The 72089-nt window shown below is 39.4% G+C and overlaps 2 protein-coding genes across 5 annotated transcripts; one reads left to right on the plus strand and one right to left on the minus strand.

Moving 5' to 3' along the window:
* The first annotated feature begins 4101 nt into the window (after window positions 1-4101).
* Window positions 4102-25222, plus strand: LOC122646065 (nuclear transcription factor Y subunit C-1-like). Of its 3 annotated transcripts, none has more exons than XM_043839536.1 (2): window positions 4102-4931; window positions 24863-25222. In XM_043839536.1, the coding sequence occupies exons 1-2, from the start codon at window positions 4291-4293 to the stop codon at window positions 24870-24872; spliced, it is 651 nt and encodes a 216-aa protein (XP_043695471.1). In that variant the 5' UTR covers window positions 4102-4290; the 3' UTR covers window positions 24873-25222. The 3 variants fall into 3 exon arrangements, with proteins under 3 accessions (XP_043695471.1, XP_043695472.1, XP_043695473.1); XM_043839537.1 differs by having other exon boundaries at window positions 24866-25222; XM_043839538.1 differs by having other exon boundaries at window positions 4103-4931; window positions 24869-25222.
* A 3600-nt stretch (window positions 25223-28822) lies between these two features.
* On the minus strand, window positions 28823-50698 carry LOC122646303 (transcription factor IBH1-like 1). Of its 2 annotated transcripts, XM_043839835.1 has the most exons (3): window positions 50694-50698; window positions 47159-47165; window positions 28823-29448 (listed from the first exon to the last, which is right to left on the minus strand). In XM_043839835.1, the coding sequence occupies exon 3, from the start codon at window positions 29402-29404 to the stop codon at window positions 28859-28861; it is 546 nt and encodes a 181-aa protein (XP_043695770.1). In that variant the 5' UTR covers window positions 29405-29448; window positions 47159-47165; window positions 50694-50698; the 3' UTR covers window positions 28823-28858. The 2 variants fall into 2 exon arrangements, with proteins under 2 accessions (XP_043695770.1, XP_043695769.1); XM_043839834.1 differs by lacking the exons at window positions 47159-47165; window positions 50694-50698 and having other exon boundaries at window positions 28823-29407; window positions 29438-29508.
* Between the last annotated feature and the right edge of the window lie 21391 nt (window positions 50699-72089).

The following is a 72089-nucleotide window of genomic DNA, read 5'->3' on the forward strand; positions in this document are numbered from 1 at the left end:
TGTTTTTTTTTTTTGTTTCACAGGAGATGGTTGAAGATTTCATTGAAGGACTAAAATCAACTTGGCATGAATAATATGAAATAAATATCATTAAAAATCATATTGTAGGTGTCTTTGGCTACTTCCAGAGCTATTACATACAAAGTTAACAGAACAAGCAATAATCAAACCACCCAAAAAATGGAAGTAGCAAGCCTTGAATGGATTATGGACAGGACTTTCATTCGTTCTACACCCAAAACCACTGTGAATGAGTTCGACGAAGATCCATACAAGCTAGGCTTCTCAATACTCTTGTCAAACTTTTCTACAGGAAACAGTATGAAGATTGAAAAGGCTGGTTTATCCATGAGCAAGGATGTAGAGGATGATGGTGCCTTCTTCTTTAATGATAAGTTCAAAAGCAAATGAAAGAGTAAGAATATAAATTATCTATTTATAGATTTTGGTTTAATATTGAAGTTAGAATCGAGTGCAAGGAAATGAAAAAACAAAGGATGAATTCCACTTTCACTTCTAGCCACATCCAACAACTATTAATCTGTGACTATTCAATTTTTTTTTTCTTCTCCTTTTTGAAGGGTTCGAATACGAAAACAGCCCCCCTGCGAAAGGGGTAAGGCTGTGTACATTATGACCTTCCCAGACCACAAAATGGCAGGAGCCTCGTACACTTGATACACCTTTTTGCCTTTTCGGGTATCTAACGGTATTTTGAGAACTAATGCTGTATTTATCTCTTAAAGGATAGGCCACACGTACATTTGGGTTTGAACTAATCAGTGCAAGTCAAACCAAAGGTCCACATCAACCCACCCCAATCGATTATGGTTTAGTATATATAACCTTTAATAGATGAGGGTTGGCTTTGGTAAGCCAAAAAAACAAAAACAAAAAGATTTCCAAAGGCCCTATTCCATCCTTCCCCTTCCTCAGACCATGGGTTCACTACAAAGCTATCTTTGCAAAGATGGGAGGCAAAGGGCAAGAAATAGAGAGACAAAAGGTGTTAGGACAAAACTCACAACTCTAAACATCCCAACAGCAAAAAATAGAAACATTGATCAGCAACAAAAAAATAAAATAAATTCAGATTAAAAATATAAAAAATTGGATTTTCATTTACTTCGATTAATGCTTTGTTGTTTCATTGAATCCTCAAAATTTGATCACGAAAAAAAGAAAACAAAATTGAAACCTACAAGAGAGAAAGGGATGTCACACAAAGATGGAAAAGGAAAAAAAGGAAGAAAAAGAAAGTGTTACTAAAAACTCACCTTAACAAATAGGTCCGAACGTACCAATGACAGCAATTCCGAACATTTGAAGTTGGAAAAAAAGAGATTAACAATGAAAAAAGGAAATTCAGATTGAAAAATAAAAAATTGGGGCTTTTGGTTACCTCAAAACTCGATTAACGCTCTAAATAAATATTCAAACAAAGAGGGAAGAATCTGAGAGTGATCTTAGACTCAATTACAAAAGGGTAGGTATGCCTCCTATTGTCAGCATTGATGTTCATATCCACACTTCCAAATATAAGAAATCACATTTGATGAATTTACGTGGATGTCGCTGCCTCAGTTGCAAATACAATAAATCACCTTTCACGAATCTCTGTGTTTGTATCGCTGTCTCAGTTGCAAAGTCGAAGTCCAAAGACAATAGAGAAAGAGAAATTTGAGTTTCATGCAAAAAAATTCAGAAAACTAAATGTTTACCGGCATACTCAGGTGCCACGTATCCGAACATCCCAGCAAGTCTTGTCGCCATTGATTTATCTCCATCAGGTAGTTTGACTAAACCGAAATAAGAAACCTTTGCTCCATAATCATCACCAAGGAGAATATTTGAAGATTTTAGATCTCTGTGTATAAAGCTCCAGTGTGCAAGACCATGAGCATACTCCATCCCTCTAGAAACATCAAGGCAATGTTTAGTCGCCTCTCAAGCACAAACTGAGAAGTACCATCAGAGTCAAGTCGAGAGACAGAGAAACGCTTTGAAACCAGGGCGTCTGTCCAACGTGAGAGTGTGAAAAGGAAAGCGATAGAGAGAGAGAACCATACCTGAATTGATGAAAATGACCATACAGAAAGATAGAAGGACAGAATGAGACACAGGGGGAAGGAAGAGAGAGAGAGAAAGAGAGAGAGAGAGGTCTTACAGGATCTAGGAGGGGTAACAAAAGGGCTGTCGGTGGATGTTTCAGATCGTTTTTGCAGTGAATAAGAGCCTTTAGGTTTGAGGGAGAGAGAGGTTCATTTTCACAGTGAATAAGAAGCTTTGAGACGTGAGAGGGATTGAAATTGAGAGATTGAGAGATTGGGAGAGAGGAGATCGTGAAGAGGGAGAGGGAAGGAGAAGGTCACACGATTAGATAGGTTTTTTTTTGGTAAGAAAAGGATTCGATAGATTTACTTCCATAAAAAAAAAGTTTTAAGAATTAAGAAAAAATAAAACAAAAAAAGAAAGATACCAATTTTGAGGAAGAATATAATACCAAAAGACGGGAGAGATAATAAGGAAAATATGATATTTAAGTAAGAAAGAAGGATAAAGTAGGAAAATGAGAGTTTTGCCACGAAGCATGAGTTCATGCATTTGTATAATAGTAGTGTGTTTTTTTTTTTTGGTAAGAAAATGATTCAATAGATTTACTTTCATCAAAAATGGTTTTAAGAATTAAGAAAAAAAAAATAAATTTAAGGGTACCAATTTTTAAGAAGAATATAATACCAAAAGACGGGAGAGATAATGAGGAGAATACGGTATTTCAGTAAGAAAGAAGGATAAAGTAGAAAAATGAAAGTTTTAACACAAAGCATATAATAATATGATAGTATGATAGTATGATATGATATATATATATATATATATATATATATATATATATAGAGAGAGAGAGAGAGAGAGAGAGAGAGAGAGAGAGAGAGAGATAGAAAATACATTTTGGGTCCCAAACTGGGCTTAATGGGGATATTCTAGGGAATTCCAAGACTTTTGTGGCCATTTGAGATTAGTTTGACACTTCTAGGTTCGATAAAAGATGAGAAAGAAAACCTAGAGTCCAATTGATACAATTGGAAGAACTCATCCTCATAAACCGGTCTACAAGGGGAGAGAACCCAATATTATATATGCCCACATCCAATCCCTTATGGGACCGATGTGGGACTATTACACATAACATTACCCCACCTTTTAACGGGCGACGTTCTCGTCGGCCCACTCTGGATCAGGTAGCCCTTTCTAGGCGGCTCCACTCTGCTCCAAGACTCTTTCCCGACGGCAGGTAGCCCTTTCCTAGGGGCTTGCACTCTGACACCAGGTTGCCCCTCCCAAGTAGTCAACCGCAAAGGACAGGTCAATGAAAGCACCAATTGATACGATTGGAAGAACTCACCCTCATAAACCGGTCTACAAGGGGAGGGAACCCAATATTATATATGCCCACATCCAATCTCTTATAGAACCGATGTGGGACTATTGCACATAACATCACGATGCAGACTTCAAGCTTGGTTAAGCCCGACTATGCCCAATCGAGATCCATCGGTTGACACCCCTAGCTGCAACTACCAAACATGAGACAAGATAAACCTAGAGGCATCTTTTACAAGGATGCAGCCCAATGTGTTTTCACACAAAAATAAAAAAAACAAAAACAGACGAGATAAACCTAGAGGCATCTTTTACAAGGATGCGGCCCAATGTGTTTTCACCCACAAAGAAAAAGAAAAAGAAAAAAACTTAACCATTTGTTTTTTTGGGCAAAAGACACCTAGCGACTGATGATATGCAGTCGCGACCTTTCAATTAAATTATAGCGGGAAACTTGCAGTTCTTGTTTTTTTTTTAAAGAAAACAATCATTTCGTTTTGACAAAATAAACAAGTTATTACAGGTTCCACTTGGAACCTTATTCTTAGCCAGAATATTAATTGATAAATGCATTAAGAGAAAAAAATTTCCCCCTTTTTAGGGGATTAGGGATAGTGAATAGGCTTGAATGAAATAAAATCCTTTCATATATGTATTTGACGCAGAGCACATGTTTCAGAATCTGCCCCTTATCCTCTCTGTCTCTTTCTTTCTATTTCTCTCTCTACTCTTTTTAGATAACCCTTTCTCTCTCTTTCTCTCTCCCCAGTTTGAGAGAACCCTAGAAAGCTGAAACGGCCATAGAAGTGAAATTTAGGTGAGGAAATTGTAAAACCCATCTCAGAGAAACTCACGGCTTCCCATTTTCCATAACTCACAAGAGCGGAAAACCAGATAAAGGTGGAAATGGAGAACAACCACCAGCAAGCTCAGTCCTCTTCATATCCAACAACACAACCCCCATTTCATCATCTCCTACAACAGCAACAGCAGCAACTCCAGATGTTCTGGACATACCAACGTCAAGAAATCGAACAAGTGAACGATTTTAAGAATCATCAGCTTCCCTTAGCCCGAATCAAGAAGATCATGAAAGCCGATGAAGACGTTCGCATGATCTCTGCTGAAGCCCCAATCCTCTTTGCCAAGGCATGTGAGCTTTTTATTCTCGAGCTCACAATCCGTTCATGGCTTCACGCAGAGGAGAACAAGCGTAGAACATTGCAGAAGAATGATATCGCTGCGGCCATTACCCGTACGGATATCTTTGATTTCTTGGTTGATATTGTTCCGAGGGATGAGATTAAGGATGAAGCAGGGCTTGGAATTGCTGGGAGTACCACCAGTGGGATGTCTTACTATTATCCTCCGATGGGTCAGGCGGCACCAGGCGTTATGATTGGCCGTCCTGCATTACCCGGAATTGATCCTGGTGTGTATGCTCAGCCGCCATCGCAGGCATGGCAGTCAGTGTGGCAGTCGGCTGAAGATGGATCCTATGGGAGCGGTGGTAGCAGTGGACATGTTAATTTGGATGGGCAGGGCGGGTATGTGTTTCATACTTCTTCTATTTGACCCTTGATGGCAACTTGGCTTGGATTCTTCAGGAAACCAATTGATTATGGTTTAGTTTTGTTTTTAGCTTTTTGCTATTATTGCTCTGTGTTTGCTATCCATTATTTTGCAATTAGGACTTGTAACATCTATAATTGTGCTGAGAACTTAACAAAGGACACATTTAACATCTATATTTGCACTTGGAACTTACAAAGGATTGATGTCTTGATTGGAGTTTCCACTCTGAAGTTTAGTGGTAAAATAAATGCTCATGAAAATGACTTGATTAAAATTTGATTCTTGGCATTTGGTTCCACAACTTTTGAAGATTTCAGATGCTATCACAGGAATTCTTCTATCATATCATCAGGACCCTAATTTACTGACTTTTACTAACTTTTTTCATTCATTTTGCCTTAACAAATAGGCAACATTTTGTTGTAAATGGGGATGGTGTAGACACTGTTTTTCTTTAATATTTTTTTTATTATTAAAAAAAAATTGATTCTTTTTTTTTTTTTTTTAAGATTTTGACAGAGTGGTAATGTTACATTCCTATGGCGTGGGCAACTTGCTGATATGGGAGGGAAGTTTAGATATTTAGTATCCATTATCTAGTTATGAGTTTGAATATGTAGTTAATAGTGGTTATTGTATTAGAAAGTTGATGGGAGTTATCATGTATCAAATGTGGGAAGTGGGAAGTGGGAAGGGAGTTATTATATTAGTAGATAACTACTTGAAGATGTAAATATTTAATAGGAGGTAATTGAAAGGAGACATAAGATTCGAATTCCCTAATTATTCTCTTATGAGAAATGAGTCTTGGCTACCTCCTAATCAGCCAAGTAAATCCCTAAAATCCTTCCTTTTTATCTCCCTACTTTCTCTCTCGAGAATTGTGGTTGGCTCTTCTAATTTAGTCATTAATTCCTTCAATCACTCCCTATTCTCTCTCTCTCTCTCTCTCTCTATATATATATATATATATATATATATATATATATATATATATTATCTCTCTTTTCCTATCATCTCTCCTCTCTCCCACCTGTGCACACATCATCTGGTATCAGAGCTAGACACAGCTGAGGAGCAAAGACTTAATAGGTTGGAGGCAAAGGTGGTTGGCTCTTCTAATTTAGTTTATAATTCCTTCAATCACTCTTTATTTTCTTTTTTCTCTCTCTCTCTCTCTCTCTCTCTCTATCTATCTATTATCTCTCCTCACTCCCATCTGTGCATGCATCATCTGGTATCAGGGCTAGACATGGCGGAGGAGCAAAGACTTAGTAGGTTGGAGGCAAAGGTTATCCCTTGTCATTGGACAGGAGAAACTATGTCCGATTTTAACCCGTATTGAGTAGATTTTTCCTGTCTTTGAGCATTTGGTAGCTGGCAGCAATGGTCAAAATGAGTCTATTAGGGCCGGACACTCGATTCCAGTGCTACCCAAACTGGACAAGCTTAAACTTCCCCATTTCAATGCATTAATGGTGAACTGAAATCTCTTCCTAAAGATGCGAGAAGCAGAACTCCATAGAATGGCTCACTTGTTATGTGCTTTGGGGAGATTTTAATTGACTTTGTTCCAACTGTTGGTAGAGCTTCCCTTGCAAAAGCACCAGCATTTAAGAAGGCCCATGGAGAAGCTCCTACAAATGTTGTTGTTGGGATTTCAATACTTGGTGGATTATCAACCTTTATTGGCAAGGAAGGTGAGCATGGGTTCATGTTTTTTTGCCATCCTAGTGCACATATGCCTTTTTAAGAACAATTCCAAGGGGAAGAGATCCTTCGATCATTTGACTAGATTTTTCCATATGGTCTAGGCCAATTTGGGGAGCATAAGCGCATTTCGTTTGCGCTTATGCTCCCCAAATTGGATTGGATGAAAATAGTAAACGTCAATTTTGGGAGCTCATGGATGACCTAATGCAGAGCTTTGGCCAAGATGAATCAATTATTATTGGAGCTGATTTGAACGGACATGTTGGGAGCGATCGTAGAGGTTATGAAGGTGACCATGGCAGTTTAGGGGTTGGGGAGAGGAACGACGAGGGGACCTCAATCCTAGACTTTGCGGTTGCCTATGATCTTCCCATTGTGAACACTTTCTTTGAAAAAAGAGAGGAGCACTTAGTTACCTATAAAAGTGGGAATCATCGCAGCCAAATAGATTTCTTCCTAACTAGCAGGACAGACAGATTGATGTATTAGGATTGTAAGGTTATCCTTAGGGAGTGCCTCACCACCCAACATAGACTAGTAGTCTTGGATTTGTGCCTTAGCGCATAGAAGTGTAGGAGGGAACCTTTGCATCCTAAGATAAGGTGGTGGAATTTAAAAGGGAGTCCCTTAAGACTTTTACTGATAGTGTAGTACAACAAGGAAATTAGGAATGTGAGGGAGACACCAATGCGATGTAGAACAAGATGATGACTTGCATTAAGAAGGTGGCCAAAGATGTGCTAGGGGAAGCAAAGGGTAATCGTCAGGCCCCTAGGGAAACTTGGTGGTGGAACGATGAGGTCCAAGCAGCCATTAAGATCAAGAAAGTTTGTTTTAAAAAATGGCAAAGGACTAAAGAGACGGGGGATAAATAATGCAAAAGTCGACCTCGAACCAGGGAAACCAGCGGGAGATCGATTGAAGCAGGATTGATACAATGAAAGGAACAGTAGCAGGGTTCAAGAATGAGGTCTAATGGGCTCCTTAGGGGCATGAATCAGTCCTCCAAGTATCACTCTGATTGGGAGGAAGAGTGTCGAGATCAAGACCTTCGAATCAGCAGCAGTGAGTAAGGAGCTGATGCAGTCGCAAGTGAGGAAAGTGACCTTCTTTGCCTCTGGACAGCAACAGCAGATTCAGTTGTTTTTTTAGGATGCTCTCTAGATCTTCACAGATGTAGTAGCAGGTTGCAACACTTGATTGTAGTCACACAACAGCAGGAACAGTAGGGAATCAAATAAGAGAAGTAGTAGAGGATAGGAGAAGAAGAGAGAAGGGGATAAGGAGATTCGGCTCTCACCAGCCAGGCTCTCTCAGCCCTAGGATTTTGGCTCTCTTAGCCAGGCTCCCAACCCTTCATGTCACAGCCATTGGACAAGAGAATCTTTTGCTTCAAAGCAATTTTTTCATTCAATTGTTCAAATCGTCACTTTGGCTTCTAAAAGCCTTACATATAAATAGGTAGCAGTGACTTGCTCCTCAAGTTACAAAACTTAGAAAGTTTAAACTTTGACAAGTCCTAAAATTGGAAACTACAAAAATAGAAACAATAAAATAGCAAATCTCTTATAAGGCTGAGACTTGGATTACAAGCAATGAAACTAAAATAGAAACTAACTGAAATAGGAACTTCTAAATAAAATCTAAGCAACTAAAATAGAAACTCTAATTTAGAAACAAGTAACTAAGAAAATAGAAATTTAACACCAGAATATTCCACCAATCCAGCATCTAATCTTCACACCAGAAGTCCATATCAACCCAAATCACTGTTCACGTGAACAGTATTTTCTGACTTTTTTTTGGGTTGCTCTTCTTCAAGCTTTGATGTGCATCAACTGGCCCCCTCTTAGAAAAAATTCGTCCTCGAATTTTGTAGAATGTTAGGGTGATTTTAGTATGATGCACATCCATCTTCAATCCGTAGAAAAATTTGGGTGATTCCTTGGATGTACGAATGTAGTAATTGAGGCAAGGGCGTCGCTCTTCAAGGTACTTCAAGGGGATAACAAACTCCATGCGTGCCACTTCAACGTCTTTAGATGTGTCCACGAGATCGTCTTCTACCAGTGTGTTCTTGATCTCCATATCAGTTTGATGGCTGAGCTTCTCAACCATGATCTCAACCACTGGTGCAACTTGGTCTACTTGAATTTTGTTAGCTATATGTTCTTGAATTTCTTCAACACAGACCGTCTTAGTAGAATCTTCTGTTGGTGCATCGGCCGTTGGTGAAACTTCAATCACAGTCGCTGCCACTTGCTTTTGAGTTGATATGTTCGGTGTTCCCTGTGGCTGTACCGCTGATGTTGTTACCTTTGGTTGTAACCCTTTTAGAGTAAAACAACGGTATAGATGGTGTCGATCAAGTAGGACACGTGTGTTGTTTTTAGGTTCAATCCAACCTTGTCGCTCGTCCAACCAATTACAACCTACTGAAATAAAGCTCTTTGGAGATGGTACTAGCTGACACCAAGCACTGTCATGGTATGAGGAACACTCAAATTCAACAAAGACTTTACCTGTAGGCATGATGCAAATCTCTCCTGGCTGAGACAACATATCCACCACGGATTGTGAAATAATGTTGTCACATAGACTCTCATCAACACATAATATGGCTGTGCTCCCATTGGGTAGACAAACTCGGGTCTTGAAAACGAAGGGAGGTGGATCTATTGAGGCTTGGTTGGAGCTTCCCTCTGCCATAGCTCTGATATCAAATAATGCAAAAGTCGACCTCGAACCAGGAAAACCAGCGTGAGATCGATTGCAGCAGGATCGATACAATGAAAGGAACAGTAGCAGGGTTCAAGACTGAAGTCTAGTGGGCTCCTTAGGGGCATGAAGCAGTCCTCCAAGTATCACTCTGATTGGGAGGAAGAGTGTCGAGATCAAGACCTTCGAATCAGTAGCAGTGAATAAGGAGCTGATGCAGTTGCAAGTGAGGAAAGTGACCTTCTTTGCCTCTGGACAGCAATAGCAGATTCAGTTGTTTTTTTAGGATGCTCTCTAGATCTTCACAGATGTAGTAGCAGGTTGCAGCACTTGATTGCAGTCACACAACAGTAGGAATAGTAGGGAATCAAATAAGAGAAGTAGTAGAGGATAGGAGAAGAAGAGAGAAGGGGATAAGGAGATTTGGCTCTCACCAGCCAGGCTCTCTTACCCCTAGGATTTTGGCTCTCTCAGCCAGGCCCCCAGCCCTTCGTGTCACAGCCATTGGACAAGAGAATCTTTTGCTTCAAAGCAATTTTTTCATTCAACTATTCAAATCGTCCCTTTGGCTTCTAAAAGCCTTACATATAAATAGGTAGCAATGACTTACTCCTCAAGTTACAAAAATTAGAAAGTTTAAACTTTGACAAGTCCTAAATTTTTTTTTTAGCTTTGGTCCAGGCCAACTTTGCTTCTTCATCGGAGGAGGAGGACAATGAGGACAAGTTTATTGCTGGACTTTTTAAGGAACCACCGGCCTCCAACTCTGGCAACCCTTCCCTGTTGCTGCCTGCGTCTGTTGGTTTGCCCGTTTCCAATGGCCCTGAACCTTCTTCTACCCTCGTACCCCCCTCTGAACCAGGTTCTGCTACCTTCCCGGTGGTCAACCTGGATTTTTACCCTGTTCCTAGCAATCCGGATGCCACACACCGGTGTTTTTTTCCCATGGCTCATACTGTGTTTGTCCATCAACACTTCTACAGCCCTACCCCTTCCACTGACCCTCCCCCTGTGCCTCTCCCCCCCCCCCCCCCATTTGCATGCTGATTTGGACACTACTGGGTTCTCTGGGAGCTTGACACCCACACCCCTTCCTAAGAAACGAAAGTTCTTCCCCTCTCCGGTGTTAGCCTCTACTGAATCTGAGTTTAATGCTTTTAGGACTTCCCTTGCTCACTCCCTTAACAATTCTCCAAACCCTGCTGCCTTGTTCTCTCTCATTTCTGACTGGTTGACTGAGCAGACCTTGGACTCGGCCAGAGGTATTTGTATTGTTGAACCTGCTGCGACTGATTGTGGTCTTCGCAATGCTGAGGAGGATCCAGAGGTACCAAATCCAAACAAGGTATCTTCCATCTACTTTGACCAACACTTCTTTGATTTTTTCGTCGTTTACTTTATCATCTTGCTTAGTCTGGCTCTTTGCTGGTGGGATCTTAGTCGTTACTCATATAGATCTTTCAGGCCTCGAAAACCACCTTTCTTGTGCTGGTTTGACCCGGGCATGGATTCCTCGGCTTGGGCTTTTTGTGCGATGATCCAGGGACGTCTGTTTGCTGCACATGCGGGTTTTTTTTACGGCATATAGCCCTTTGGAACCGGAGGCGTCAGCTCTATTTTTTGGTCTTCGTTGTGCTACTTCTTTGAGCATTAAGGTCCATGAGGTTCGGGTTTCAACAAAGGAACTCCTTCACCATATCCCACATCCATCTACATGTCCATGGCCGTGGGAGATGGTGCTGTTGTTGATGGATGTTCATGCTTTTTTGGATGGATTGTATATCTCGGAAAACAGTGATAGCTATATCGTAGGTTGGCTAACCCGCTTTGCTTGGAATGCCATTGAGCACCACCAACTCTTTTTGTATAATCAGGATGCTGTACATACTATGGTTACTCTTTAGTTTAATGAATCTTCTTTTATCATCAACAAAAAAAAAAAAAAAGGTCCTAAAATTGGAAACTATAAAAATAGAAACAATAAAATAGTAAGTCTCTTATAAGGCTGAGACTTGGATTACAAGCAATGAAACTAAAATAGAAACTAACTAAAATAGGAACTTCTAAATAAAATCTAAGCAACTAAAATAAAAACCCTAATTTAGAAACAAATAACTAACAAAATAGAAACTTAACACCAGAATATTTCACCAATCCAGCACCTAATCTTCACACCAGAAGTCCATATCAACCCAAAGCATTGTTCACGTGAACAGTATTTTCTGACTTTTATTTTCGTCCTCTTCTTCAAGATTTGATCTGCATCAATAAAAAGAGGTATTTTGAGGCCAGAAACAAAGCTAGGAAGATTGTGGAAAATGCTAGGGCAAAGAAATTTGAGGATCTCTATATCACACTTCATAGCTATGTTAGGAAGGTTAGTGTGGCGGAAGTTAAAGAAGCATTAAGAAAGATGAAAGTTGGCAAGACTCCAGGCCCTGATGAGATTCCAATAGAAGTGTGGAAAGCCGTAGGTGGTTGTGGAGTATATTGGTTAGCCAAGTTTTTTAACAGAATTATGAACACAAAGAGGATGCCAGATGATTGGAGGAGAAGCATTGTAGTCCCAGTTTACAAGAATAAAGGTGATATCCAGAGCTGCAATAACTATAGAAGTATAAAACTAATGAGTCACACTATGAAACTTTGGGAGAAGGTTATTGAAGCCTGTTTGAGAAGGGAGAGTCTTATTTCGGTGAACCAGTTTGGCTTTATGCCAGGTAGATCTACAACAGAGGCTATCTACTTATTGAGGAGGCTCATGGAAAGGTATAGAGATAGCAAGAAGGATCTTCATATGGTCTTCATTGACCTGGAAAAAGCCTATGACCGAGTCCTAGAGATTTAATCTAGCATACTTTGGTGAAGAGAGGAGTGTCGAGTAGATATGTGCAGGTAATTAAAGATATGTATGAAGCTGTGGTAACTAGTGTAAGATCAGTGGGAGGGCAAGGCAAGGAATTCCCAATTACGATTGGGTTACATCAGGGATCCGCCTTAAGCCTATATCTTTTTGTGCTTATCATGGATGAACTAACCAAGATCATTCAAGACGAGGTCCCGTGGTGTATGCTCTTCGCCGATGATATCGTGTTGGTAGATGAGACAAAAGAAGGGATTAACGCTAAGTTAGAGCTTTGGAGATCTACCTTGGAAACAAGAGGCCTTAAGATTAGTAGAACGAAGACGGACTATATGATGTGTAATTTTAGCCACACTACGACGGATACTGATATGGTGTGAATTGAGGAAAGAGAGATATCGCGAAGTGACTATTTTAGATATCTGGGGTCTATCATAAATAAAGAAGGTGACATAGAGGATGATGTTGCTCGGAGAATTAAAGTGGGATGGATAAAGTGGAGAGGTGTGTCCGGAGTGTTGTGTGATCGGCGTATTCCTTTAAAGCTTGAAGGAAAATTCTATAGGACTGTTGTTCGACCGGCCATGATGTATAGGGCAAAATGTTGGGCAGTTAAGAAGTGTCGTATTGATAAGCTTTGTGTAGCTGAGATGAGGATGTTAAGATGGATGTGTGGAAAAACAAGAAAGAGTAAAGTACAGAATGAACTTATTAGATCGGACTTGGGAGTAGCCCCGATCAATGACAAACTACGAGAGAGTCGTTTAAGGTGGTATGGTCATATTCAACGGAGGCCTAGTGACGCTCCAATAAGGAGTGATATGGAGTGATTGAAGGGGCTAAAAGAGCTAGGGGCAGACCTAAAATGACCATAGGAGAAGTGGTGAAGAAGGACATGCATATGCTAGGGTTTGTTCCAAGTATGACCTCGGACAGAGCATACTGGAGGTCAAGGATCCATGTCGTAGACCCCATTTAGCTGAGATTCTCCTAACGGGTTGGGTAGTGCCTCTTTCCGCTTACTATCTTTCATTTTTCATCGTTCATTTTTCTATTTATTTCCCTTCTTTCTTTTGTCCTTTTTCCTTTTACACCCCTCATCTCTTTCCCCATCTCTCCTCTACCATCTTTTCTTTTTTGGTTAAAATTGTGTTTTCCATACTTTCTTTGTTTGGATCCATGTAGCCGACCCCATTAAGTTGTGTTGGAATATGTAATCCAGAATATTGTGGGGGGTATTCTGGTCTTTTGGGTGTTTTATTTATTCTTTATTTATGTATTTATGAGCAAGGGTACAAATGTAATTAGGGATGTGATACTGTTCACGTGAACAGTGTCGTGAATAGTATTTTTCCCTTGTTATCTCTTTTACTACTATAAATAGAGAGCTTGACTGATCGTATAGATCATTCAAGCCATTCTCCCATTCTCGGTTCAAGTCAAAATGGCATCAGAGCTAGTCTGATCTAGGTTAGAAAAAGAGGAAAAAACCCTACTCCTCTCCAATCAACTTCTTCCTTCTTCTCTCTTTATCGGCTTCTCCTCCTTCTGGTTTTCTTCTTCTCATCCTTGCAAGGGGGCAGCACTAATGAGGTAAAAACCTTAACCAATGATTTAGTTGTTGCCCTCCTTCATTCAATCTCTTTTTTCCATTAAAATGCTGCTGGATCCATCTTTGTGAATTGGAGCTTTCCAGTATTTTTTGGAGATCAACTTCCTATCACTATTAAAGGCTGACCTTCCACCATTGGAGCTCCCTTTGCTCTCTTTTCTAGCACCTTCCTACCCTATTCCATTGACCTCCTTTCTTTTTTTCTATTTCTCCATCTTTCATTAACCTTTCCAGCCCCTACCCTAATCGATCTCAACTTGTCAGGGTTTTGACACCAATCGATTTTAGGGTTTCCGTTTTCAGATGCAGCTAATTTTTTGGGGGTGATTCCCTACTACTTCATGCCATACTCGACCTAAGTTTGGACCCTTTCTGATGGCTGGATTTGTTTCTGCAGCAAAACTTTCTTAACCTGCTAATTTGGTTACCTGCTAAAACCCCAACTCCAATCGAAATTAGGGTTACAGGTTTCAGCTTGTGCTGATTTTTGGAGGGCTGATTACTTCATCTACAAGGACCAGTCGACCTCAATATTGGCCTCTTTCCAAGTGTTTGAAGACCCCTAACCCCAATCGATCCTTATTTTCAGGGTTTTACAAAATCATGACACAAATCGATTTTTTGGGTTAGGGTTATTTGTTGCTGTTGGAGTTTTTTGGAGGTGTTTCTACCATCAAGAGACGCAACCTACTTCAACTATTCATGGCTTGAAGAAGTTCTATTTCGTGTGATAGCTGCTGCCCTATTTTTCGGCATTTTTTTAGTGTTTCTCCCTCTTGAAGATCAAGTCTCAATCACAAAAAGATGTTGGTTATTCGTATTGGAGATCCATTCAAGCAGCTCTGAACAGCATATATTACACACCATCAACAATCTTTGACAAGTCATCATCTCTTTTATGAAGCCCCCTTTCCCTACAATCGATCTCGACTTTCAGGTTTTTTACAAAACCCTGACTATAATCGATCTAAGGGTTAAGGCAGTCCTCTCGTGCTGATTTTTTGAGGAGAGTTTTGTAACCATCAGAGGAGTACTCGACCCAAGTTTCAGCATCATTCATGGATTTATTTTGAAAAAAAAATTCTGGTTCACACTTATGGCTCGATTTCATCATTTATCAACCTATTCTTTTACTTGTTCTTATGTGGCTGGCTGCTTCAACTACTTATGGATCTGTTGGGTTAATTAATTTATACTTGCTGGTTCTATCAAGCTTTACTACATACCTTGCTCTATTGATTGGCTTCTGTAAGCATGACTGGTTGACATGTTACTGCTGCCTTTATGAGAACTACTGCTGCCCTATTATTGAGTCTGAATATCCTACTATTGGAGTTCGAATTTCTTTCATTGTTGAAGACTCGAATTTATTACCTTGGAGATCAGCTTATTTGGGATTACAACAGCATTGTTCCATGGTTATTGGTTGCAACTACGAACCTATTCAGTTGTGTGAAGCTCTTCTACTGCTTCATATCCGGCTTACTTTGGAGCTTATTCCTAGCAATGTTTACTAATTCAGATCTGATCTAAGTTTTTTGTTGAAGTTTATTACATCAATTCTGTCTAGATATCTTCGTCAGTTCTATTTAGCATGAGGGAGTTTATAAATTGGAGTTTTGCACACTTGTTTTTCCTTGTTTGAAGATTGTTCAAGCCTTGAAGATTTGAGCTTTTCCTTACTTCAAATCAGATCTGTGTACTTATCAGATGTGAATATTGGAGTTCGGTGTTTGTCCCCTACAGGAGTTTCCATCTAAGGAGTTTGTTTGGTCGTTTGAAGATGGTGGACAATTTCTATGTTGCATTATTTTTCTCCATAATTCATTATCCCACGACTTTTCTTTTCACTTCACCATCTCCCCTAACATACCTTTGGTATATACTCATAACGACTTTGGACGATAATGGTATTCTTTAAATTGCCATTTCTTCCTTTTCCATTCCCTTAGCACCTTTTGGAAAATTTTGGAATATTATATTGTTGCCTTATCTCTTACATTATCTCTTTTATGTCCATGTGTACTACTACACGTGAGGGAGAGATTATGTACAGTACACCTATAGACATTGTAGAAGCAGAACTTGCAGGAATACTTGGTGCAAAACATAGAAGATCATTGTTTCCACCATTGCTATTGGGAATCCTTCTTTATTGGGTTGAATTTGCCGTAAGGGGGAAATGAAGAGTATTGAAGATGTTTGGTTATTGTCTGCCTATATGAGGTTCTACAGTTGGATTGATCTTTTCCGCTACCTGATTCATTTGTTTCCGCTGCTTGCTGCCCTAGTTGCTTGTCTTCAAGATTATCAATCAGAGATTCATCACTGGATAGCTATAGAAGATTGGTGAAAGCTGCCTTTTTTTGCTGATCAAGTCTGCCTAGTTTTTTGAAGATCTATATTTAAAGTTCTTGAAGGTTTATTTGGGAGCTGCATTCATCTCTGCCAAGCTGGATTTTGCTGCAACTTAGTTTCTTCCCATTTTGTTCAAGTTGAGCATTAGTACTTTGTATGCACCAACTTGAGGGGGAGTGTTAGCATTATTATGGAGTTATTTTTTTCTTTTTAGTTCAACTTGGTTTTTCTTTCTTCTCTTATTTGTATAATCCAGCTTGAGGGGGAGTTTTGGAATATGTAATCCAAAATACCGTGGGGGTATTTTGGTCTTTTGGGTGTTTTATTTATTTTTTATTTATGTATGTATGAGCAAGGGTAGAAATGTAATTAGGGATGTGACATTGTTCACATGAATAGTGTTGTGAATAGTGTTTTTCCCTTGTTATCTCTTTTACTACTATAAATAGAGAGTTTGACTGATCTTATAGATCATTCAAGCCATTCTCCCAGTCTCGGTTCAAGTCAACAAGTTGGGATAAGGCTGAGTTTGTTGTTGTATCTAGGCCGGTTTGTCCTTGAGGACAAGGACAATATCATGGGGGAGAAATTTGTTACATACCTATGGCGTAGGCAGCTTGCTGATATGGGAGGGAAGTTACTTAGATATTTACTATCCATTATCTAGTTATGAGTTTGAATACATAGTTAATAGTGGTTATTATATTTGGAAGTTAATGGGAGTTATCATGGATCAAATGTGGGAAGTACGAAAGGAGTTATTTTGGTAGTGGATAACTACTTGAAGATGTAACTATTTAATAGGAGGTAATTAAAAGGAGACGTAAGATTTGAATTCCCTAATTATTCTCTTATGAGAAATGGGGCTCGGCCACCTCCTAATCAGCCTAATAAATCCCTATAATCCTTCCTTTTTATCTCCCTACTTTCTCTCTTGAGAATTGAGGTTGGCTTCTTCCTAATTTTGTTGATAATTCCTTCAATCACTCCTTGTTCTCTCTCTCTCTCTCTCTCTCTCTCTGATGTAGATTCCACTACTGGCCAGAAGAAGAAGAAGAAGAAGAAGAAGAACCAGCCCATCAAACCAGTCCTAATGGGCCAGAACTGGACCAACTCAAGCCAGCCAAACAGGACCAGATCAAGCCTGCCCAGCTGGCCTTCTAGAAGACCCAAGAGTGTGCCACAATTTTGACAAGACTAGTCTTTGACCAGTCAAATCCCCAGCTGCTTAGTGTCTAATTTATTTAGTTTCTATTTTAGTGCCCCTTTTGTTTTAGAAGGATGGATTATAAAGCCTTAGTAGTTTCTAATTCTAGTTAGTTTCCATTTTCAATAAGTTGCTATTGTCACTAGTTGCTAGGTTTTAGTAGTTTCTATTTCCCTACTTTCTATTTTTCGTTAGTTTCTTCTTTTCTACCTTCTATTTTGTAAGCTTGGCTAAGCTATTAATAGGCCCCCTATTGTAAGGAAGGAACACAATTGAATAATAGAATTTTCAGGCCATGCTTGCCATCGGTTATGGGAGAACATTCCCTGTTCAACAGCTGGGATAGCTGTAGGTGAGAGACCCAGGGCTGAGAAAGCCCATCCCTACCCCCTTTATCTTCTCCTCCTACTCTACTAGATCTTCCCTTGTGCTGCTGTTACTTGTGTCTAGAACGAAATTATTGCTGGAGAGCCTCCTGAATACCAGAATCGAACCTCCAATCAAACCCAGATCTATTGCTGCTGTATCCAACTAAAAGAAGGCCCTGCACACCCTGCGGTTTTGGTATTCTGCCCAGTTTCTCCTTCAACTTGATATCTGAATTGAAGTTTCAAATTTCTAGAACTGAGGCGTCCAACAAGTAGTTAGAACGAATGATGTGCTAGCAACTTTTAGCTTCATGTTTCTTATCTTTTAGTTATTTCTTCTTCCTTTTACTTTCAAGTAAAGCTTTATTATTAAATTAGAAGAGGAAGGAGAGATCCCTCTTTGGAAGCACCCCACTCCCAAAAAAAGAAGAAGAACAATGAAATTAAAATAAAATACAGCAGCTTAACCACAGGAATCAATGTTCTCTCGTCCACTCTGCAGATTCACCCAATTGGACTCTGTCAAAGGAACTACTGAAACTAACAGGATATAGTTGAGTAACTCCAGGGATTCTGTCAAAGGAACTACTGTAAGTAACAGGATATGGTTGAGTAACACCACTGCATTTTAACACAGCCAATTGAGTGGATGCCTCACCTATCAAAGTCAAACAGTTGGAATGGCCATGACTTCCCTCCATGGACTATAATACCCTAATCCTAATTTTAGGTATAAAGTAATGGGACCTGATGAATTTAACCAGAAAGTGGGTGTTCTTATGTAAAAAATACAGATAATATATCTGTTGTGTATGGACAACAAATCTGATATGTAAAATAGCAGAATAGATTTGCATGAAATTTTTTTTGGCAGGTTTCAGGTTAAAATAATAAAAGTAATAAACGAAGTTCTGGAAGCAGGGTATAGAATATGCTTAAGAGAAATTCAATACCTCAGAGAATACCAATAATAACCAGATTCAGGTCGAGTGTTCATTAGATAACCAAACTCAGGGCATGGAGATCTCTATTTTCAATAGTTGGATGAATACCGTTATTGAGGCACATTCTAACATAGAGGTTAGATCTCTTCGAGATCCCTCAGGTGGATCTTCACACTTCATTGATTAGATTAGGAGAGCAAGAGATTTGCAAAGTCAAGTGAATAATTTTTTTCTTGGAGAGTGCATTCAGACAATGCCATTGCTGATGAATTGGCTAGGGTTGGTTTAAAGAAATACTTTGTATTTGGGCATGTCTTCTATTGAGCTGACCCTTTCACAGGTCCCTATGCTTGGGCCGTTGCTTCTTGTTGTATAGTCTGGCTTGTACCCTATTTCTTGTCTTGCAATAAAATCTCTTTGTTACTTTTGAAAAAGGGGGAAAAAAAGTACATTAATGTAGTAGTTTATGATCTACAGAGAAATTTACCCAAAGAAATAGAATATGACCTATCAGTGGTGTTTCCTTGGGAGTTCCAGAAGAAGTGTTTGCAACAGTTTTTGATGTGTAGAACTGGAGCTCTTGCCTCTTAATCACTCTTTGGTTGCTACATACTTGGTTTATTTCAATTGCCCAATGTGTACATAAATACTTCAATTTGGAGGATGTTAAACCTTGGGCTTTGATATCATTGTATACCACGAAAGGGGGGAGTACCTCTATTGTGGATTATCAGGCCCCGACCCCCCGTTTGTTTGTAGGGACTTATGTGGGGTGGGAGAATTGGGGTGGAAAGTGCTGATGTGGCACTTCTAAATCCCACCCAACCTTGTTTGTTTAACTTGGGGTGGTGAACTTACAAAAGCTCAGGGAACAGCATTAAATGCTTAATCTGCTGATGTGGCACTTCAAAATCCCACCCCTATGCTATCCAAAGTCCCACAAAAAACAAAAGACTTTGGTTACTATTCATGGGAAAAGTAAAAATCCTACCCCTGGTCCCCAACCCACTATACTGTGGGACCCAGTCCCACAACTTTCCCACCCCATTCTCCCCGTCAAACAAATGGGGTCTTAGTGTTTATGTCCCAGCGGTAGTAGTAATTAGGTGTTCTCTCCTCTTTAAGTAGCTTCCTTATTACTCTAGAATTCTTTCTCTCTAGATTAGATTTCTTTGCTGATTTACTGATGCAGATGCACTACCTTGGACCTACCCAAACCCATTTGGGTATATAGACGGAGATGAAACGGGTCTAGTTTGAGTTTTTGGATCTAGTAGAATTTTAGGAATTATGTTATTTGGGGAAATAATGCCTTTTAGTTTATTTTAGAAGTTAGCTATGTAGGGTATTTGGTTTCCAATTGTTCTTAGTTTCCTTGTTAGAGAGTTAGTCTTTATTTTTAGGAGTCTTTAATTTCTCTTTATATATGGTGTAATTCCCCCTCGTTGAATAGATTGGAAAGATGATTTGAGTTTATTGTGTTTGAGAGCCGGCGTGGCTGTGAGCGTGTGCAAGTTTCTTCTCCCCCCCCCCCCCCATGTGATTTCCTCTCCTCTCCTGCAACACTGAGACCCCTCTCAGGTTTCCTCTTCTTCCCTAACCGGCCTTCCACCATTTACTTTCCTAGTTCTATTAGGAAATTGTGTAATCTGATTTCTGTATGATGATATGAATTAGGGAGCAACAACCATCAGTTGCTAGTTTCTTTAGCAATCTCTCCATTCTTCTTCTCTTCCTTCTCTCTTGTGATTGCTGGTTTCTAATTCTGATATTGTAACCTGTTTAAAGAGTTTGAGAAACATAAATTTGATCTGAAGAAACACTTAAAGGTTCAGGCTGAAGATAGTGTCAAACTTTTGGATTAATCTATTTGTTAGAATATTTAGAACTTTCTGGGCATGGACGATTGGTGAATTTATTCTGGTCCTTAAGGGTGATCATGTGTTATTTAAATTTGCAACTTTATCGATTAGTTAAAAGAATCAAGCAATGATTAGAGATTACTTTTTGCTCCAGTTGTAGCTTGCACTGAAGGCATTAGTCGTGGCAATAGGAGAGCCTTAACCCTAACTACAGAAATTAGGGCTTAATGCCAAGGGCCAAATCAGGGCAGAAAAGGAATGGATGGATTGGATTATAGGTCTAGGCTAGAAAGTTCTGCTAACTGGAACAATAGAGCCTGGTTACTCAGCTTACCTGAATAAAGGAATTAAAACAGAACGTAGAACAATAAAGGGATAAGGCTTGGTGGGAGAAAATTGGTATCTCACAAAGCAAAACAAGGCATAATAGGAAGATGAATATGAAACAAGGTTTGGAATGATGGGGTTATGGGTTGGTCTGAGAGGAGTGGATGAACAGAGTTGGTGGGTGAGTTTCAGGGATAACAGATTAGTTTCAAAGGAGTTATTTCAGAAAAGTAATATAAAAATAAAGTATCTGCCAGGGTCGAATGGTTTAGTTAAATTTACCTGTTCGATTGCTATCTGGAGAGGGATTTGCAGGACTGTCAAGTAGCAGGATAGAATTTGAACACAGCAAAACAGTGTAGTGTTGACCGACATTTAGGCCTTGGTAATCTACCCTATCTTGGCCCAAGGAGAATCTACTCCTTGACTGTAAATCCACATAGGAATATGATATAGGGCTTCAGTGGGTGCGATGAACGAAGATCACCCGTCTTGTAAATTTCCTGTTATGGATTACAAACACAAAGAAATAGACATCAACAAGAGTAATCCAAGATTAGATGATTTTGGATGATTTAGGGCTCCTCTATGATTGAGTATATCGTTCTTCCACAGAGTCTACTATTTGTAGACTTTTGTGTTGTTTTTGTTGGAGAGCAATGGAATCCCCCCCCCCTTTAAAAAAAATTCTCCCCACATCCCTTCCTATATGGGATAACCCAAAGAGACGTTCGATGGGGCCAACATGACCACATCACCAACATCTCCCTCTTGGCTAGGGCTGTAAACGGATCGGATTCGGCTCGGATAGTGCTATATCCGCATCCGCATCCGATTAGCTATCGGATGGATTTAGATAGTGGGATACGGACACGGATACGGATCGGATATTTTATCCGTTTACATGTAAATATAGCTTTTCGGATAGCTATAGCCTATCCGTAACTGCATCCGTTTAGCTTTCGGATAGTGCTAAACGGATACGAACACGGATACGGAAACGAATTTCGGCTATTCATTTACACCCTTACTCTTGGCCATGTTGGCCAAATGCATGTTCTTATTTCCCACTTCCAAGAATTACATTTGCATTTCAAGTTCCCATTTCCAGGAACATCCGTCATGATATTTCCATTTCTGTTCCCATTTCCAAGAACAGTCTTCATAAGATTTTCATTGTCATGATGAGGAACATTCAGTTCCTATTCTAGACCTAGATTTCTCAAAGTTCCATCAAATATTCCGAACAGTTAGTTCCAATTCCAGACATTGATTGCTTTGTGCCCCATTAAATTTACAGGTTTAATGTAGGTTTTCTCTTGAACTTCCTTTGTGAGGGGATCTGCTACCATATTGATCGTAGGTATATAGGTGACTTTAATTTCACTTTTTTTTCTTCTATATTTTGTATATAGTGGTGGTACTGGATTTCTCTGTGTTTTCCCCTTGAGCTGTTTGCACCTAGGCTTATTGCTATCTGATATCACAAAAAAATTTCATTGGATCATGTATAAGATCCATCCTGAATTCCATTGAAACCGTCTTATCCATACTGCATGAGTATTTGCCATACTACAAGCAATGTACTCATCTTCTTATGTGTCTTGCTACCCCAAGAAACAACTACAACTCCAAATATAAACACATGACCAAAGGTGAACTTACAATCATCTTTGTCACCTTCGGAGTCAACATCGGAGTATTTAATAACTTAAAATTTTTCTGCTTGAAAACACAATTTTTAGTATTTAGTTCCTGTGATGTTCTTCATTATTCTTTTCATTGCTTCCTAAGGGCAAAGCCAGGATTACTTTGGTATCTGCTTACTAAATAGACTGGATAGGCCAAATCCAGTCGTTTATACAACACAACGTACATTAAACTACCTACTGCCTGATCATAAGTTGCATTCAACTTTTCCTTTCATTCTTGAGGACATTGACTTTTTGACAAAGTCTTTCACAAAACAATTGGAGTGGATGAGGAATTGCTATTATGCATCCCAATCCTTTTTAACAGTGTTCAAGTATTTTTCTTGACTCAAACACAACCTTTGTTGTGTTCGTTCCCTAGAGATCTGAATTCCTAAGATATAGGATGCTTCCCCCATATCCTTTATTTCAAATCTACTGTTGAGTTCATACTTGGTCTTATTCAGCCTCTATATGTCAATTCTAGCTAATAGTGTGTCATCAACATACAACGAGAGAATTGTAAAACCGCTCCCACTCTTCAAAATATATACACAATTGTCCAACTTGTTTGCCATGAATCCTAATTTAAGGATTGTTTTGTGGAATACCAGACTCCACTGTTGTGAGGATTGTTTTGATCAATACAAAGACTTTTTAAGTTTACATACTTTCTCATCCTGTTCCATTACCTAAAAACCTTCAGTTTGTCGCATGTAAATGGTTTCTTCCAACTTGCCATTTAGAAAAGCGGTTTTCACATCCATCTGAAATAATTCTAAGTCCAAATGTGCGACAAGTGCCAATATTAATTTTATAAAGGTAAATTTTGCTACATTCGAATAAGTTTCCTGGTAATCTATTCCTCCGTTTTGTGTAAATCCTTTTACAACTAACTGGGCGTTGAATTTATCAACAAACCCATTTATTTTATACTTTTTCTTAAGCACCCATTTGCAATCTATAGCATTTATACCCTTTGGTAGGTCACATAGTTCCCATACTTCATTCTTTGTGATGGAATCAATTTCCTCCCGCATGACATTCAGGGTAAATATGCAAATTGACTTAGAAAAGGCCTATAAACATGTTGATTGCAGGTTTTAGATGAGGTGATGGGAGGAGTTATAGACTTTGGGTTGAGATGCAGAAGATGTTTGGAGGTATTACTGGGCATGTACTCTTTTCCAGTGTTGTTGAATGATACTAGTATAGGAATTTTTTCTACCAGAGGGATCTGGCAAAGTGATCCGTTAGCTCTCTTACTATTTCTGGTGGAAATCTTCAGCAACATGATGTTAAAGGCCGTAAATCAGGGCTGGTTGGAAGGAGTAAAAGTGTATGATGCCCTATTTGAATAGCTGGTGGCATCCTTGTCTTTTTTTTTTTTTTGGGGGGGGGGGGGGGTGCGCTTGAGTGGAGAAGGCTGTGCTCCCTTCAATATTTTCAAAATTTTTATGCAGTATCAGGGTAAGGATAAATCTCCTCAAAGCAACTTTGATTGGAGTAGAGGTAGGGGCTCAAATTCTTGGCTGTAGGTTGGGTCGTATCCCCTTCAATTATGGATTAAATTCTTGATTTATTGACTACCTTCGGATTGGAATCCAACACATGAAATGATTGAGAAGAAGTCTGTTGTGGGTGTGATTTGATTTGGAGCACTATGGACAGCATTCAAGTTTGACAACAATTCTGTAGGTTCCAGTGTGAGTTTCTAAAAGAAGGGAAAGAATTGTTAGAAAATTTCCTTTGGGATGGGGTCTATGAGAAGGACGAGATATAATTTAATTTGGTGAGGTGGAAGTTAGTTTGTAAACCACGAAGATTGGAGCTACATGTCTCTGAGGTTTATGGTTGGTGAATGAGGGGGACTCAGCTACTCGTCTATGGGATTTAGTGATGAAGAAGTCATTCCCTGCTTGGATAGAGATTATTTTTAAATAGAAACTGTCCGGTGGAGAGGTTCATGTAGAGTTCTTTTTTTTTTTTTGGGGGGGGGGGGGGGGCTGGCGCGGGGGTGGGAGGGGAGAGGCTTTTACTTTTCTTATGTTGTAATAGGGTGTGGTGTCATCATCAGGGAAATGAGATATACTGTGATCTTTGAAAAAAACCCGTCTTCAGCGAACTAGAATTTTTAAAAGTAGGTGATTTATTAAGTTTTAAATATAGATGTGGCATTTGACTAATACAAACCATGATTGGTCTGATCATTCAAAATAACCTGACTCTTTGTGTGGCAGCAGCAGGTGAATACCAATCTGCAAAAGAAGGATCAGCTGAAGGAATGGAAATTGAAGCTGTTCAGCAAGGACTGCAGCAAATCGGAGTTTTTGCAGGTGTTTCAGTTCGTCAACAGAATTGCAAGATTACCATGGTGTCTATTTTATACCTTATATGAAATTAAAATATCGTTAATAGTTCTGATTCTCTTTTATTTCAGCATGTGGACCAACCTATTTATTAGCAGTGCATATTTTTGTTTATTTTTCATCTGAGAACAGTAAATTAGGAAGCCATGAAGTTACTAAACTATCAGAGGTAACTGATGTACAATCTGTTTGTTTACTATATAAAATGATTGAATACAATGCGTTATTTGATCCCCCCCACCCAAGAAAAAAAAAAAAAAAATCCTGCAGCAAGCAAATGAATTTAAGGTTGGCAGCCAGATAGTGAATGCTGATGACTGATGTAGAGAGTGGTGGTGGGGCGGTTATAAACAAACTTTAAAGAGTTGCCCTTTGTTATTTTATTGTTCTGTTAGATTTTTTTTCCCCCTGATGAATTAGATGTTAAGTGTTTGTTGAATTTCTTTTGCCTTCCAGAGAAACCAGTATGGTAAAGGTAACCCACTTGCTGGGTAATATCTATTGTGGAATTTCAAAGGTGTGTTGCAATATGGATCTGAACATGTGTTTTAACCATAATCGCTCTAAATCTTAGGTAAATAAACTCAATGGTAAGGTATATCAACAATCGAAAGGATTATTCGCTGATGGCTACCTTCTCTTTTGTTGTATGGCAATGCCAAAGGTAAGGGGGAGGGAGTCTTTTGAGGGTTTGTTTTCTGTTGATGGTTATGCCCAAGGTGGATCTACTCAATTTTTTCGTCTATTTTTCTTTTGATTAGTTATCTAGTTTTCTTTGTATTTTTTTTATACTTATTTTTAATAGAAATTCATTGTTGACCCTTAACAAAACTAAAAGTGGTCGGTTACGTGGACCCTTCCATCCAATCAGTTTTATTCGAGATCATATTAGATACAAGGCCTAAGCTATGCAAGGCTTTTAAGTGTGATATAGTGATGCAAGATTGATGCAGTTAGTGCACTAAACAATTTATAACATGACAAATAGCAAAGCATATCAAACATGACTTGAGAATTTTGATACTTCCCAAGCGGAGTCGCCACTATGAGAACTTTAGAACAAAAAAAGTCTTAGTGATACAAAATGGTCATCTAGATTAGAGTCTAGGACCAACAAATAAAAATGTTGATTCCACTCTGAATTGTTCTAACTAAAGGTTGGGTTCATGTCAGGTTTGTGGTATGGGGAAGGCATTAGGCACCACGGTCTACTTGATTAAATCAGATTTAATCATTGGTATGTTAAACACGTTAAATCATATACATCATGATATATTATAATGGACAAGAAAAAAATATACTCACGTCTGCAATACAGAGAGTAGTATATTTAGAAATAAATGAATAACTGCAAATGAAAAACTTAAGTTAAGAAAAAGAAGTTAAAATAAACCATAAAAATAAAATGATGATAATACATCTCATAAACAAAGAGAAACTTAAAATAAATAAAAAATAAGTGAAAAATTCATGCACATAAAAATAAGACAATACCCTTAGCAACAATAGCCTCATGAAAAAAAAGAAATGAAAATACATAGAAAACTAATCTACAAAATAATCCTATGAAAGGGCCATTAAATATGAGAATAAATATTGTAAATCTATAACTAATAATCATAAAAAAGTTTAGAAAGTAACCTAAAAGTAATAAAACAAACTCTTAAATAAATAACATAAGGGAGAGGGATAGGTATGCTAGCGGTATACTGTTTGCTAGCACTCTATATGCCTATCTCTCTCTTCCACCCTTTGAAATGACTCCATTAACCCTCAAAGGGAGAGAGAGAGGGTGCTAGCATACAATATACCGCTAGATGTTGTACCTCTAAATGAGGGATTGGGGGTCCTTGGGATGCAACTTGGTTTTCGCAGTTCCACGTGAAGTGCTGCGGAGCACATCTTGTGAGGTCGTGGAATAACCGCGATACATTGTAGGGCTCTGTGACACCACTGTTCTTCTTTTTGTTTAACGACTTTCCATGGATCTATAGGGATATTTCCATCGGTGCGACGGAAAGAGCCACTGTGGTGCATGGACTCGTGGAAACCAGGTGCAACGTGGCACTTTCTCATTGGTCGATGTTTCATCCTTCATACTTCATAAAAAAATTTTGGTCGGGAGGATTTGGGGTAGGGGGCTTCCTGTCCCTACAACCCCATAGTTTTCTCAGTGGTGAGCAAGACTGCCATGCTTGGGGAAGGTAAACCATGCCTCCTTTGGCGTAAGTAAAAAAGTCTTTACATGACTTCCATGCCAAAACCTGCTCTTTAATTATTATCATTATCATTATTATGGATGTGAGGGTTATATGATTTTATGCATGAGTAAATTCTTCTTGGGAGAGATACAAATGTTACTCTGTGTCCTATTATCGTCACTACCAGGAGGTGACAAAATTCAGTGTCTATAGAATGCCCATCTTTGACCGAGACCTGTGTAACATACGAAAAGCAAAGACTAGGAACGTCTAATTTTATCACCAAGAACATATACTGTCAAAACCCTACTCAAGGGTAGTGAGGACGCAATACGAAAAAGCGAACAATAAAACAAAACTCAGTAAAATCAGTCGGAAACTTGTGCGAAAGCAGGTTGTACGCGGGTGCTACCATGGTCGAAAACCTATATGGTTGGTTAGTACCAAATAGCTAAGAATACACAAGAAAATGAAAATGCAAAAGTTAGAGAACTGCTTAAAATTTGGAAAATCTTCAAACCACCCATGTTCATGTGTTCATGTCACCATCACCTCATATATATATATACTATACAAGTAGTACGCACGGGTGTGCCCTTTGTCCTTTGCTTCTGATCTCATGTCAACACCAAGCTTTATGCATTACTTGTCTCAATAATTCAAAAACCCATCTCACTTTACTACACTATATATAATTAGTATAACAAATACCCCACAGCCATAAAAATTCCTTCAAAATGGCAAGACATTGAATTGCATTCCTTCTTTTGTTTTATTAAATGAATGGCATTCCATTACTCTCTCTCTCTCTCCATTGTATGTGCTTGCCTTTCTTTTGGGTAAGAAGCAACAGATTAAATGTGTGGACTAATAACTTTATACACAGGAAAGTAGTTGGCAAGTAGAATCATAAGAAGGGTTCCAAATGAACCAAAATATCTTTTTTTTTGGGGGATAAATTACACTTCACCCCCTGATTTTCAAACGAAACTTAGATCACTCCCTGACTTTTGAAAAAACTCAAATCACCCCCTGGTTTAGACCTTAATATAACAAATTAGACCCTACGTACCGACAGTTTTATGTTGTTAAGTGATGATGTCAGCCAGTTAAATAAATTAAAATCCCTAAACTATCCTTGACCAATGTTGAAGATGAAGGAAAGGTAGTATTGTAAATTTAATTTTAATGTTGTAATACAAGGGTAAAATAGTCCTTTCACACCAATAACTAACAGCAGACTAACACCATTAGCGTAGAAAGGGTGGTTTGAGTTTTTTCAAAAACCAAGGGGTGATCTGAGTTTTGTTTGAAAACCAAGAGGTGGCGTGTAATTTACCCTTTTTTTATTTATTTATTTTGTTTTACTTCTATAACTAAGTACTAAAATCAAAATTTCTGGTTTATTGGTATGATATCAATATTTGGAGCTACTCATGTATTAATTTGTATATTTATTATTTGTTCTTCCTGTGAAAAGTCAAAAAGAAACTAAAAGGAAGAAGGAAATAAGAGCTAGGCTTGACTTTACATGTAATTCATCTGTCCATCCTTGAATTATGTAAACTTCCTCTATTCTTCATGTAGTCTTAGCTGATTAATGAAAAATATAGGAGAGAAAAGGGGAAAATAAAATAAATATACTAAACTTTGATGACATTACTTGTCATTTTAAGAGCTCAGAAGCATCAATGAGGCATTGCATTACATCAACTTGGGCTCTGAGAGAGAGGATATAATCTAGGGTTTCCTCTAACAAAGAGAACCCATCCATGGATTCACCTCCAGGTATAAGACCTCTAAGAACTTTGGTTCTCTTCCTCACCAATCTCTTACCAATTGAGCTTGCCTGAACTTTTTTTGGTGCAATCTTCCTACAACTACTGTAACTCCTTCTCAAGATGTTTCTGCTTCTAACCCTCTTATATGACATGAAAGCTCCCATGCTGGGCTTTGTTAACTTCTCAAACTCACTACCCAATATGTTCCTTACAATGATCTTGCTTTCTTCTTTTTTTGAAGCATTGGAAATGAGAGCACAACTCCAACAAGACTTACCCCCTCTAGTAGAAGCCATGGCCACATCTGCTGAGAGCTTTATGGCTTTCTTTCTTTCCAAGAAGCTCAAATCCTTGAAAGAAGAAACACAGGATTGGAGACCTTTTACCCATCTCTTGAGGAGCTCTTTCTTGAATGTGCTAGATGCTCTCATGGCTGTGGAACCAGAAGAGAGAAATAACTTGGAAAATAAGAAATGTTGCAGAGATGTGTAGTTTTAGTGATCCAACATATGTTTATCAGAGAGAGAGAGAGAGAGAGCATTGAGGAATTTGCAGAAAAAACCCATTTATTTGCTAAAAGAGGGGAAGTGGTTGGGCCACCAGAGAGAAAGACAACATCACATGCATGCACATGATGGGTAAGGCCCACCAATACTGAAACCATACAAGATATAAAATATTCAGCTTTGATGGTAGGAATAAGAGTCCTCCCTTTCATGTTACATTGAGCTTTAGAACTGGGCTTTCTTGGGGTTAAGGGAGTGGGGACTGGGGACACAATGGAGAGATCAAAGGTTGAAATGGGCTTTCTTGGTTTTAAGGGTTTTTAGGGCGGCTTAGGTTATATGCATAATTTCAGGAGTTGTAGAGAGAGAGAGAGAGAGGGTATAGCGTCATTGGCAAGATCCGTAAAATCTGGTGATGCTTTGTGGATGTGTGAGCCCTAGCTATAGAGAGAAAATATTGTAGGGTACTCTGGCTTTGGCTAAAGAAAATCTCCACATGGACTCCACATGGCCTGGGGTTTTAAATCTCACCACTTCTTTCTTTCTTTCTTTCTTTCACTCTCTCATTGGTAGGGAGAAGTACAGATCTCCTCCTATAATGGGATATTTCTAGCTTAGAAGAAAGGTGAAGTTTTCTTGAAGTTATGTTTTTGTTTTTGTTTTGTTTTGCTTTATTTTTTTTATAAGTTTTGTTGAAGGTATGTGACAAAGATATATCAGACATTAACTTATGGGAGAAAGAACGCTATTAGGGCATGTCCAGTGTGCTGTTTTTGCATTTAGACACAGGGGTGAGTGAAATGATTACCATACCCTTATGAAAAACGTAATACTGGAGAGCGGTGGTCATTTTGTGCACCCTTGTGTCTAGGCATAGGTGCAGCACACTGCACCCACCAGCATTCTCTTTCCCTTAACTTATATTATTGGTCTGTTTATTTCCATGTAAATAGGTGGAGCCCATAGGAAAACTTTCCCACCAGGTCAGATTACATTTTTTTTTCTCTCAAATGATTATTTTTATTACTTTTAAACACGTAGAAATTATATGAACGATACATTCTTAGGATCACCATTAGTGTGGCATATAGATTTTTCCCCACACTGAGTCATAGGGAGTAGAGATCTCTTACCCGAAAAAGGAAAAAAGATCTCTACTTGGTGGTGTTTCTTACGCCCTTTCACAGGGCATCATGAGATTACCCCTCTGCCCCCTGGGTAGATACCCAGACATGCTCACCCACTGATCCAAATGCTTGTGTAGAGACCATGCGACCAAGTAGAGATCTCTAACCTGAAAAATAAATAACTAATCTCAGTCGGACTAGTACGACCAGGGATTGACAATGTATAAGAGGGGAGGAGGAGGTTCTTGAAGGTGGCGTGCCACCCTATGATGGATAACCTTACCTTTAATTTGTGGAGTGCAAAGAAGGGAAGATCACGAGAACTGGTCGAGTGCAATGAGCGCCCCTAGCATGTCAGTTCCCTCCTTTTGAGCACTCTTCTTCCCCTTCTCTTTCTTTTTTTATTCTTTATTCTCTCGCAAACCCTTTGTCTCTTTTATAAGAACCTTTCCCCAACTACTCCCCAAAATCCCAAATCTCATACAACCATCTATAAAGAGCCGCAGTGTATGGAAATTACCTCCTCTTCTCCCTCCTTTTGTTGTTGGTGAAGCCTGATTTGGTCCAGAAAGTGCGGTTGAGACCTTCGTAAGGCCGTTTCGGCCTCGAAACGATCTCGGAATATCAAAAAATGATAGGACTCCACGCCTTGTGTTGGGTTTGTTGAGATCTTCGAAATGAGTACTTTTGAGCCATGTGTTATGTTTTGGTCTGGCTCAGGTTTTTTGGCAATTTTTGGGCTAGGGGCATTTGTATACTTTCTAGGGTTTAGGGTTTTCCTAAATAATGTTCTTATCACTTTGAGATAAGGTTATGAGGGCTTGTAACATGTTCAGAGAAAATAGTGAAACCTGTTCTATTGCTCGGCCGTGGATGTAGCTTCTATTTTGAAGGTGAATCACGTAAATCTCTGTGTTGTGCGTTGTGTGTGTTCTCTCTATTTTGTTTTTCTTTTGCAAATCGCCATTCTGGGCGTTGTTTTCTTAACACCTTTCTTCTCTATAACCCTGAGTGAGAGTAAATCCTGGAACCTCTGCTAATAATAAGTTCTATAGTGAGAACATGGGATGTTCTTTGAAAGAATATTTTCCTCTTGGAAGGGAAGAAGCAAGGAGTAGTGACTAGTGAACAAGTCTCTAGTGCACTTGATAACTTGTGATGCGTAAAAGCCCATTGTTTCCAGAAGGTCTTGGGTTCAAGCCTTTTGGTTCACACATTTCCTTCCCCTTAGAATAGACTAAAGTAGAACCTATCAAACAAAAAAAAAAAAAAAGTTACGAGATTAGGATCTAAGACCAACAAATAAAAACATGACTCCAAACGAATCGGTTAGACCAAAAGAAGGGTGGATCAGTGAAGGTCATTCCATCAATACAAGAAATTAGTTTATTAGTGATGGTAAGTATGAACTGTAGTAGATTCATTGAAAACTGCCTCTAATTGAATCAACAGAGGGATTTTTTTTCACAGAAAATCTATCATGAAATGTGTTGCAGCTTTTTTATTCCATCGGTATATCAAACTGACCCTGTTGGTACATTTTAGCAGTGGTAAATTTTTTTTATTTTTTGGTAAGGAAAAGATTTACTGATGGAAAACATGTGTACAACCAATGGCATCGGACGAATAAAAGTCATCAATACACATGATAGATAGGGCTTTCTTTGCCAAGGTATCAGCAACAGAGTTCATAGTCCGTGGAACAGAAAGAAAAGATATTGAAACAAAAGAAGAATCCAGTTCGAAATTTTAACACCACAAAAAATTGAATATTTAACGATGGTAATTAAGCCGCTAAACAACATTAGTTTAACTTTTCAGGCCGTTAATTTCCACTACTAAAGTTCTTTATTTTTTATTATTACAATCAATTTTTTATTAAATACCTCAATTAGTGGTGGTTATTTTCTTACCACTACTGAATATTTCTTTTATTATTTCACCCAAAAAAAAAAGAATATTATTTTTATTAAAAATATAATCGCTATTGGCTAGGGCTGCAATAGGGTTGGGTTGGCCCGAGCTTTATAGAACCCTAGCCCAACCCTAAGTCCCCTTAGCTGGGCCCAAGCCTGACCCGACCCTAACTTAGGCCAGAAAAATCCAACCCTGACCCGCCCTTAGGGTCGAGCCGGGCCGACCCTGATTGGCCCTGATCATGGGGATGGGAAAAGAAATACATGGGCTGGAATGGACCGGGAAGAATATTATCAATTTTACATAAAATAATAATATAATAAAATATATTATAACACTAATTGTCTTCATATATAATATATTATATAAAAAAATATAAGTGAAATTTAAAGTTTATAATGTATAAATTATATCAATATATATTTTATACGATAACTTAAATCAGGGTCGGGCCGGGCCAAGCTTAGCTCGAAGCCTCAACCCTAACCCGACCCGACCCTAACTCAGGGCCAGAAATTTCCAGTCCTGAGCCGCCCTCAGGGCCAAATATCTCAGCCCAGGCCCTGTTCGGGTTCAGGACGGACTAAGGCGGGTTCGGGCCGACTGGGCCAAACTTGCACCCCTAAGTACTGGCAATGGATATTACAGCCACTAAATGTAATAATGTAATTAAAAAACCCACCCCAACTCAACTCTATAACCTCCAGCAACCACCTGCCCCCCAGCCCGCTCCCAACCCTTACCACCTCCACCAGCAACCCCGCCCCTCTCACCACTGCCTATCCCAACCCATCACCCATCCCCGTTTTGCAGCCAACCCATCCCCACTTGCCCCTTCTATCCCATGCAATCAAACCCCTATCGAGCATTTCCCTCCTCCCACTCTCTCTCTCCTTCCTCGCCTCTCCCTCTCCTGAAAGCTGCCTGTGCCACCCTCCAAATACCCCTCCATGTTCTAAATTAAGCTCACTCACCTCCCACCTTGAAGCTCCCTGCCCCCACCCTTGCCCCTTCCGTTGCATCTTCTCTCCCCTACAACCCAATCCAACCCAACCCAACCTCTAGCAAACCTACCCCCTCTCTCTGTAACCCACCCACATTTCCCCACCCCCATATCCTTCCTCTAAATTACACCATCCACCAACTCCACCTCTTTGGGCTACCTTCGTCCCTGTATCTCCCTCTCACTTCCACCATCTCCCTATCAACCGATCTTATCTTTATCCACTACAACAGCTCAATCAAACTCAATCTCATACTGTCACCCACCTACCTTATCTCTACTACAAGTGCAGCTCTATCTACCGAGATAAGGTTGGATCGTGATTCTCTCCTACAAGTTAGTTGCTGCTCAAACTCTTATCACATGTGATAATAACACACTTGACTTAAGACTCTTGTCATCACATGTGATGATAATCCAAGACTCTACTTTTCACCTGTGATAACAGTTCATCATGTACTCAAGGACTCTATCATTGTATGTCACTAGGACTCCTACCCTAATCAAAGTCTATAGAAGTCCACCACTCCTCCCCACCCCTTCTCAACCCCAAACCGTCCTCCCCCCAACGCCACGGCCTACTATACCCACCCCCCAACCTCATTCGGCTTCATCTAACCCACCTCAACCGGCCTATCCTACCAACCCTAATCCGTCTTATCCTAATTCCCAACCTCTAACCGCTACATGGTTAGCAGACACTGGAGCCATTCACCATGCCACACCTGAGCTCCATTCCCTCTCCTCCTTTGATCCATATACAGGTAATAACCAACTCCATGTTAATAATGGTAACAAACTTCCGATTTCACACACTAGCACTACTTCTTTCAATTCTTTTCTTCTTTCTAATGTCTTACATGTTCCTGCTCTTACGAATGCTTTGTTTTCTATTCAAAAAAATTTTCTTGCCAATAATGTTTTCTTTAAATTTCACTCTTCTCATTTTGTTGTGAAGGATCAGGTTACCAAGCAAATTATACTTTTGGGCCCGAGTAGGAATAGACTCTATTTCATCTCCTCCTCTTCTTCTGCTTCCACTCATCTTGCCACTACAGTCTCCTATGCTTTTTATTCCCTAAAAATGTTTGTCAAATGTTGGACTCAATCAACTTGGCTTTTTGGAAAGGAGTGGAGTGTGGAAATAGAAAATGGCCTCCTCTATCTTGGTCTAGGTTATATAAGCCAAACACAATGGGAGAATTAGGTTTTGGATGACTTATGTTCATAATGTAAGCCAATCTGTTGCTGTCGAGATCTTCCTCTCGCGGTCCAGTTCCGTCCTACACATGATAGAACCAGAAGACAGAGCGGGTGAGTGCCTGGAATAGGTTCCGGGGAGGGGTACTCTTCAATGCCTAAGTTAGATCTCAGGGCAAAACATCAGTTAACAGGGCTGGAGACGGAAGGTATGGTTCCAGAGCTTCAGGGTCTAAACCAATGGAACAATCGTAGGAGTCTTACCTTCTCTCTCCCCTCTCTTCTTATTTATATGACCTCGTCTCCTCTGTCTTTACTCTCCTTAGGATTATGTATTCCTCAAGTCAGGCAGGAGATCTGAGCAGGAACCCTTAATAGAATTTATCTATATTGTCAGTAATTGTGCTCTTAGTATGCCACGTGTAAAGTTCCTTACACATGGTTCTAGCGTGAGGCCATAACTGTGGTTTGACCAGGTTGTTGATTCTTCTTTTCTGAACCACTCTCCGGTTTGGCCCTGTCACGCTATTGGAGATTAGATTCTTTATATATCAGTGTCAGCTACTTAAATTAGTACGGAGGTTTTTAACTACTAAAGATGCTTTGAGGGTGGGTGTTTTGAAATACAGATATTATCCTCATATTTTCTTATTACATTAATCTACAAGTACTTTTTACACCCCCCCCCCCCCCCTCAAAAAAAAAAAAATCTACAAGTATTAAACGTGGATCTCCTATATGGAATAGTATTGCTAAGATCTTACCATATTTTTGTACTATGGCATGTTGGAAATGGGAGAGATATTTCTAATTGGAATGATTCATGGATTCAATCGCTAGAAAACTTTAGTTCTTAATAATGTTAATAAAATCTTATCTCTTTCTTCTGTTAGTGATCTTATTGTTAATATTAATTGGAATTTAGCTTTAGTACTCTATATTTCCTTCTCATATCTCTAGGGAAATAGTGAATATTTCATTGAGTACGAATTCAGTCTCTGATTTTTGGATTTGCCCCATTACCAAAAATGGGAGATTTTCCATTAAAGTTGGTGCAAAGCTGTTAATTAAGAATTTTGTTTCACAACTGGATATCTCTAAGTTTACTAGTGTTTGGAGGATAGTGTGGTCTTTAAAGACCCATCCTAAATTTTTATTTTTTTATTTTTATGGAAGTTGCTTACTGCAGGTATTCCTACGAAAGTGAAATTACCGTGATATCTACGCGATGATGTGGCTTGAGTATTTTGTAATAAAGGTATTGAAACTAATTGGTACTTACTTGTTTCTATCATGAGATTTTACCAAGCGTCCCTATGTTGTAGGAGCCGGACTATAGTTAGCAAAAATGGGAACGGTAATAAAACGGAGTTTTAAGGTACGGGTTTTAAACAGTAAAAAATTGTAAACGGACGATAAAATAAAACGGTCAAAAAAACAGAGAACAATAAAAAACGGAAAATGGACGGTACGGGTTTTAAACGTTTATATTTCAAAAAAATGGAACAAAAAAAACGCCACTATTCTCATATAAATTGAGGAATTTTTTTTTGAGATACATGCTTCTATTTTCGGTATCCATGCATTGACTTTGAGTTGAAGGTGATATCGTGAAAAATGTAGCCCTTCAAATCATCTTTACGTTGGTGAAAGAATCAAGCCGATCAGAGTTCGGGAGAGAGAGATATGGTCAGTTAAGTCCAAGATCTCAAAAAACACCAAAAAAAGTAGAACGTGTTTTAAACGTATTTTAAAAGCGTTTAAAACAGGAATACTTGCCGTTTGCTGTTTTTTACCGTATGTTTGGGAAGCATATGGAAAAACGTGTTTAAAACGGTAAAAAACGAGAACGTATTTAAAACGTGTTTTTGCTAACAGTGTGCAGGACCATTGGGATTGAGGACTGAGCATTTTAAATTTCCATCTATGATCCATCTTTTTCATTAGTTAATCTCTAATTTTAATATTTCCAACTATGAGTATCAGATGGTCTTTTCCATCTTAGCAATTACTTCTTACTTTGTGTGGTTGAATCAGAATAGGCTTTCGTTTTCTGGTTCTAAACCTGATCCTTGTGCTTTGATTCATACATTTCCCATTGGTTCTATTATTTATTATTTGAGAGGTGGTGGTCTTTGCCAACTGAGCTACACCTTAGGGTATGGGTCAAAATTCATGATTAAAATCATTAAATTAATTCTATATCCTCGTGGAATTGGCGCATCCCAAATTTAACAATCGGACACTCAACCATTTTAACCCACTATGTATAGGGGTTTTATTGTGTTAACGGTCTAAATTTTTTCAATGTAAAAATTGATTTATTTTTTGAAACTTTCTACAATTAAATGATTATATGGACAATAACCATAAAATATTTATAATAATCAACATACCAATCCAACAAATGGCACATAATAGATGTTAGAATGGTTTTTGACATTGTTGGTACTGAAAACCTAGCCTTGTTTTAAAAAACTGAGTGAATGAATGAATGAAAATGCTAACCATAACATTGTTGGGTTTAATGGCTTTTATCTAGACTGGTTGAAGGGTTGTTTCACTAGTTTAGATGGGCTAATGGATAAGGTATAGAATTTGTTGGTGTTGGGTCATGTCAAGTCCTGAGTCCATGTATACTAGTATCATATGAGTTGGCAAGCACTTTCCTTAGTGGATTTTCTCTATCATGAGGAGAATACAGAGACTGAGTGGAGGAGGTGGAGTAAAGTTTTTATGAAGATTGAGTCTCCCAAGTAAGTGGAAGAGTAGAGTCTTCAACAAGATTGAGTCTTCCAAAAAAGTGGAAGTGGTTGGTGGTTGAAGACATTAAGCTAGGTGGAGTATTCCAAGAGACACTTTGGAAGAAATATATTAGTGGGTTTTCTCTAAGGAGAGAGAAAGTGAAATCTTGCCTAACACGGTAGAGGAGAGAGAGTTAATGCGTTAAGGAGAGAAAAAACACTAGAGTAGAGAATGAGTCCTACTAAAGGATAGAAGTGTTCACCAAAGAGAATAATGCCGATCCAAATGAGGAACCAAGATATGAAGATCCAAGTGAGAGTCCATGAGGTACAATGCAGGTGCAACATGTGTACAAGGACAAAGCGAGGAGCCAAGGTGAAGATGTAGAATGAATGGGAGATGAAATAAGGGTGCACATGGGTGCTTGATTTTGGGTATCAAATCACAAGAGTTGTACTATTGTCTTTTCTCTTTAGTCATAATGGAAGTTGGATCTCACTCCATGGATGTACACGGTTTTGTTGAACCACGTAAATCTCTTGTCTCTTATTTTTTGTATGTGTTTTTTTTTTTTTTTTTTTGTGTTTTTTTGTGATCTTACACATACTGTTTTCATGTGTTGTTCACATCACAAAGAGAAAATTAGAAAAGTTAAGGGTGTTAAACGGTTCTGTTTTGAGATAAACTGGTTCAATTTGATTTAGTGCAAGTTTTTTAGGTATTCCAAAACCGAACCATTTACTAAACGGTTTCACATGTTGAAACCGAAAACCATTTATAAACGGTTTGAGTATCACCCAAGTCAGTTTTAAATGCTTGCATAAGGTTTTTTATTTTTTTATCCAACGGTTACTTTTAGTTACATCTTTTAATTCTTTTAATTGAAATGGAAGTATAAATTGGAATCTTATATGTTTTCTTTAAATAATTTTTTATTTGAATACCACCATTAATGCTTAATTTGGAATCAAGCGCTACCCCCTAAAAATAGCATTTTTTTTCTTGGCAACTCCTCAACGGTAAAATAGCAACTGATGATTCTTTAATGGCTATTGGTATTCCGCTAGCTTCTAATGCCTCTGTTGCGCGAACCCATGGAGGGACACGGCAGCCCACTGCTTAGTTTTTGGTGAAACTGCTTCAAAGGTATGGTTTTTCTTTGTTATATTAATTGATGTGGAATTTGTTCCAACTCAGGAGACGAGGAGTAGAATTTTATTTTGGCAAGATCATGCAAATCCTAAAGGTTTATATATGGCTTCATTATGGGCCCGTTACTGTCTCTCATTGTATGGGAGCTTTGGCATGAAAGAAATAACAAAACACATGGGGAGAACCGTCGAACGGCGGGGACAATTATTGATAAAATTAAGGATTGCATAAAAAATATTCTATACCCTTCAAATTTCAAGGATGTCCCTCCTTTAAGAGATGTTCTTATTTTACAATGCTTTGGTTTGAAGTCCCCACCTGTTAAGTAGAAACCTTCCATTCTTATGTATTGGTGCCCCCATTCTATTTAGTGAAACTTAATATGGACGGTGCGTGCAAAGGTAACCCAGGTTTTGGTAGTGGATCGAGGAGGGATCATTAGAAACAAGGATGGTGTTGTACTGGCAGTTTTCTCAAATTACTATTGGGAATGCACTAATTCGGTGGTAAAGTTAAGAGCTTTTAGAGACTGCTTGAAGTTATGTGCAGATTTGGGTCTATCGGATTTTTTTTATCAATTCGGACTCATCCACAATAGTGCACTCAATTTCCAGGAAGGTTTGTAATGTTTGGAAAGACTGGTACTGGTTTCAAGAAATCCTTTTGTTATGTAATTCCCTCCGTCCTATCATATCTTTCTCCTACGAGGAAAGTAACAAAGCAGTTAATTGGTTAGCCAATCTAGCCTGTGAATCGGCTTCTAAAATAGTGTTTCACGTTGGAGATGATTGTCCTACTAATCTTCGTCGCATTATTCACGAAGATAAAGCTGGTCTACCAGTTCTCAGGTAGTAGTTGATTATTGGTTTTTTGATATTGCATTTTCTGTCTATCAGGCATTGGATGCGTGAATGAGTTTTAAGGCGGTTAAGTCCCCCCCCCCTTTGTATGTTTGTTCTTAATTGGTTTTTAATAAAATTCTAGGGGCCTCCCCGGATCCCGGATAATGTTCGGGATAAAAAAAATTAATGCTTAATTATTGTAATTACATATTGCTATTATTTGTTTCGATTTAAATGGTTTTCTAAACGGTTTACCATCAGTTTATACGGTTCGGTTTGATTTAAATCGTTTAAGTAAACGGTCTCAATTTTAAAAACCAAGACTGAATCATTTATTAAATAGTTTCACGGTTTTGGTATAAATGGCTTGGTTCGGTTTCGGTAAATGGTTCCCATTTGATTTTTACATCCTTAGGAAAAGTTGTGTTTCCACCCCCAACAAACATTAATCCTGCCCAACGTTGTCATTCAATTGAGCTCCTGGATTCACCCGACAATTACAAATTAATTCTACCAATAATAATTTTGCATCTAAGTTATGTAATTAAACATGAAGATCAAGACTAATTGGAATTGATTCTGACCGATTTGGACCGATTCGATGAGGCAATGGTCATGTAGTATTACAGTTGACAAGGAGTGCTTCCCCAGCTCCATTGAAGAAAGCCCAAAAAGTCCATACCCTGCCCCATTGCATACTTTGGATTGAATCTGGATTGAGACTGGCCCATTTCAAGACTTGAAAATATGGGCCAGGCCCAGAAGATGAGGCTCCACATGCATAATTCATAGCCCAACAAACCACCACTAGGAAATGTTTGTGTGCTTTGCATTGAAACCTTTTTGGGATGCTATAAGTACCCCCCATGTGATGGCTGAACGTAACAATGATGAGATTGCCAGATGTTTTCCCTGTGCATGTATTAATACACTTCTATCAATGCCCGTTCAGGTAAGGCGCTCAGGCAGGGGTAAGGCGGTACATTCCACCTTGCTTGTGTGTGGGGTGCACACGGCAGTAGGTGCAGGCGAAAGTAGAGGAGTCAAATTGTGAGGAGAGTTCCTCTACATGTACATATTAGGTGCCAATGCATGCCCCACTTTCTGCCATTTTAAAGGTGAAAAGAGGTATGTATTAGAGTAAAAAGGATATGTGTTGGCACATAAGGGAACAGTTAATGCAATTCATAAATGTAGTTATGTATAGTTGGTAAAGTTATGTTTTGTTTAATATGCATTTTTGGAATGCATTCTTTGTCGATAATGCATTTTAAGAAATCATACCAAACACAACCTAAAAAACTAAGGCTGTGTTTGGTATGCATTCTTAAAATTTATTCTTGGTCAATAATGCATTATGAGATTATGGAAACAAACACCTGATTGTTTCTATCATCTCCAAAAATGCATTATTTACTTAGAATGCATTTCAAATAATGCATACCAAACATAGCCTTAATTTCAAAAATATATTATACAATTTCAAATATTTTTAAAGTATAGTTGTACGGTTCATTCTTTTTAATCACGATTTTGAGTTGAGATCTTAATGGGTGGATGCCTAGGACCCACAAATTGTTGAGTAACAAATATATGTTAAATAAATAATGGATCTACATGTTTAACAAAAAAAACAATGATGATCTAGATATTTAAGATCATGGATGGAAGACTAAGGTCGAGTTTGATATGATTTCTTCGAATGCATTATTGACCTAAAATGCATTCCAAAAATGAGGAAGCCAAGCCTAACATTATATTTCCATACTCGAACTACCCTCTTTTCCCAAGTTAGAAGGTTGGTTTTTCAAAGTTGACATAAGCATAAATTGGGAAGCCCGGTTTTTACGTGGCCCTACTTGGAAGAACAGTTGATTCCTGAGTTCCGCCCTCAACTAACATGTCAAGTTTCAGCCCTAACAGAATTTACCATATAAGAAAGAGATGGTATAATATTTTTTGGAGTAATATAGTATGCACACATGCATGAACCTACATGGGATGCATGTCAATACATAGAGATGTGTTTGATTGAATTAGACTTTGAAATTTTGTCATGTGATGACTAAATCTAGATGATGACCTCTCTATCCGATAAGTCAAAACAGTCACATCAACTATCCACATGGCAAATTGTGTAGGAAAAGTTATCACCACAGGCATGTACGAACCTCTTTCGGATGGATTGTACATTCTAACTTGCAACATTGTTAACTGAAATTTTACATCAAAGTTTAATTCAAATTAGGGAAATCAACTTCAAGTTAAGGTAGCAATGACACGACCAGCCGTTAGTACAGTTGGTTAATGCTTTGCCAATAGAGTGTAGGCTCCCAAGAAGTCATGGTTTCATCCCTCCTAAATGCACCTTGCGCCCTAAGGCAACCTTCCCCAACCCCCCCCCCTCCCACACACACACACACACACCCTTCTCCCCCTCTATTGTTTGTAGTCAAAATTCGATGGGTCAGTTAGATAGGTAAAAACCCAAAAAAAAAATAAATAAATGAAATTTTTATTTGGAATAATTAATTAATTGGGTGGGTAGAGCATATCTTGATTGTGATTATACCAATTTGTTGGCTTCCAGGGCATATGTCAAAGCCCAGCCCATTTAAATAATAAGGATGACGCAAGATAAAAACTGACACATGTATTCCTAGGTAATAACTTCATTGAATCTCATCAAGAATGATCATATCCTATGGACAGGATTTGATCATGTTTGCAAAACTGACAGATATCCTGCACTAGATCATTTCCCGTGGATAGGCCATGTTTGGTTACAAGTGAAATGGAAGGAAGGCCACATAATGTAGGTAAGCTTTTGGCAGAGCCCAAGGTGGCCGGTCTGGAGCATAAAAGGCACATTGATTGTTATTGGTATATTTTTTAGGGCAAGAGATCGGTGCCTGGTCATGTGGCACCAACATAGGACCAATGAGAGTGCATGCATGGACATTAATATAAGTGAAATTTTTTATTTCACATGCGGGATGGAGCGCGATAATTTCATACGCTCCTCAGTCAAGGCGCAAAATCCATGCAGCCAAGCAGCGTTCATTTTCCTTATTTTTTATGTTCAATGATTTTTTGCTTGGAAATAGAGTGATATGTAGTCGGATGATTTTACTCATTTCATGGTTGAAGTGAAATATAGGGAGAGCAACAAGATTGCTGACTCCTTCTGGAAGTTACGATAATTTGGCCAAATACCACTTAATGACTGGAGGAAACTTATATTCCAATAACTGTGTTCATCATGATCCAATGAATAAATTTATTTTCTATCAAATTAAATTAAATTTTGCTCACTCACTTCCCTCCCAACCAAACAGACCCTCAAACCCTGGCATTTCTTAGCTGTCACCTTACCTATGAATTCTCCATCTTTCACCTAGTACTCTTGGAGAATGAGACACCAACTGTGACATCTCTCTCTCAATTGTCATCAGCCTTGGAGTTCATTTTAGTCAATTGTTAAACCAAAGCAAGATAGGGACTACAGGGTTGTGTATTTTTTAAGGACATGCTTAGAGATATAGAGAAGCAAGGTCCCAGGTTTCCAAAGCCATAGGGAAGGGAAACCTCTTCTGTTTAAACTTAAAAGAGATTCAACATTGTACCAATAAATAAGAAGAGAAGCTATAAAACAACAAATCTATACTACTTCACTTAATATTTACCACAGAAAGGAAATATATATATATAACAATAGAAGCTCTACTACAAACTAATAAAGAGCCTTTTTAGCTTTTATGTACCAAACAAGAAGTAAGATAACATGACTTCATCACTAACTTCCACTTTTATCTCTTCTTCTTATCTGACTGTCTCCTTCACTCTCTCTCTCTCTCTCTCTCTCTCTCTCTCTCTCTTATGGGTTTTCCTTGCCTTGCTTCAACCCAAGAAAGAAAGAAAAGATTACAGATTGCTATAGTCCATAGAGATTATGTAGACTCTTGAGAATACTCACTTGGAACTTGAGCAGAAGTATGTAATCTGCAGTCTTTTGGAACAAGTCATCCACTTCCATGTCCCTACAACCAGGCATTACAATCTTCTGGAGCTTTCTAAGCTTCACTTGTGCTGAAGATCCAGTAATCTTCCTCTCCATCAAAGAGAACATAATCTTTGTCTTCCTTTTCCTCATATGAAATAACCCTTTTCTCTTAATGGAAGAACACCTGGTCCTCATTCTTACAGAGAGAGAGAGAAAGAGAGAGAGAAAGAGGAAAAGAGGAGGAAATATCTGACACTAGATAGAATTCCTCTTAGGTTGGAGGAGAAGCATATAAATAGGGAAATGTCCATTCTATGTTAATTTAGTACAAAGGGATGAAAAGTTAAAAACAGGCTTCTGTTTTTCGAAAGCATTCACTCAATCAATCAATCCATCAATCAAGGAGTAGCAATAATTTAGAAGAAGAATTCAAAATGGGTAAATGCTGTGAAAAAAATGACTTCTGATGAAGAAACAATGCCCAAGAAGAGTTACAAGAATCAACAACACACACCACTTAACGGACAGTACTATAAGGATAGGAATTTCTTATCAGTTAAATCACACAGCCCTCACCTGACCCATTTAGGGACCATTTTTAAATATCATGGGTTTTTACATCTGATTCTCTCCCTCTTTATATTATTTTAGCTTATTCTCCAACTAAACTTAACACATCCCATTAATTAATAGCATCAAAGATAACAACCCAAATTAAGGGACTTAACTCCACTCAGGTTCCCTGTCTGGTTAGGTTCGTAGGTTCCTCTCATAAGGGATAAAAAATGATGATCTCACCCCTTGCCCAAACATACTACCCGGGTAGGGTGAGATCGTCATTTCCGCCCTCCCTATGAGAGGAACCTACGAACTTGACTAGGCAGGGAACCTGAGAAGAGAAAAATTCCAAATTAAGCCTGGGATTAGGTAATGAAGTGCTACGAAATCGGTTCCACTAATGACATGATATTGTCCACTTTGGTAAGTTGGAAGATTTTATAGAGAATAGGATTAGTGAAGAGCAAGACCAGCGGGCCAATTTAGAGCTACCAGTTGATTTTTTTTTTTTTTTTAAATTTTTTTAATACAGTTGAAATTGGAAAAACTACGAAAGCAAGTGATTTCAGATAAGTCTATGATATTGGGAGGTAGACGTCACAACTTTAAAATGCATCATTTCAAGTAAGTGAGATCATAACATATATGCACATTCCATAACATATCCCCAAGAGATGTGAGATTTTCCGTGATTTTACAAGTTTTGATCGGATCAGGTCAGATAAAAAACTGTTACCAGAATAAGGAGTTTTAAGTATTTATCCTTGTTACGTTCATTTTTTCTTATTTTTTTTCTCTATTTTTTTTATTTATAATTTTGCAGTGCTTTGTAACTACTCTGCAAAGATGTAGTTTTGTATTTGGACAGTTGAAGTCTTTTTCTTGGCTCAGGTCTTTAAAGAGGCCAAGGACGGCCTAGCTGGATAAAGAATGAGGTAAGTAATATAGCATTATATGAGAGAGAGAGAGAGAGAGAGAGAGAACAGTCATGCATGAACTAAGATAAGGAGAGGGGAGGGGGAGAGGGAGAGGGAGAGGGAGATAGGGTTTGGACTTTGGGCGTTGGAGATTTGAAGGTATGGCTGTGAAAAGCACGTGAACGTCTTCATCGCTCCTGGGCTCTAATTTAATGCCACACACGTGCAGTGTGTGATAAGTGTCCTGATTTGTACGTGTTTTGGAGGATTCTTTTGATTCATCATTCAATGACACTTCTCAATCTCTCAGCTCTGAAGCCTCATGGGGAACATGTGGTCACCTTTTTTTCTCCCCCTACCCTTTTTTATTTTTTCTTTCTAATATCTTCCACACATTGTTTGAGGTATCGGTAACACCCCAATACGGTCAATATTACACGGTTTAGAAAGTGACCGATACCAATACCTGGCTTAGTACTGTTTCGGTGAAACGATACGGACAAAAGGTCAAAAAAAAAAACTCATTTTTTAAGAAAAATAAAGATAAACTAATTCAATACGGCCAATCCATGCTGATATATATCAATATCGTATTAGTTTTGAAGATGATCATACCCGATTTGATACCATGCTTCCACATCTCTTACATATTTTTAGTAATCAATCCAGATCAGATGATTTTACCCTTAAATTTCAATAAAAATCAATTTTATTTACATTATTGCCCTTGGTTAATACCCTAGGATTGGTATCATATCGGTCAAGAATCGGTATCGGCATCTATTCCTTACAACCATGATTGCTACTCTCTCCTAGGGTTTGGGTGGGTCCTAGTTGGTATCAATATTTATCTAAAGAAGGAATCTGTGTGATGATATACAATGCCACGTCACATGTCTATTCCAATCAGGCTAAAGTGTTTTAACCCCCCCGGGGGGCTAAATGCTGAGTAGACTAGGGTTTGGTATTGTTGTTTCTTTGTATAAAAAAGGTAGTTCTAATAATATAGCTAGTTGAATTCTGTTGTCCCTTCCCATCAAACTTTACTGTAGAAAAGGAAACATAAACCGATGAGAACGGGCACTTCACATGATCTTTTGGCCTACTAAAGACTGAGAAAAAAGGAGAAAGCTCTGTTTGTGTGGGGGAACTAGAACTACCACTTAATTAATTAATTAGATCCAATCTTGGCTGGTTTAGTTTCAAACCATCCATAATCTGAAGTTCAACTGGTTGGTTCATAAAACCAATTCAGTTTTCAAGGCTAAAGATGATGTTCAAAAATGGTAAATTGACAACTAGTAGACCAGGGAACATGTTTTGAATAATCAAATCAACTAATAAGCTAGCTCCCCATTTTCTATTTGGGCTCTCTCTAACTAGGACAGAACAGACCAACCCAGTTTTCCCATCATAACATCCAGGGGATCTTTTTTTACTGTTTTCATTCTCTGGTCATTCATCTGATATGTTCTAGTTCAGCAGATATGCTTTTTTATCACAATGTTGTTATTGCTCATTTCATTACAACAATTTACACTTCTGACATGACCAGCTCTTGCACCATATATATGCTTCTACTACAGTTCCTCTTAAAGCCAATCACATGCTGCCAACATGTAGAAACAGAAACAGAATCAGAATCATTCATTTCATCTTTCCTTGCACAGAAATGTTGTTTTTCACTAACTATATAGTTTAAAAAAACCAGACCAAACCTGTTGGCTAAACTGGGTTAAACTAGAACCAAATCCAGAACCTGTCCTCATTAGCTATACCATTCACAGCAACAGTAGCATAAGTAAATTAATTTTGTTCCAGTATGGACAATTCAAGTTAGCTCTGAAGAAAATGGGTTTAGGCAGGAGAAAAGCACTTCACAGCTCACACCTGTGGATGGATACGGTTGTCCATCTGAACTCTTCTGCAAGGTGGGGAAGGTGTTAGGTTCCTGTCAATATTCCCAAACACACTGGGCAATCCCACACTTTGTTCTTCAGCCACATAAAGGGATGATTTGGCCCATTTGAACAGTGTCATCAGGTACATGGTAGATCACCGAATCACCGACCATGTCTTTGGGTTTGCTCTTTTTAATGATTACATATGCAAAAAGAATGCAGCAAGTAGTAACTTAACATAATTTCAGTCAGGCAGGGAGGCAGGTACATGTGTTAATTGTTATCGCCGAACCTAAATGCCTGACCAAATTGAGTTACAGACTCTATCCGACCTTAATATGCAATCCTAATCAGTGGCCAGAATGACTTAAACTCATTAGATTCAAAAGAAGCTTATCCTGATACAACAAGTGAACAGTGGTTAAAAAGACTCAAACCTAAAACATTTTTCTACTCAAATTAGTGTACCAGAGAGAGAGAGAAGTTTTCATGTTAATATGGGGTCTGGATTGGCTAAGCCGACTAGTTGATGTTAAAAAACACATACCCATGAAAAAATGAAGTCAATGACAGATATGAAGAGGTTTTGGTACAGACAGTAGAAGCAGCTTTCCTACACATGCAGCTTAATGAACTCAAGAAATATATATTAGATCGTCAGAAACCATTTGAATTGCAACTGTTAACCATTTGTACAAATCAACCAGTGCCACTAATAACCGCCTAAAATATTTTCAGCAACCATGGATGTCAGAAAATAAGTGTACCAAATTAAATCATCTAAAAGAGAAAAGTTGTGCAAAATTGAATTTCCAATGCAATTTTGCTCTAAAATTCAGAGTAATACAATCTCCTATTTCTGGCACTGTAACTTTATATTCTACTCTTCTCTTGGAAGAGTGTTTTACTGCATCTCCTCTCCAACATCCTAGAATAGCAGGTTTCCCTGATTTATATAGTCTTAATCAGTTGAAATCTTTGTATTTGGCATTCTGGAGTCGCACATCTTAAATGTCATGCTAAGACATCTCTATCCTCTCTGGAGAGCTATAGAAACTTGGAATTGAAGACCATCAAACGTGTTTTTCTGATGTTCTTAGGGTAACACAACCAACTAGTCTTCAATGGATCTTCTCAAATTGGAACGTGAGAAAAAGTGAACTATTAAAAGAGGATACGGACTGGAAAATTAGAAAAGCAGAGCTACATTCAGGAATGAACACCATAGACAGTTGAACAATACCAGGTTTATCATACATTTATATACAGTCCAGTACCCCATGCTGATAGATATCCAATTAATTATGGAGCATACCACATATAGATAGCTACTGATTTATGCCGCTAACAGCCTCTGTAGCTGGACCTCGGGCATCCATTTCACTGTTACAAGAACCACAAACAGTTCAAGTCAGCATATTGATGAAACTACAGTTCCTGATAAATTGAAAAAACTCAGAGGCCAAAAGTATAACTCATATAAAAATAATGACAAGGCTAACAATGTTCTGTATCAACTGAACATTGTGCTCCATGTTACACCTACAGACAAATTAAGGAACCTTGCAAAAATGTTAATCAAACATCTGAAAAAAGGAAATGACCTTTTGAAACCTACAAATGATCGACAAGATTAAGAACTCTTGGTAGCCACGATGTTGGCAATTAATGGGGCAGTTGTACTTGAAAATTTGAGATTCTAACCACAGCTCTCAAGCACAGATGAAGAGCAGTAGTTCTCATTCACAATCTGCTTTACCTTTCACGATGATGCAAAATACACGAATTAGGATCACTGCCTTCAATTGGTTGGCCATCTAGCAGCAAATTTTCTTACAGCCCAGTTTGTTGTTTATTTATTATTATTATTATTTTTTTCATTGTTGAAATTGTCCCAGTCATCCTCTTGTGGAAACAAAGAGGTCCTGAAATTAAAAATCAGGTAGACCTACATGAGTAGAGTTAAAGCTATGAAACAGGGAGCACAGGAAAAAATCTGGGCTGATCTGACAATAATTAAATCTCTCTAGAAGCAATGATTCAATAATAACCATTACAGAAAAGCAAACTGTGGGAGTAGAGTTTGAGCCCCGGTTGTTCACAAAATTTTCAACCATTGCCTTGGACTCCATGAAGGTGTATGATACCCTATGCAAAGTTCAGTTTCATAAGTCATCTTTGTAAAACATTTACCAAACAAAACATCCCATTGGAAGGGCCTGGTACTTATTTTGGTCAGTGAACCCGTTAATAGAATGCAAATACAGATTTTGCTGACATCTGCTAATAATAATGGACACGTGGAATAAGCTGCAGCCTACTTCTGTTCACGTCTAAAACTCTTTGATATATTGTAGGCCCTTTCTGTCTAGTTTTACCCACAGAAAGATTCTTTAAAAGAGTTTGACCCAAATCCTACAATTCGGAAGGCACACCTGAGGAAACAAATATGAGGTTAGTATGTAAAAAATGGTTTCAAGGGTAACAACTAATAACTGGCCACTAAAAAAACACAATGAAAAGCTTTAGTGGGATCGCTCCATGCGAAAGCATCTAGGTATGATGGTTCAAACTCTTCTGATATTGGCTACAATACTATACAGAACCTACACATAAACAAATTTATATACAGAATTGGTATTTTATCGATAAGAACTGATGCAGTACCAATATGGACTGAAAATGAAAATCCCAGTTTTTGAAAGAAAACCTCTTCCAACTTTGACTTTGATGTAGATCGAGTAGATGGACCTGCTGGTGGATGGAGAGAGAGAGATCGCAGGATGAAGGAGAAGGGGATTGGCAACAAGATCGTGTGGGAGAAAGGAGAGAGAAAGAGGCAACAACCTCACTGTTAAAATGATATTAAATCAATTCCATTAATCAAATTGTATGAGGTTGTTAGCCATTACATGTATTTATAAAGCTAAACAGAAAAAGGAAATAAAAAAGAACTATGAATTTTCCTGAACTCCCCACTCGTGGGCTGCTGTTGGAGAGTCCCTACTTGACTCAAATAACAAAAGAAATAAACCAAAAGGAAAACTCCTTGTGAAGAAGAAGAATCACAGGGAAGTTTCAGTAGGACAGAATTGCAGTTTTAGGTCAAATCTAGGGCTTAGGTTAGGATAATGAAAGGGGGGCTTAGGGGGTATGGCTAGGCAGGTTTATAGGACTCTAATAATGTAGGTATTATAGAGTTTTAAGTGTTTTGAAAATTCTGTAAAACTAGACAGCAAGATCTAGGGTTTAATGGAGTTAGGGTTTATAGGATTCAAACAAAAAATAAAGGGGATCAATTGGGGTAAAAGATTAGAGGGTTAGAAGAAGAAATTGGGTGTCAAACTTACTGGAGATTCCACTGGCAGCAGCTTGAATAGATGTGAAGGATAGAACCACCTTTGAATTGAAGAAGATCCTCCCAGCCGTCACGGTGTAAGGAGTCAACCGGATTCCACCAGTCCCTTTCCACCTTGATAGAACCACAAGGATGCACACTCAACAGAGCAACACTCAACAGAGCAGGGCAGCAATTATGGCAGCAAACAAAAAGCTTTTCATTAATCAAATTCGTGTTCAAGGCTTTGCCCCCTTACAACCGTATATAAAAGACTCAAAAATAGACTTCTACTCTAAAAAGGAAAGGCCTAACCCAATCCCTAACCTATTAGGTAACTTAAACTGACTAGGAAACTAAAATAGACTCAAAATAGAGTCCTAATGACTTAAAAACAACTTAAACTACTTAAAATAAAGAAGATTCCCTACTAGCCAATAGGATCACTTCACTTAAATTAGACCAATTGAACCAATTGGATGCAACCAATTTAAACCGGTTCAATTAAAAACATAAAAATAGACTAAATATTGGGCTAATCCCGTATGCAACCTATGTACCCCTCTTTTAGGCCCATAAAAGTGGCCTATTACATAGAAAACCCATGGGATCAAAGGCCCAACATACATATAACCCAACCCTAGACTTATTTCTAAAGAAATAAATCCATTTCGGTGATGAATCTGCATCACTTCTGTTAATGGTGAATCAATGAAGGTGCGCTGGATGATGGACAGCTTGGAGGGGAAGTGAGGTCGGTTGATGCTGCTTTGGATAGAATAGATGGGATAACAAGAGCTGCTAGTTCTGGAAATGATAAGTTTGCTCATTCGAATGACGGTGGCATTGCATGGGCTTCCTTGTTCTCCAATGTTTCAGCAAAGGTGGATGGATTAGAATTGTACTCTGTCCAACCTCAGGTGAAAGATGGAAGGCATGCTGTTGTATGTCCTCTTACATCTTGGAGGAGAAGATTGGTAAGGAAGAATGTGTTCGTGGTATGGCATTTTATTGGCCGTACCTGCTTTTGGATTTGTTAACACATCATTGTTGCAAGTTGCAACAATGGTGCATTTCAGGTAATGTAGATGTCAACTTGGTGGAAAATGGTTTGTTTATTTTCTGTTTTAATGTGGAGGAGGATAGAACCTATGTGTTAGAGTGTGATCCTTGGAATGTTCAACAGAAAGTCGGAAACTATTAATCCTTTGTCCTTGAACTTTGAAGTCATGCCTGAAGAAAATAGATTTAGAGTTCGGTTCCGGTGTGGGAGATTAGGCCGAATCTTCCATTTCTTTACTGGTGTGTGAAGGGTTTAAGTATCATTGGAATTGTGATGGGTAAACCTTGGTATACGGATAAATGGACAAATACAAAAGAATGACTATTATATGCACACTTATGTATAGAGCTATCGGTGGAGGAGGAGCTGGCAAACTCAATCCCTATCTATGATGAGCATGGGAAACAGTTTGATCAGGAAAACAATTATGATTGTAAGCCTCCTAGGTGATCGACATGCAAAGTATTTGGCCATTCTTCGAATCAATGTGGGGTTCCAGAATGACATGTTCAGCGCAAAGAATGTAGGTAAGAAAATCAATCATACTTAGTGGGTTCGGTTGGAATTCCTAGTGGGAAGGGTGCGGCTAAAGTTAGTCTTTCTGGAATGACAGTAAATGGAGTTTCTGATTTTGTGGTGCATCGACTGAAGCATATACAGGCATGGTGCCTGTGGTTGGAGCAAATCTTCTCTAGGAGGTGGCAGCTGGTGCTCCACCAGATACAATGGCCGGAAAAGGTGTTACGGTGGTGTTGGTGCTGACTAGAATATCTTTCAAAGTCAAAATTTGAATGCAATAACCAAAAAGGTAGGTGGAGCAAATAATAAAGGAAAGGATAAGGTCAACATAGAAGGGAATCAATTTTTCGTTTTTAGAGGGAATTAATGACAATCTAGATTCTGTGGGAACAATTGAGGAAGTTGAGGAAGGAGAGATAATTGGTGATTGCATTGATCTAGCTAGAATTCAATTATATAAGAAAATTACTGAGGATAAGGTTGTTGATGTGGAGGTGACTTATCTTGGCAACTCCTCAAATGTTTACGTCGTTGAAGTGGGGTCGAGTCTTTTTTGGAATGATCAATAGACAATGATAAGGAAGCCTATTTATTGAATAATGTACACCAGAATACCGTGGGGGTATTCTGGTCTTTTTACCGCTTTATATTTAAGTTTATGCACTGCCTAGTTAAGTCGGCTATAGCTAGGGGTATTTTGTCTCTAAGATGTAATCTTCCATATTATAAATATATGACTTGGTTGATCAATTCGATCATTCAAGCATTCTCTAATATTTTGTTTTGTTAACATGGCATCATCAGCGCCAAATTTTCTGATCTAGGTTTTCAAAACTTCCCCTCCATTGTTCTTCTCTTCTCTTCTCTTCTCTTTTATCGTTTCTCCTTGCTTCTCTCCATCCCTTTTAGGGCAGCTTTAATGAGGTGATCTTCTGATCTAGATGCTGCCCTTCATCAAACCTCATTCATCAATGTTCTAAACAACACTTGGGATCGATAGCTGCTGATTTCCTCTTCTGCGATTTTTTGGATTTCTCCCCTTCCTGGGATCGAGCCTCTATTACCGTGAGGATTGTTTTTACCTCTTGGAGATCCATATTAGCAACCTTGGATAGCAACTGTCAAAGGTCTGCACCAACAATTGAAAACAATTCCCTAAATCGATCTCTCTTTTAGGGTTTTTTTCTAAACCCTGACTCCAATCGATTTTTAGGGTTATAGGTTTCAGAACTTGCTGATTTTTGGAGGGTGTGTTTCTTCAACTTCACAGAGCACTCGACATCAATATCAGCCACTTTCAGATTTTTTGAAGACCCCTAATCCCAATCGATCTCCTCTTTCAAGGCTTTTTTCAAAACCCGTAGCCTTATCGATTTTTGGGATTAGGGCTGTTTGCTACTGCTATTTTCTTCAAGCAAGTTGCTGCTGCCAAGAGAGTTACTAGACCTGATATTCAGCTTCTACTTCTGATTTTTCTGCCAAGGTTTTACCATCATCATGCCAGACTCTGATGTTACCACGGCTACTTCTGGAGGAGATGCTCAGTCCAGGACTGAGTTCCTCCCTTATGCTGCTGCCATTAAACTTGATGGCACCAATTATCTAATGTGGACCAGATCTCTCTCTTTGACTGTGGCTGGAAGAGGACTCAGTGGCCATCTTAATGGCACCTCTAAACAGCCCACTGAAGAGGGGCCCCTTCAAGCTCGATGGAATGCTAATGATGCTATGGTTATGTCCTTTGTTCTGAACTCCATGCAACAAGAACTCTCCAGTCAGTAACTTCTCCTCGAAACAGCTACACAGATATGGGCTGCTGCCAAGGAAACTTATGGACAATTGGGGAATGATGCACAAGTTTATGACATCCAGAAGGCATTCCATACCACTACTCAGAAGGAGTTGTCAGTTGCCAAATACTATGTTGTCCTCAAGAGCCTATGGCAACAATTGGATAACTATGCTCGATTTCAGCCCTCTACAGCTGCCGACATTGCTGCCTATAGCAAGTATGTGGACCAGTTTTGAGTTTATGATTTTTTGGCTGGTCTTAATGCTGAATATGATCCAATTCGTGTGCAAATTCTTGGTAGGGTCCCTTTTCCAACATTGGAGCAGGCTTTTTCTTATGTTCACACTGAAGAGACACGTCGGGCTGCTATGATGTAGACTCCTACAATTGAGAAATCAGCCCTACAAGCTGCTGGTTCCAAATCTTCTACTACTTCTGAGAGTAATGCTTTTGCTGCTGCTACTCCTGCAAAAGAGCCTATAAAGTGTGACCATTGCAACAAACCATGTTACACTAAGGCTCAGTGCTAGAAATCACATGGGAAGCCCGCTGATTTTGAGGCCAAACGTGGTTGTGGTAAACTTAAAAGCAAGGTTAATCACACTGAAAGTGTAACTACAGCCCCCACTGCTGAACAAGTTTTTTCCCAGGAAAAATTTTAGGCTCTCAGACATATGTTACAGACTTCCGCTGCCTCTACTACATCTATTGCCAGTTATTCCACACCATCAAGTTCTCATTTTGCCGGTTCAGGTATTTCCTTTGCTGCTCACTGTGCATCGGTTGTCTCCACTCCATGGATCATAGACTCCGGTGCCACTGATCACATGACAGGTTCTTCTAACCTTTTTCATACTTATTCCCCTACTTCTGGCAAGGATAAGGTTAAAATAGCTTATGGGTTCCTCTCATCTATTTCTGAGAAAGGATCCATTAGCTGTTCCTCTTTTCTTACCTTGTCTTCCGTGTTGCATATTCCCAATTTCACTACTAACCTTCTATCTATTAGTAGTATTACAAAAAATCTGAATTGTAAAGTGACATTTTTTCCAACTCATTGTCTTTCAGGATCTAGACTCAGGGAAGACGATTGGATCGGGTAATGTGCATGGTGGATTGTACTTGCTTGATGGTGACCCTCTTGTTACATAGGCTTTACCTTCTCAGCTATGTCAGCCTGCATCTTTCTCCTCTGAAGTACACCAATGACATTCTAGACTAGGACACCCCCCCTTAGGAACTTTATCTCATTTATTTCCAGCATTAATAAAAAATTGTAATAAGGAAGATTTTTTTTGTGAGCCTTGTGTCTTGGCCAAACAAACACGTTCAAACTATCGGATTTCTAATAAAAGGTCTTCTTCCTTATTTCACTTGGTTCATACTGATGTGTGGGGTCCTAGTCGAAAATTTTCTCTTTCTGGTCATAGGTGGTATGTCACTTTTATAGATTGTTATTCCCGATTCACTTGGGTGTACCTGATGCACACAAAAAATGAAGTATTTTTCCTGTTTTCAACATTTTCACAAGATGGTCTAGACCCAATTTAATGCCACTCTCAAAGTCTTGAGAAGTGACAATGGGACAGAGTATAGAAGGTCAGTTCCAAAGATACTTTGCTGCCCATGGGCTTTTACATCAGACCAGTTGTGTTGATACTCTAGCCCAGAATGGTGTGGCTGAAAGAAAAAACCGCCATCTCTTGGAGGCATAGTTATCAAGGCGTTGCCAAGGCGTCCAGGCAGTTTTAGAGGATCTAGGCGGTTGGACGCTTTAGTGTGTAATAGAAAGGCGAGCGCCTTGGACACCAAGGCGTCGCCTTAAGCGCCTTGGGACGCCTTTTCTTCTGGGCGGTCGCCTTAGACCCTTTTTTTGGTTTACTTTTGTTTTTTAATTTTTCTTATGTTTTAATAAGATATTCTAATTGGAAATATCTCATTGGGGGTATATTTTTAGTTCCATGCTCTGAGAAGCATGAAATCATAAGTAAAAAGTTAAAACTTAAAATAAATAAAAAAACAAAACCTAAAAAGTAACTTATCAAATCGAATTCCTTCACATTCCAAAATCGAAAGAACAAAAAAAACGAAAGAGAAGAAGCAGCGGCAGCAGCAGCGGCAACGGCGACTTGCAGCGGCGACCTTGAGACTTCCTGCGAGGCTTCCCTGAGTTCTCTCTCAGTCCTCAGTCCTTTGACCCCTTTATTTCCGAGTTGCGACATCTTAATATCTCATTCTCAATCTCCAGAGAAAAGAAGCATTGGCAACGGCGACTTGCCGGAGTTGCAGGCTTGCAGCGGCAACTTGAGAGTTGAGACTTCATCACTTCCCTCTCAGTCCTCAGTCCTCAGTCCATCAAGGTTTCTAAAATCTGTGCCCTTCATTTCCGACATCTCATTCTCCATCTCCACCCCCACCGGTTTCCGGCGACATCCCCTGCCTCCACCGGTAAGTATTGTAATTTTGTGCACTTATGCATTCTTTTTTTTTCTTCTTCTTCTAATATCCAAAGTCCAAACCCTTTTCTTCTAACCACATCTTTCTATTTCTTCCTTTTGCAGTGGAAACCAGCTGTCTTCCTTTACTCCGACGACAAATTCGCCAGACGCCGTAAGTCGAGAAGTGTTTTGATTTTTTTATTTTTTATTTCAGTTCTTCTCTTTTGATTTCAGTTCTTCGTACTCCCTTTCTTCTGGTCTATTTTGTTAATGATTAAAGATAAGGTGCTGAATCTGCTGTTTCGTTGCCCATAATTTTTCTTTGAAAAGATAAGGTGCTCCTACATCTGACTTGTATATTTATTCCTTCAATCACCAGAAGCACCTTTTTGCTTCATCCATCCCTTCGGCCCTTCCTAATTCTATTGGCAATATCCTCTTTAATATCCTCTTTAATATTTATTTGGCAAAGAAGTAGAATTATATAATTTTTAATATGCTATTTGTGCCAAATAAAATGGTTATATAAAAAAAAGAACACTAGAACGCCTTGTTCGCCAAGGCGACCCCTTGCAGCCGCCCTATCGCCAAGGCGCTTAGGAAGGCCCTCAAACGCCGTGGTCACCTTGCCGCCTTGATAACTATGCTTGGAGGTGGCTAGAGCACTTATGTTTACTCAACATGTTCCTTCTTTTTATTGGGGAGATGCTGTCCTCACTGCGGCCTATTTGATTAATTGGCTGCCCAGTCGGGTTCTTGACTCGAAGTCCCCTGTCGAGCTATTACTTGGCTCTTCTTCTTTTATTGTTCCCCCTAGGGTGTTTGGCTGCGTTTGTTATGCCAGGGATACTAGGTCCCCTAGTAAACTTAAACCCCATAGTCTCGCTGCATTTTTTTAGGGTACTCTGCCACCCAGAAGGGGTACAAGTGCTATTATCCTCCTGCCAGACATACATTGGTCAGTATGGATGATGTTTTTCATGAGACTGTATCTTATTATTTGTCCCCACCTCTTCAGGGGGAGAGTGTTAGTGAAGATGAGCTGACCATGGAACCTCTCCTACAGTCTGTTTATAATGAGTCTGTTCTTGTTCCTCCTACTCCTAGTCCTCCCTCTATCTCAGGGGGAGAGGTTCCTATACAGGAGGAGACCATCCTAGATGATGTTGTTGAGATTCCTATTCAGGGGGAGCAAACTCCTGTCCAGCAAACTCTAGTCCAGAAAACCATTAATGAATTTCAGAAGGGGATTAATGAATCTAATGTGCAGACTTATACAAGGAAACATAAGCAACTTCAACCAACTATAGCACCAATACCCATCCAATTGCCGAACCTGGTTTCAGAACCTGCCTCTCCACCTAGTAATGCTTCTTCTCCTGATTTACCTAATGCTATTCGCAAAGGTGTCAGGGCTTGCACTAGGCATCCTTTATCCCATGTTGTTTCTTATGACTCCCTTTCTCCATCCTTTTGTGCTTTTGTTTCTACTCTTTCTTCTGTTCGTACTCCTAACAATTGGCAGGAAGCTCTATCAGATGGAAAGTGGAAGGCAGCAATAATGGAAGAAATGGAAGCCCTGAAAAAAAAATAACACATGAGAGCTTGTGGTTCTTCCACCTAGAAAGAGAACTATTGGATGCAACTGAGAGTTTGTAGTAAACAGAAGGTGGATGGTAAGTATAAGGCACGACTCATGACAAAGGGGTTCACCCAGACATACAACATTGATTACCAGTAGACCTTTGCCCTGTTACAAAGCTTAATACTGTTCGGGTTTTGCTATCCTGAGCAGTCAATCTTGGATGGGAATTGCAACAGTTGGATGTGAAGAATGCTTTCCTCAATGGGGAATTGGATGAGGAGGTGTATATGGACATTCCATCAGGTGTGTAAATTGAAGTGTTCACTTTATGGGCTGAAGCAGTCACCTCGAACATGGTTTGGCCGGTTTCACAAGGCTATGATTTCTGTGGGTTATAAGCAGAGTAATGCTGATCACACTCTCTTTATAAAGAGGGTTGGTGGAAAACTCACTATTCTTATAGTCTACGTTGATGACATAGTGGTTACTGGCAATGATGGTGATGAGATCAGCTGGTTGAAGACCTTTCTTGGGCAGGAGTTTGAGATTGCCAGATCTTCTAAAGGCATTTTTCTCTCCCAAAGGACGTATGTCCTAGATTTATTGGCTGAAACTGGTTTGTTAGGATGTCACCCTTCAGATACTCCTATGGATGCTACTGTTCGTCTCAAGGAAAAATAGGGTGAACCTGTTGATAAAGGTCGGTACCAAAGATTTAGTGGGGAAGTTGATTTATCTCTCACACACACGTCCTGATATTGCTGTTGCTGTGAGTACTGTGAGTCAGTTTATGCATGATCCCTACTCTTCTCATATGGAGGTTGTTCTTCATATCCTTCACTACCTGAAGTCAGCTCCTGGATAGGGCATTCTCCTGTCTTCTCATGATCATAGTACTATATCTCGCGATATATCGGTATCTCAGGCCTACCGAGATATCCGAAATATCCGAGATATCGCGAAATATGACCGAAATATTGCATTTTTTCTGCAATATTTCAAGGGTCCATCTCGGGGGGTATTTGGCCATATCTAGGCCTGAAACTTCATGGACAGCCTTATTTAAGCTTAATAAACACATTTAAACCATAAAATTGTAAAAATGTGAATTCAAATTGGTGTTTTGGGCTTGCACCCTTGATTGACATACGATCGCTGACCCTAATGTATAAATAGTTAAATACACATAGATTAATGAAATCACAACTTAAGTTACAAATTACAAGTGCTAAATCGCTAACAGAGTTCTTGTGCCTCCCTGGATCAATCCCACTCATGCCTCGCCGAGTCGACGCCCATTGCTCTCTGTTTGAAGGACATATGTGGACCACGGTATAGAATCGGAGAAGAAACGAGTGTAGTCATCCACAAGTGTCACGTAAATGGAATCATCAACATACTGTAGGTAACCTATCCTAGGATATAAACTATGGTTACCAATCGATCCAGTCCGTGAAGAAGATGATCCACTGTGATATGATGTTGGCGCCGGGCAAGAGGCGATGGCATTGGCCGCATGTATGGTGGTGAGGTTGGTAGCTAGGTCCGCTAGGGTATGCAAAGATGTTGTCTACAAAAGATGATCCAAGTATGTCCCTGGGATGGGACTGTAGTCATAGTCCCCTACCCCACTAAATCGCCCATATGATGATGATCCATATCCATATCCACCGTAAGGTTGTAATGCACCATAATCCGATGCCAATGGAGTGGTATGTGCGTCAAAAGATGGGGCACGCCAATGTCCGGTCGGTCCTCCCTCCCTATCACCCATACTCAAACCACCAACAGAGCTAGATAGGTTATCAATGTCCATGTGATCGGAGGTTGCAATGTGTTTGTCGACCCTACGCTTCTGTGTATGTATGTAGGGGGCCTCTCGAGGGTGGGGGTGCGGGGCACGTGCTCCGTGGTGCGTATCTTGTGTGGCATGATCAAACCGTGTCTCTCCGGTGAATCGGAGTGTAGCTTTTACAGGCCGATCCTGGGCCTCCTGGCCTACCACATAACGCCTCGCATGCCGCAAATTCTTCACCAAAGATCACCACCACCAACATCACCACCACCAAAGATTACCACTACCAAAGATCACCATCACCACCACCAAGATCACCATCATCACCATCATCATCATTCGAGGACTCGCACCAGTCTTCATCATCAAGATAACATGCCACCGTGGGCTGAAATGGTATGGGCGAGGCTTCCTCGCATGTATCCGACCTCGCCACCATATACTCGCCCACATCGCACCAATCTCGGTTATCATGGGGTCGGGCCTACCTCCCTCCTCATCCAACACCGGCTCACCTCTATCCTCACCCAATCCACAATAGGTCCTCATCGTCCGAGTCAACTTCAAAGATGTCACTAGATCAATGGTGCCCCTCTGTCCCTCATGTCCCATGCGTATGTGTTGCAATTTCAACCTCGTTGTAGAGTGCACATACACCATGTCGAGATAAACGTTGAGACCCCAATCATTGCGCCTTTTGGAGTGGATGAGTGCAAAGGTACTCCAGTTCCTCTCACAACCGGATGCGAGAACATGTTTGGGCAAGGACTTTAATTGCTATTCTTCTTAAGTTTTCAGCCGATTCCCCATACAACACCCACCATTCAATGCATTACAAGTTTACAACAAAAAAGACATGTGTCAAATGTTGTTTCAACTTTCAAATTTCAATACATATGTAATTTAAAACTTAAAAGAATTACCAGCATCACCACGTGCTCTGCCTTGTATCGCAGCCTCAGTTCCAAAACTTTCTAATGCATCCTTAAATACCTTGATCTACACCGATGTGGAAAATTAGTAAGTACTTCTTCACTACTTATTTGAAAGCATCAATAAGTTGAGTTTCCAAATGAACTCACCTCATTGTTGCAAATTGCTTGTAGTGCACCATCTGGCTCCAACTTCTTCATTACTTGTTTCACAGCATCAATAAGTTGAGTTTCCAACCCAAGCCTATTGTTATATTGATACTTAGGGTTCAAGTAGTATGCTGAAATATGACATATAGAATAGAGGTATTGTCAAATGCATAGGTAATTAGTAAATAATAATACTATGAATTAGTAAACATAAAACAAATTTACTCACCACCTTATGCGGTGGATGCATAAGTTGATTCTCCCAATGAGCATTTATGATATCTAAGAAGTGTTTGCATATCGCGAGCCACACTATGTACACTATCTTTCATCAAGTCTATTGCAAGATATAGGACTGGCATGGTTGGGCCCTTCAGAGCGGAGTCGCAACATGTAGAACTTTAACTATCGGCTCTAAAACTTTCACCACTTTGCTTAGTTTGGTCCAAAAGTCCTCGGATGACATCGTTGCTTGTGCTTCCCTCCCATTTGCAGCTTGAACCCTTCCATTCAAACCACTCCTCGAAGCAAACATGTTTCTCGCCGGCCTTCTTTGTCTCAATGCTTTTGAGGGCAATGTAGTTGGTGGCAAATCTTGTGATGCCAGGCCTAACCAAGTCACCCCCACATTTTTCCCTCAATAGATTGAGTGCATAGGAGTGGTTGTATACAAAGTTGGTGACTTATCTCGCACTTTCAACCACAGTCTTCACCAACTTTAACTTTCCCATATCTTTTAGCATTAAGTCAATGCAATGGGCTGCACAAGGAGTCCAAGAGTGTACTTACTATTGTTCATCATCTTCTCACCGCCACTGAAGTTACTACCATGTCTGCTACAACTGGACAACATTCTCAATACCCACATCTTTTTCCACTACTTCCTTTAATAATCAGTAAATATATTTTGCATCCTTTATCTCTTTGGATGCATCCACGATTGAGGAACACTGCCCTCCCATCACAATAAACCATGAAATTGATGATGGACTTTCTTAGAGGCCCACCATCCATCTCGCCATTATAGTCACCCCATATGTCTCCCACATATTCCTCATATCACTAATGTACTCATCAATCTCACTCTTTTGTTGAGGTAGATAAACATTCATTACCTCATATGGGGTGGGGCCCTTGAATCCTGGGCCAGCCTCTGCAATGGTATCTATCATGGTATCATAATGGGGCCTTGTGCGATGTTCTTTGGGATGGTATGGTATAGCATCCACTTAGCTATTGATTCTTTAACCAATCCCTTCATCCCCTTCCATGCTCCTTTGATTCTGGGTTGACTGATTCCTTTCTTCTTATGCAATTTATGATCAGATGTTGATGGTGGTACTGGTACTGGTACTGGTAGAGGTGTTGGGGCTGCCCTCACACTTTGTGATCTTTTAAAAGGATTCAAAGTTCTAGGACCTCCAAAACTGCCAGCTCCTCCACTACCCCCTACTCTTTGTCTCTGCTGATCATCTTGAAAACTTACTCTACTCCTTGAAACAGTCCACCTAAAATCCCTAGCCTCCTCTGCTGTTTGTATGTCATCAGGTACTGCAATGTCATCATCATCAGAGGAGTCATCATCATCATCATCATCATCATTGTATCGTCTTCCTCCTCCCATCGAACTCCTAACTGTATCCTCAAGTTGTTCTCTTAACCTTTGCTTGTCAGCCTTCCTCTTCTTTCTTCCCCTCAAACTATCACCAATCTCCCTGGCTACTTCAGTAGGGACCATATGACAACCTACAACATCTTTAGATCCTCCAGTCAGATGTTGTTTAAGTCTACTGGACCCACCTCCCATAAATTGCATGTGACAATAGTTACATATAGATTTTCTCTTATCCCCATCAATGGGAGTACCATGTAACCATGCAATGTCACCCCTATGCTGGCTGGCTGGTCTCTCTTGTTCCCTCTGTTCTCTTTGTTCCCTTCGCCCCCTTTGTTGACTACTTTCCCCCACCTTTTGCTTGCCCTTCGCACGTTGTCTATCACGATCCGCCATAATGATACTTGTTTACTGCAATGTAAGTAACACAAATAATTAAAAAACTTAATGTAGATGCACTTCAATTGACACTTTTAGATTACTAATACACTTGTATAGTTATTTAATATTTTTCCCCTAACCCTTATATTTTTCACATAATTAAAACCAATTTTTTATATATAATGTTAATATAAGTATTGACCTAACACAACAAAACCAAAAATTAGTAAACATAATATACATGTAATGCATCTCAAAACATATAGAAATAACTTTCATATTTTTTAAACTTAAAACTCATATTTTTCCTTATTTATTTCTGTTTTTTTAAATTTTTTATATATTTTTCTTAATTTTCGAAAATTAAAAGAATTATTTAAGAGCAGAAAAATAAATCCGACACTGTGAAGCCGTAGATCGGCCATTGGTGTGTAACATATATTTAATTCATTACCATCTAAGTCATATTACCCCTAATTATTTCCTATTTTAGTTGTAGGAAAATGAATTTTTAAAACCAGAAAAAAAATAAAAAAAATACATATGGGAAAAAAATTTCGACACAATGAGGCTGTAGATCGGCCTCCGGTGTCTAACATATATTAATATCATCAACATCCAACAACATTTGTACAAAGTATTTAAAAAAAAAAATAGTTTTAGAGAAATAGAATTTACCTTAAATAATGAAAATAGGCTTGGACGATGAGCTTAGATGACCCTCCGACGTCTTCCCGGTGACAAGGAGCTTCAACAATGCTTGGATGAGGCTTGGAAGGGAGGAAGAAAAGCAAAAAATGAGGAAGAAGAGAGAAAAATTGATTTTCAGCAGCTCTTGGTCGATATATGGTATAAAAGGGGCCTTAGTGTGACACTATTTGTCACTTTTTCAATATCTCGCGATATATCGTGAGATCCACAATATATCGTCGATATCTCACGATATATCGACGAAATATTGTATTTTTTGGTTTCGGAAGTGTTTCGTATCTCGGACATGTCGAGATTTGCGAAATATGGCGATATATCGCCGATATATCGCGAGATTTTATACCATGCTCATGATCACCTACGGATAGAGGCATACACTGATGCTGATTGGGCTGGTTCTACAAATCGTAAGTCTATCTCTGGGTATTGTTCTTTTGTAGGTGGCAATCTTGTCACTTGGCGTAGCAAGAAGCAGAATGTGGTTGCTCGTTCTAGTGCCGAAGCAGAATTTCGTGCTATGGCACAAGGCATTTGTGAGTTTCTTTGGCTCAAAGGCTTGCTACAAGATCTTGGTGTTCCTATTCGTCTTCCTATGATGTTGTACTGTGACAACAAGGCTGCAATCAGCATTGCACATAACCCGGTATAGCATGATCGCACCAAGCATGTTGAAGTGGATAGGCATTTCATCAAAGAGAAATTGGAAGAAGGGCTGATTTGTGTTCCCTTTGTGAAGTCTACTGATCAGCTTGCTGATATTTTCACCAAGGGATTATCTGAAAAACTATTTTATCCTAATTTAATCAAGTTGGGCATGATTGACATATTTGCTCCAACTTGAGGGGGAGTGTTGAATAATGTACACCAGAATACCGTGGGGGTATTCTCCCACGGTATTCTGGTCTTTTTACTGCTTTATATTTAAGTTTATGCACTACCTAGTTAAGTCTGCTATAGCTAGGGGTATTTTTGTCTCTAAGATGTAATCTTCCATATTATAAATATATGGCTTGGATGATCAATTCGATCATTCAAGCATTCTCTCATATTTTGTTTTGTTAACACAATTTAGTGGAGGTTGATGGAAGGGAGCCTATTTTGGAGGAATATGTTGTGAACAGGAGGTCATTACAAGGTGGTACGGTAGCTGATTTGGAGTTTCTATCATATCTAGTAGATTTAATGGAGGATTTTCCTTTAAATAAGGAAATTGAAGCTAAGGAAAAAAAAAAGAGAGACGAGATGGATGTGTAGCAAAACTAGGAAGGATAAAGTAGGCAATGACCATATTAGAGCTGATGTGGGAGTAGCTCCAATATATGATGTGCTACAAAAAATTCATTTGAGGTAGCATGGCCATGTTCAACGGAGGCCTTTGGATCCTCTAGTATGGACGACTGATTTGATTCACATTGAAGGAACTAAAGGAGCCAGGGGTAGACCTAAAATGACCTTAGGAGAAGTGCTGAGGAAAGGCATACATAATTTAGGCCTTGTATAATGTATGACTTGGAATAAAGTTGATTGGAGAGCAAGCATCCACGTAGCCGACCACATTTAGTTGAGATAAGACTATGTTGTCGTTGAAAAGAAGAAATCATTTTCTTTTAGGGACTGATCCGACTTGGGGCTTGGAGTGCAGAGAGCAAGCGGTATTATTTCGCCTTTAACCCTCCCTTCGGAGCCTCCATGCGATGCATCCCTCAAGGCTGACAGCTCCTTTGTCGCTCTTCGGAAGAGCCCCAAGAAACTTTGCCTCATAAGGCTAGTGTGAGTCAAAGCGAGGAATTTTCCTTTGTCCATATTACTGAGGGGCAACCTTCCTCTTCTGCCTGCCTCACCAAGGTTTGAGCGACTGTTTCTGAAGAAGTTGATGTTTCAGAGAAATATAATCTTTTTACAGAGAGATAGAGTCATCGCACTAGGTTCACCCCATATTATCTTCATTCAGCATACTGGAAAACAGTTAGAAATGAGCTAGGATTGATTGAAGACAAGAAGTAAGAAGGTAAAGGCTGAGAAGAGAAGGAGGAGAAGAGAAGAAGAGAGAAGGGAAGGAGAAGAGAAATGAACACAACCGTACGGAAGAGAGATCGATTTCTCTCCCCAATATTCTTCATTAATCAACTGCTGGAATTACAAACAGTTCCCTAGGGAGGTAAAAGGAAAAAGAAGAAACAAGAGACAAAATACAACTTAAGGCACAATACAATAACCAGTTACAGAAATACCTCTAAAACATAAACTCTAACATTCCCCCTCAAGCTAGAGAATAAATGTCGTACATTCCCAGCTTGCATAGAAGAGCACTGAACTAGTGAGGAATGAGTCCTTTGGTGGAGATGTCTGCCAATTGATCACCGGTCTTCACAGAGGGAGTACAAATGTACCCAGAGTCAATCTTTTCTTTGATGAAGTGTCTGTCAACTTCAATGTGCTTCTTTCTGTCATGTTGCACAGGATTGTGTGCTATACTAATGACAGCCTTGTTATCACAATAGAGTTTCATAGGTGCCTCAGTATCAAATCCCAACTCTTAGACCAGCCATCTCAACCATAGGAGTTCACATACTCCATAAGTCATAACCCTAAATTCTGCCTCTGCACTTGACCGAGCCACAACTGGTTACTTTTTACTCATCCATGTGACCATATTACCACCCAAAAAAAAAAAATCCAAATGTAGATCGTCTATCAGAAACTGAAGAGGACTTCAAGTATCTGAGGATCCAGTAAACAGAATCCAGGTACTCACTCTTGGGGGCATGCATAAACTGACTCATTACCCCAACTGCATAAGTGATATCTAGGTGAGTCAAAGAGAGATAGATCAATTTCCCTACAAGCCTCTCTGGTATTTCCTTGCATCAACAAGGAATGGTCCACAGTCTTCCCCTAGCTTATGATTCTAATCAATAGGAGAGTTAGGAGAGTTTGTTGGTTTGCAACCCAACATCCCTATCTCTTTCAACAAGTCTAGGACAAACTTCCTTTGACATATATTTATTCCCTTCTTAGACCTTGACACTTCAATACCCAAGAAGTATTTTAAGGGGCCCAAATCTTTAATCTCAAACTGTTGAGCCAAGTAGGTCTTCAGCCTAGCTATCTCAGCCCTGTCTTTTCCAGTCACTACAATATCAACATAGACAATAAGGACTATGATGGTACCATTACCTCGCCGGGTAAATAAAGTGTGGTTAGCTCGGCTCTGGGAATACCCATTTTTCAAAATGATCTGTTTAAACCTCTTAAACCAAGCCTTCGGGGACTGCTTGAGACCATATAGTGTCTTCTTGAGCGGGCACACTTTCCCTTCAGCTGAGGGACACTTGAAGGCAGGTGGAGTCTGCATGTACACTTCCTCTTCTAAATCACCATGGAGGAAAGCGTTCTTCACATCTAATTGATATAATGGCCAATCTTGATTAGCCATCAAAGATAAAAGAACTCTTAATGAGTTATGCGTTGCCACAAGAGCAAATGTCTCTTGATAATCGATCACATACACCTGACCGTAGCCTTTAGCCACCAACCAGGCCTTATATCTCTCAACTATACCATCTGATCGGTTCTTGACTATGTAGACCCATCTGCATCCAACTGGAATTCTCCCCCTGGGAAGATCAACCAGTTTGTAAGTACAGTTCTTCTCAAGGGTCATCATTTCCTCAAACATGGCTTGCTTCCACTTTGGGTCAAACATGGCCTCAGTGACATTTTTTGGGATGGAAATAGAAGAGAGGGCAGCAATAAAGGAAACACCTGTATGACAGAGAGCATCATAGAATACAAACTGGGCTACAGGATTAGTGCAAGCTCTCTTTCCTTTTCTAGTAGTAATAGGAAGGTCTAAATCAGAAGGAAGAGAAGAGTGTTACCTGACTGAAGAGGATGTATCTCAGGATGTGGATCTAAAGAGGGCTCTTGGCTGGTCTTCTGTCCTTTACTCTGTAAGCATTCACCTTTTTTGTACTGAATGTGGTACTCTTTCTCATTACCAGAACCATTTTCAACAACAGCCCCTTCTTTTTATTGCTAGCATCAACACTTTTATCATTGCTAACATCAACACCGGAATGAGTATCAGTACCAACAACAACCCCTTCTTTGTGTTTCCCAATATCAAACAGAAATGGAGAAGTAGGCAAAGGTGGGAGGAAAGGTATAGAGACAACTTCTTCATTTCCACTATTCTCCCCTGAAGAGGATGTTGAGAAGAAGCAAAGAAAGGTATAGACTCAAAGAAGGTAACATCTATTGAGAAAAGTCGCCTTCGAGAAGAGGGGTGATAGCACTTATACCCCTTGGTAGAGGAGGAATATCCAAGGAAAATACATTTGAGTGCCTTGGGATCAAGCTTAGACCGAGCACATTTGTTGACATGGACACAGCAGACATACCCAAACACCTTTGGAGGGAGAGAGAAAGCAGAAGTCTGAGGAGACAACAAGTCTAAAGGGGATTTGGAGCCCAAAAGTTTAGTGGGCCTGCGATTGATTAAAAAAGAAACAGTAAGAAGAGCTTCAGACCAAAAGGTTTTTGGAACATGCATGCGAAATAGGAGACTTCTAGTGACTTTCAACAAATGACGATTTTTACTTTCAGCCACCCCATTCTGTTAAGGGGTGTCCACACAAGCAACTTGATGGATAATGCCATGATCAGTAAAAAACTATTGAAGCCCCCCATACATATATTCCCCCCCCCCTTTATCAGAACGAACAATTTGAATGCGAGTACGAAACTGGATATAAATAAGCTGATAAAAATTTTTAAAAGGCATTATAGATCTCACTTTTTTGTTTCATCAAAAAGGTCCAAATTACCTTGGAATAGTCATCAACAAAGGAAACAAAGTAGCTATAGCCAAACAAAGAAGTAGTGGAGGAAGGTTCCCAAACATTAGAGTGCACAATATGGAAGGGAATAGTAGATCGACTACCTTGATAAGGATAAAGAGAACGACAATGTTTGACAAACAAACAGGGTTCACACTGAAACACATGGGAAGAAAGAATGGAAGAAAACAAGTGGGGCAATTTTGTCCTCATAACCCCAAAAGAAGGGTGGCCCAAACGTTGATGCCACAACATCACAGAGTCAATAGTACTGTTGTCATTATGCCCACATGCGTAAGACTGAGAAGTAGGTAAAGTCCCTTTTCCTCACGTCCTCTGCCAATTACCTTCTTTGTCACCAAACCCTAAAAAACACTATGAGATGGAAAAAAAGTGATAGAACAATTCAAGGATTTGGTTAGGTGACTCACAGATAAGAGGTGTTGGATTGTATAGGCCAGAATACCGGACTTTTTACTATATTTAATTTATGTACAGCCATGTCGGCTCTATTAGGGGCAATTATGTCCATGTAATTTTGATCTCTTTATTATAAATAAAGGCTTGGGGTCTGTCTAAGATCATTCAAGCATTATTCCCCAAATTGTTTTGTTACATGGCATCAGAGCCAACTCTGATCTAAGTTTTCAAAACCCCACACCCACCCATCGATATTCTTTACTCTTCTTCTTCTATCATTTTTTTCTCCTTACCTTCTCTTCGGTTACTGAAAGGTCAGCACTCCAGACTGCTGCCCTGGCTCCTACTGCACCTATTGGCACTCTCTCTGTTGGTGGTTCTACTCTAGGCCCTGTTACTTGTGAGCATTATCACAAACCTTACCACACCAAGGACAAGTGTTGGAAACTTCATGGGAAGCCAGCTGACTTTGAAGCCAAACGAGCTGCTAAGAAGAAGTCGAAAAACAAAGTAAACCATTCTGAATCTGTTCCTACAGCCCCGGCTACAGACATTGGTCTATCCCAGGATGATCTACAGGCCTTTCTACGTGTGCTAAGGACTTCCGTTGCTGCTTCCTCTACTACATCCGCTGCAACTGCTAACTCCACTGCTCCTTCAGGTTCAAACTTTAGCCGGGCAGGTATCCCATTTGATGGTCATTGTGCTTCTGTAACTTCCCATCCTTAGATAATTGATTCTGGAACTACATATCACATGACTGGTTCCTCAAACCTCTTCCACAAACACACTCCAACTTCTGGGAAAGACAAGGTCAAAGTATCTGATGGTTCCCTTTCTTCCATATCTAGAAAAGGAATCATCAACTGCTCCTCCCTTCCTTTGTCTTCTATTTTGCACATTCCTAATTTTACTACTAATCTTCTTTCAATTAGTAGTATTAATTGTGATCTTAACTACAAAGTAATTTTTTTTCCTTCCCATTGTGTTTTTCGGGATCTAGCATCTGGGAAGACGATTGGATTGGGTAAAGTGCACGGTGGACTGTACCTGCTTGATGATGGTCTTCTCTCTCCACCATTACCTTCTCCATTACATCAGAACTCCTTGGTCTCTTCTGAACTTTACCGATGGCACTCTAGATTAGATCACCCTCCATTAAGAATTTTAGCTCATTTATTTCTTACTTTAGTCACCAAATGTCATAAGGATGATTTTTTTTGTGAGGCTTGTGTTCTGGCCAAACATACACGTTCAACTTATTCTCTATCAAATAAAAGGAGTTCTTGTTTTCATTTGGTGTATTCTGATGTTTGGGGGCCTAGTCGTAAAACTTCTATTTCTGGCCATCGATGGTTTGTCTCCTTTATTGATTGTCATTCTAGAAACACATGGGTATATCTTATGCACACTAAAAATCAGGTTTTTGCATGTTTTCAACATTTTCATAAAATGATCCAAACTCAGTTCCAGGCAACTCTCAAAATTTTGAGGAGTAACAATGGGACCAAGTATAAGGAATCTCAATTTCAAAAGTACTTTGTTGATCATGGGATTATACACTAGACTAGTTGTGTCGATAACCCAGCCCAAAATGGTGTGGCTAAAGAAAGAACCGCCACCTGTTGGAAGTGGCAAGAGCATTGATGTTTGCTCGGCATGTTCCATCCCAATATTGGGGTGATGTTGTCCTCACTGCAGCTTATCTCATTAATAGGTTACCTTCACGGGTTCTTGATTCCCGTAGCCTAGCTGAAATTTTACTTGGTGATTCCTCCTTTGTGGTTCCTCCCAAAGTGTTTGGTTGTGTTTGTTATGCTAGGGATACAAATCCCCTGGCAAACTTGAACCCCGTGGGTTGCGGTGCATATTTTTGGGTTATTCTCCAACCCAGAAAGGTTATAAGTATTACCATCCTCCTTCCCGTTGTACTATGGTTAGTATAGAAGTGATTTTTCATGAAAACCTTTCCTATTATTCTTCCCCACTTCTTCAGGGGGAGAGTTCTAGCGAAGATGTGGTTCCTACTCTTGAGTTTCCCCTCCTTTCATCACCTATAGTTGCTGCCCAACCTCCTCTGACTGATGACCAGCCTCCCATGGCTGCTGCCCTGCCTCCTTTGACTGCTGTCCCTTCACCCGAGGGGAATCCATTACAGAGGGAGCTCATGGAAACAAGTGGTGGTGATGTTCCTATTCAAGGGGAGCTGACTCCAGTACAGAGAGCCATTAGTAAATTTTAGAAGGCCATTGACAACTCCAACATTCTCACTTATAAAAAGAGATGTTCCAGCAAAGGGCAACTTCAGTCCATTGTAGAACCAATACCTATCCAATTGCCGACTCAGGATCCAGATCCTCCTCCTGGTAAGCCTTCCTCTTCCGACCTACCTATTGCTCATTGCAAAGGTACCAGGACTTGCACTCTACATCCCATTCTCGTTTTGTTTCTTATAGTTCTCTTTCTCCTCCTTTTCGTGCATTTGTATCTTCTCTTTCTTCTGTTTCCATTCCTAAAAATTGGTAGGAAGCATCTACAGATGGAAAGCGGAAGGCAACAATGTTGGAAGAAATGAGAGCATTGAACAAAAATAATACATGGGATCTTGTGGCTCTTCCTCCAGGGAAAAAACCAGTGGGATGTAAAAGGATGTTTGTAGTCAAACAGAAGGCAGGTGGAACAGTGGATTGTTACAAGGCACATGGAGTTGACTACCAGGAGACTTTCGCACCAGTAGCAAAACTCAACACTATAAGGGTATTGCTATCTTATGTTGTGAACCTTGGATGGGATCTTCAAGTTGGATGTGAAGAATGCTTTCCTCCATGGCGAATTGGAGGAAGAGGTATTTATGGACATTCCTCCAGGTTTTTCAGGTGATGCTACCAAGGGCAAGGTGTGTAAACTGAAGTGTGCTCTCTATTGATTGAAGCAGTCACCTAGAGCTTGGTTCGGTAGATTTCACAAGGCTGTGCTTTCAGTGGGATACAAGCAAAGCAATGTTGATCATACCTTGTTCATCAAACGAGTTGGTGATAAGGTAACTATCCTCATGGTCTTTGTTGATGATATTGTAGTGACTAGCAATGATGGTGATGAGATCCACAAATTGAAGCTCTTCCTTGGTCGTGAGTTTGAAATAAAGGATCTAGGAACTCTAAAATATTTTCTAGGGATAGAGGTTGCTCGATCTTCGAAGGGCATTTTCTTTCTCGAAGAAACTATATCCTAGATCTATTGTCTGAGACTGGAATGTTAGGGTGTCATCCATCAGATACTCCCACAGAAGGTACTACACGACTTAGGGAGAAAGAAGGTGAACCTGTTGACAAAGGCTGTTATCAGAGATTAGTGAGCAAGTTGATCTATCTCTCTCATACACGACCAGATATTTCCATTGCCATGAGCTTGGTAAGCCAGTTTATGCATGATCCCTATTCCTCTCACATGGAAGCAGTAATGTAGTCCTAGATAGGTAGGAGGCCTACTAGGAGCCAAACAACAAGATCAAACAACAAAAGGGGTTGCTGGTTCGAATGGACAGCACTAGGATTTAGGTCAATTCCTAGGGTTAGGGTTGGATATTGGGAAAGGGGTTTATAGGGTATTAATAGGCAGGTATAGGGGGTCAATATGGTATTAAAATAATATGATTTGGGAAGGTTT

This window comes from Telopea speciosissima, chromosome 11, assembly GCF_018873765.1.
Source record: "Telopea speciosissima isolate NSW1024214 ecotype Mountain lineage chromosome 11, Tspe_v1, whole genome shotgun sequence".
Taxonomy (NCBI): Eukaryota; Viridiplantae; Streptophyta; class Magnoliopsida; order Proteales; family Proteaceae; genus Telopea; species Telopea speciosissima.

Coding starts and splice junctions, on each gene's coding strand:
- LOC122646065 (XM_043839536.1), top strand. CDS start 4,291: ATGGAGAACAACCACCAGCAAGCTCAGTCCTCTTCATATCCAACAACA.
- LOC122646303 (XM_043839835.1), bottom strand. CDS start 29,404: ATGAGAGCATCTAGCACATTCAAGAAAGAGCTCCTCAAGAGATGGGTA.